Source organism: Aplidium turbinatum, chromosome 1 (genome assembly GCF_918807975.1).
Source record: "Aplidium turbinatum chromosome 1, kaAplTurb1.1, whole genome shotgun sequence".
NCBI classification, from domain to species: domain Eukaryota; kingdom Metazoa; phylum Chordata; class Ascidiacea; order Aplousobranchia; family Polyclinidae; genus Aplidium; species Aplidium turbinatum.
The window spans coordinates 48,812,598-48,884,686 of record NC_137472.1 but is presented as its reverse complement, the minus strand read 5'-3'; the positions used below and the strand labels follow the sequence as shown (position 1 = coordinate 48,884,686).

General features: G+C 38.1%; 3 protein-coding genes and 1 pseudogene across 3 annotated transcripts; 2 read left to right on the top strand and 2 right to left on the bottom strand.

Moving 5' to 3' along the window:
- Positions 1 to 67, bottom strand: part of LOC145784852 (U6 spliceosomal RNA) — a 113-nt pseudogene extending 46 nt beyond the window's left edge.
- Positions 68 to 3,961: 3,894 nt separating this feature from the next.
- LOC145779339 (uncharacterized) lies at positions 3,962 to 5,887 on the top strand. Its single transcript, XM_082590905.1, has one exon. The coding sequence runs from the start codon at positions 3,994 to 3,996 to the stop codon at positions 5,047 to 5,049; it is 1,056 nt and encodes a 351-aa protein (XP_082447031.1). The 5' UTR covers positions 3,962 to 3,993; the 3' UTR covers positions 5,050 to 5,887.
- A 34,036-nt stretch (positions 5,888 to 39,923) lies between these two features.
- Positions 39,924 to 44,494, top strand: LOC145774172 (trimeric intracellular cation channel type B-like). The gene is made up of 6 exons (XM_082585347.1): positions 39,924 to 40,068; positions 40,317 to 40,444; positions 41,267 to 41,408; positions 41,724 to 41,880; positions 42,470 to 42,587; positions 42,837 to 44,494. The coding sequence occupies exons 1-6, from the start codon at positions 39,936 to 39,938 to the stop codon at positions 42,984 to 42,986; spliced, it is 828 nt and encodes a 275-aa protein (XP_082441473.1). The 5' UTR covers positions 39,924 to 39,935; the 3' UTR covers positions 42,987 to 44,494.
- Positions 44,495 to 45,852: 1,358 nt separating this feature from the next.
- Positions 45,853 to 71,811, bottom strand: LOC145775162 (uncharacterized). Its single transcript, XM_082586398.1, has 10 exons — positions 71,661 to 71,811; positions 67,245 to 67,378; positions 66,728 to 66,816; positions 66,138 to 66,271; positions 65,526 to 65,555; positions 64,505 to 64,676; positions 52,897 to 53,213; positions 51,509 to 51,648; positions 50,734 to 50,985; positions 45,853 to 47,019 (listed from the first exon to the last, which is right to left on the bottom strand). Exons 1-10 carry the CDS (start codon positions 71,716 to 71,718, stop codon positions 46,846 to 46,848), a joined length of 1,500 nt encoding a protein of 499 aa, XP_082442524.1. The 5' UTR covers positions 71,719 to 71,811; the 3' UTR covers positions 45,853 to 46,845.
- Between the last annotated feature and the right edge of the window lie 278 nt (positions 71,812 to 72,089).

The window sequence follows — 72,089 nt, the reverse complement described above, 5'->3', positions numbered from 1 at the left end:
GCAGGGGCCATGCTAATCTTCTCTGTATCGTTACAATTTTAGTATTATGTACTGCCGAAGCAAGTACTGCAAACTGTTGTTAAATTAACAAATTGCTGCCACGCTGATAAGCACCGCAAGTGACAGTTGTCTATAATAATCAACGAAAGACGGTTTTATAGACTCTCACAAAAAGGATGAAAAACCAAATTGCTTTTTTAGAGGGAAGACTGTTCATGAATTACGATAGAATTACGATTTTTCGTTGATTTCCACAAGCGTTTGTTTTGTGGTGCCTGGTTTCTTTTTCCCTGTTATTGGAGCCTATTTTTCGCTGATATGTTTGCAGGTCACTATTGTTACCTGTATTGCGATGTGTCAAACATTTCCTTGTTTACTGAAACTGTTAATTGCAAGATAGATATCTTTTGTGAAGCGAAGTGACAACTCCACTCTTGCTTGGCAGTGAATATTCTGATGAAACCGCTCGCCTCGCTATAAGTGCGCAAAACAAGTGGCCTCGTTTATTAAGCATTGTCAAAAAAGTCAAAAGTGTTGTAAAAGAGCTTGGCCTGGCAGTAGCATATATGAACAACATGTAACGCTAGATAGGCCTACTGGGTACGAAATGCGTTCTTCTCTAGCATGAAAGTCAACCTACTTAACATTTTACTAGTGCGGCCCGCCACAGCTCTCGTTAGTGCCAAAGTGGCCCGCATGCAAAAAACATTGGTGACCCCTGCCTTAGATAGTTCCAAGTAAAACAATCTAAACAATAACACGTCATTGATCAAGGCACCAAAAATTGGTAGACTAAACTTTGGCTATAGCTACCTCTAGTCCTTTTCAATCAGCTACGACAACTAATTTCATGCTCTGAAAGAACCATGTTGGAGAGTAGATTAAAATACGTTTAAACTTGTTTGAATACGTTTAAAACAGATAGGCCTCAGAAGCTTTTCAATGTGAATTTTAAATTTTGGTAAACACGATATTGTAAATTTTTGTTTTGAATTAACAAATTGAGAAAGTACTTACAAACAAGGATGGATCAACCACGTGGGCCTCGTGGGCCTGGCCCACCCACTTTTGAAAACCAAATATTTTTGAAAAGGTAGCGAAATATTTGACCAAGATAACCTGCAGTTTTTTGTGATAGAGAAAGTAATTTTAGCTGCAGCAAGGGTAGAGGATGCAGCAACTTTGTCTCTCAAAGAAGGCACTTAAACCAGGCTAGATGGGGATATTGATGTTAATTCTCTCGAAAACGAACTCAAGCTGTTAAAATAGATAAAACATTTACATAAATCTATCAAAACTAGTGCAGTTTTACCTGAAAATCCCTATGTTTAATGCTACTGCAAAAAGGTCTCTTTGGTGCTACAGACTGGTGAAAAGTTACTTAAAAAGCAGATTAACCCAAGAGCACTTGAACCATAGGATGAACAGTTGAACACATTCACAAAAACTTGATCGATCAAGTTGATCTCACCTCAATTTGCCAAGAATTTATTGCTTTCAATTATCGTATTATTAACTTTTTTAAGAAAAAGATTTCAAGTGCAGACCTAATACAGTAGCAGTCATCTATATAATGAGTTGACAGTTGAAGGAACCTTGTTGTTGTTTGATACCAGTAGGCCCATTATATTTGTATAATATGTTGGTGGTGCAGCTTTTGTGTATGCACATAATACTGCAGGCTGTTACTCCCGGATAACTTTGCTAACTGTTAAATATGTGTATATACCAGTACCGGTACTCCTGGTATTGGAACTTTGTGGTAATTGGCTGTGCATTGTTGATGTCAGTATTATATTTGCATATTGGTGCAGCGGCTGTTACATATGCGCACAGTCTACTGTATATTGCTGCAGATTATTTATCCCAGGTGGTATTATAACTGTGTGTGTATTGTTTCTTTTTGTTGGTGTGTTCATCGCCATATTTTGTACAGCACTATAAAGCATAGAGAAATAAAACATAGTAACCTTAGCGGGTTTAACATACTTTATTACACAAAAAAAACATAACATAATTAAAATAAACTCAAAAGTTTTCGACACGTACGTGTGTCCTCATCAGGATTTCGAGTAATGGGTAGTACCAAATTTAAGTTATAAGTAGAGTAGACAACCGGAAACAGTCATTGCCGTCAGCTGCAACGTGAGTCAGGTGTACGTCGGAAGGCGTACACCGATGCATAGCGCTCAAGTCCGCTTTCCCGCAATGCAGGATAAAGATAAACAAACAAACAAACAAACAAACAACACATACATTGATATGTCACCCGGATGTTGGATTGACTTTTAATTTAAACAGTAAAGTTTTCTTCGAGCCGTTTAAAATTTTTTGTACCTAAATACTTTTTTGAAATTGACACAAAATTGACCAAATCGTCTCAATAAACTCTTGAAATCTTGGGATGAATAGGCAGTGGTATGCCATAGATACCCCTCATTTGTTAAAGTTGAAAAGATAAGTAAGTTAGTGTTCAAGGGCGTAGTCATGGAAAGCAAAAGGGACAGTTTCCCTCTTGATAAACATCAACGCACCATGCTGAAACATGCTAAAAACCTGAAAAATCGACTCACAAAATAACTATTATCACAAAAGGGTAGGCTAGTTACTAAGTAATGCTTTTAGACTGTTTAAACTGGCTATGGGAGTACACCAATTTAAGAGAAAAGTCAACAATTTGTTCAGAAAAAACATTTAAAATGTCATAATGATAAATCAATAAATGTCGCTCAAGTTAACTGTAATGCGCTCGTTACAAGTAAAATTTTTACAGTTAAGCGGCAACCGAGTTTGTTCCAAACAACCAAACATCTTATTGCCACAAAAGGCCAATTGAACTTTTATAACTAACGATAAAGCAGCCAAGTCCATGCATGTAATAGGTAGGCTAGGCCTACTGTAGCTCTGCTCATGAAACATCGCGTTGGTTGTTATGTACACTACAGCATGAGCTTTACAAATACAAGGAAAGTAAAATCTAGGCCTAATGATTCCTGTCAAATCCACTGTCTGAGGTTAGTGTAGTGAGGTCGGATCAGGAGCTATTTTGCACCTGAATAGAAAGCGCAACTGATAAACCGATCATAAACAATTTTTGTATTTGCAGTTTTTATCCAGACAGCAAAATCTGTCATTTTTACACTGATTCAACAATCAACATCTACAGAAGTTGAATCAATATAAAAATGTAATATAAACAGTATGAATATAAAAATCAACATAAACATAATCAACGTAAAAATGACAGATTTTGCTGTTTAGGTAGATATCTTCAAATCACAGGTAGTTTGAAAAAACAAAAAAGTCAAAAAAAAAAATCTAAGAAAAAGTATACATCATTGGCAGTTGTATTAAACTATATTTTTTTGATACTACACAGTTATTTTCATATAAATTAATTTATTGTCTACCATGTTTGATAGCAACCTTTTCTGAACAATCAAAAGTTCCAGTGTGAACTATATTTTGTGAAATTGTTGGGTATTTTTTGCAACTGAAGCCGTTGAGATACCGGAACAGGGCAGCGACATCTTTGTATGTAGCTTACAGCCCTACAGTATTATACTTATCACTGTCAGCGTTGCAGCTTGCAAAAAAAAAGTGTAGTCAATATTAGAGAAATGTATTTGAGATTTTTTTAACACTTCTTTAATTTTTTTTGTATTTGGAAACTATTTGTTCATTTATGTGTCCGTGTGATTAGTCTCAGAAGACTATTTTTCAATAAATGTTGTTACAGTTAGATTCGAAAAATATGATTTTACCAACTTTAAAAATTTATTTGAACTGGGAACAATTTTTGTTAGTTGAATTAGATTTATTGTTCTGTATTTTTTTATCTTAGGTTCAGTTTTAGCTTATCTAAAAAACGATAATATAAAAAAATGTTTTGTGATCTACTTGCCAAGCAGAAAAATGTCATTTGAAGAAACAAATACGTGGTCTATTGCAGTCACAAACTTCAGCACTACAGCTGAAAATGAGACATTTAATATGACCCGCTTTATAGTACTTGAAAGTACCGTGGCTCTTTTTACTGTCATCTTGTGTTATCTAACAGTGGTCTTTATTATCTACGATTTCGGAAAACTGACGCGACAGCGACAGAAGGGTTCGATACGTAATCCGAACGCGGGGTCAAGAAATCATTATGCCATTGTAATGCGTGTTGCATCAATACTAGCCTCTTCATTTTTACTTGGTAGATTTATATGTGAACATTATGAACTGGTGGCTCAGTATACCGGAGCGCATGCCATTGATTATTGCAACATAGTCGTCAAGCTCAAAGTCACCTTATCCTCAATCAGTCTGACTGGAGTCTACGTGTTTCTGTGGATCCGTCAAAGATTTTGTTACGCTGACCCTGCTATGGAGCACTTAACATCTCATATCACCAAAAATATAAGTTGGTTCTCTTTGGTGCTTTTGGTCTTAGCTCAAGTGGTCGGAACAATACTTTTTACAGCAACAAGGTTTTACCAATTAACAGAAAATGGCTGCTACAATTATGCTTCAAGCATAGCAGACTACATTCCGTGGATATGGCTTGGTGGAGCCACTGTTATTTTTCAATTTTTGCTTTTTGGTTTATTTGTATATCCTTTATGGAAGCATAGGTCGTCTTTAGATTTAAGTCGTGGTAGAAGATCGAAAGATTTTTTGCCAATTATCAAACGAGCAACGATTACCACCACTGTGTGTATAATTACTGACATTCTCAGTTTATTACTGATATTGCTGGTTGTTGACAGTAATGAGATTATTCCTACGTTAGTTTACGATATTTCAGGTGTAATTAACGTACTTTGTATCTTGTCGGCATTTAAAGATTGGAGATTAAGGTTATTTTATCCTTTGCCATGCTGTAACGCCACAACGACGACTGACAGAAGGGTGTCCATTCACAGTACACACAACGCCTCTTGGATAAAAAACAGTAGAAAACGAACAAACAATGTCTGCGTCATCAACAGTGTGTCCGAAGAGTCGCCTGCGTACGGCTTTCACGTCAACACGGCTTTGTCCAATAACGATTCAGTATTATAGGCTATTGTGATAGGAAAAATGTTATTTCGGAAATCACCTTAATGTAAGCACTTTTTCATTCTAAGTTCTTATGAAATAGAATTTAATGTTTTCCAGTGATCTTTTCTACAAAAAGTGAACTCATTAAAGTTCAGTGAAAGCTTAAAACGTAGTTAACTGTGAAGGTTGCTTTATTGTATTTCCAATTGGATTTTGAAATGCATGTGCTGACAATTTAATAGGAATAAAATATGACTTGTTTTGGTAATTTCGTCTGGTCGATTACGAGAACAAAGAAATGTATTCTTTGTTTCACAGCAATTTAAGCAAAGTTACGGTTTCTAAAAAAACATTATAAAAGTCAAGTGCTATGCTGCTAGCCGAGGTTGTAATTACAGTATTACGTTGAACTTTTTGTTGATAAATTCTATGGTGATTAACTCGAAACTAATTTCATCTTTGTTTTGTTTCTTTATTGTATACCTCGAGAACGAAAACGTTTATTATAAAAAAACTATGCTTACGGTTTGCGGACAGTCATTGCTCATTGCCTCAGTGTATTTAATGGTCAAAAAGGAATATGTAGGCTATACCTAAATTTCACACAAGTGCTTTTTGAACTTGCACTGAAGCGACAGTTTAATAATAGTATATGTAGCCTCTCTGACCCTGGTTGGTGACTAAGTATTATTGTATTGCCAATATGCCTGACATCTGTAGCTTGTGTTTATAGTCTTCTTCTTTTCCTCTTCTTCTTCTTCTTTATCAATTTCCCTACCTGAACCATGGCCACCTAAAGATATGGCCTAATTTGTCACATTTTGCAGAAATTTTCTGGTTTTTCTAACTTTGGGCGAACGTTTAAATAAATTGTTCTAAAATTTAGATTTTTACGCTTTCTTTATTCTTTTCCCCAGATGACACAATAGGTTTTAACATCTTCACATGTTGAACAACAAAGAAAATTTGATTTCGAAGATTTTAGTCAGACTGTTAATTTTCAATAACAGTCTGATTTTGCGTTTTTCAACTTACTTTTTCTCATTTGCTACTGCTTCCCCAAGGCAACAAAAAATTTTTATGTCATTAGGAAACCGCAAGAAGTAACAACATCTCAAAAAATAACAGTCAAACACTAGCAGTAGCTGTAATCAAAATCTGCAAAATGTGACAAATCAGGCCACATCTCCAGGTGGCCATGCCTGAACCTATTACTATTTTTGTTTATTATTTTCTATCAGTAAAAAATACCGTCATATGTGTGATTGGATTGCATGTGTGGTGAGAATATACAATAGGCTATGGCCTGTCTATTGCCAGCACTGAGAAGATATTCAAATTGTAGGCTATAATTGAGATTTACTGTAGTTTTACTGTCATGCACTATTACTCTAAACCAAAGGTGACAAACCTGCGGCCCGTCAAAAAATTTTGTGCGGCCCGCAAAACAATTTGACAATCGCTCATGTTAAAGACAAAAGACATCTCAAAGCTCTTTTATGCCTTCACTGGTGCACCTTTCTTTTGCTGCAAGTCGTGGCTGACAGATGAAAACCTTAGTGTGCAGTTGAGAGTTGCCACATCGTCTTTTCGACCTAATATTGAACGCTTAGTCAAGCAAAAAACTTTTCAAAAATCCCACTAAGCAAAAAAATTCAATGCTTCAATGTTATTTTTTTAATATTTTATGCTTCAATGCTGCATTAGATAGCTTCATATGTATGGTTCACATGGGCTTTGTTTGTTGTTTGAAAAAGAAATTTCATTAACTGATTTGATGTTTCGGAGCATAATGGTCGAAACATTTCGTCAACTTGAGCAAAAAGGAGAGAGCCAAAAAAAGAAGAAATCATACTCATATGGAAGCAAACGCTTAAACTGGAAAATTAAACTTAGAAAATTAAACTGTCTTCAGTGCAAGTAGGCTACTGTTGCTCTATCCTTCTTGCTCAAGTTGATTTGTTTTCATTTTTACTGTTGTATGTTTCGATTCAGCGTAAGATAATTTCAACTGTGTGGGTTTTATTACTTTCAATTGCCGTTTGTTACTTTTCATGAATAAAATCTTGTGTCGCTTCTAAAACATTTTATAGTACTGTATAGGTTACGATTAAAAAGTTGTGTGGCCCGATAACTCATGTGTAATTGACGAAGTGGCCCGAGACCGCAAAAAGGTTCGTCACCCCTGCTCTAAACCCTGTCAGATTTGACGATGACTAAATTCATAATTGCACTAAACTGTTTGAAGAATTTTATTCATTTTTAAAAAGTTTTTTGTCATTGTGTAAAAAAAATACTCCTTCTTTATCAAAATGTATCAAATCGATTTTAATTTTCTATTTTGTGTTTTATTCTTTCCACCTCCATATAGTCCTCACTGTAAAACACAAGTTGAAAGCTGTACTTACGTTGTCTTCAGGTCAAGTATATATGCCTCCTGCATAAGTTCAACATTAATTTGTTTTCACTTAGGCAATTGTAAATTTTATTACTTTCTTCTGTTTATATTGAATAAACTATTAATTTACAGCATAACGTATTTACATTTCACAGTATAAACTAAGCCTAGTGTTTTCATATTTAAAAATGTTGAATTTGCCTCAAATTAGTAGTCAGTCCAAAGTAATACTTTTTCAAGCTGCATTTCCCACCAGGCACAAACTTGAAATCACGCCTCTTATGGTCAGCAATGGCGTAGCGTGACCATTTTTTGAGTGTTCACTTTTCCAGTAAACTTTAAGCAATTAAGCATATAGTCTAAATGTATTTTAAAAAAATAAAAAAAGTGCGTGCTCTGACAAAAGAATATCACGAATTTTTTTCAAAAGTCTCGCAGCTTTAATGTGCTTCAGCACACGTAGACTACTGATACCGTACAACCCATAACCCCAGCTTTTTATCAAATAGCCTACCTATGTGAGTCCCACGTAAGCTTGATGCATGGGAATTAGCCATTTTGTTTCTTCTGCTGTAGAATTTAGACAGAGGTGGAAAGTTATCCAAAGATTACTAAACTCTTTGTTGCAAAAGTAGGCTATCTAAAACTCTTTATTACAAAAGTTAAGTTATCGTTTTGATTTTGTCTGTAGGTAGGCTAATCTTAAACCTAGGCTATATTAAATGTCACTAAGTTTCCACAAATTTAAATTTTTTTTTTTTCTAAATCGATAAAATCAAGACACTCTTTAGTCAGAAGTAGGCCACGTTTGCTTTTAAGATTCATTGTTAGCAAAGAATCTTTTTCAAAATTGTTTGTCCTACTGTAGTTTACACGAGAACTTTGCAATATAAAAGTTGAGGTTCGAAAAAAGCGAGCTTTAAGCTACCCTCAGAAAAGTTTGTTCAGTTTTATTTTGTTATGGTCGCTTTTTGTGTATTTTTTGCCTCAATTTTAGATTTTTGTTCAAGGCACATACCTTGTAGGCCGCAGGCCTACTTGACCAAACTCATCAAATTGGTGCTTATTTTCTGTAGGGATTTGAGCTGTAAAGTTTGATTTAAAATTAACTTTAAGTTTCAAGCAGCCATTTTTACGACCAGGATTGAAAGGTTTCATTGATTTATTTTCCGATGACGTTATGTAGGCCTATGGTGAAATTTTCTAAGTTAGCTTTGTTACGTTTGGTTATCTACGTAATTACCCCCTTAGCCTACTCTGTATCTAAATACCAAACGCTATGTGATAGTTAGCCTACCTTCTCTAGTTTTTGCGTTATAGCGATTCTGTTTAATGGAATTTTGGGGATGCTAATAAGGTGGTATTAGGGGTGTCTGGTAATTCCTGTATTTCTTGATTGAGTCTTGACTTGGAATGGTCACTATTTTTCAATGGCACGAAATTGAATTTCTAAAGTAGGAGAAATAATGCAACTTTAATAGGCTACACTCCCCCTTTCCTGATTAGATCTGCTACTGGCCTTATTTGAAAAAGGAGTTTCAACAGAACCAGCATAATTTGAAGATGGTACAGGATAAGACAAATGAAACATTGTTAGGCTCTAATGCTGTCCCCTTTTGTTTTGAAGATAAGCCGCACAAAGATGTTACAGGCCTAATCTACAGGGTGATCAAGCCAAGTGTAGACAAATATTTATTGAAATAACAGTAGGCTACATCTAAACAGGAAAAAAATTACACATGTGAAGAAAAATACAAAGAAAAGTAGGCTATAAATAAACAAAATGTACTTTTAGTTTTTAATATAGCTTATCCTCCCTTTGCCTTCACCAAACGCCATAGCCTGTTGTGCACTTGACTGCATGAGGCACGCAGCCACCAGTTCTTTGGACACACGAAAAGTTATCCACTGTCCAGGCTGTGCATAATCATCAGAATGACCGTATTCATGCAAACAATAAAGAAGATATCCCACTGAACGAAAGGCTGATGTTCCAGAGACAGATACCAGCTTCTGTGATGGTTTGAGGCGGGGTAACTTCAACTGGTGAAAAAATTCCCCTCTTCTTCATTGATGAAGTGGTAAAAGTTCATCAACATGTTTATGTCAAAATGTTGACGGAGAAATTGATTTCCTGGATCAATGCAGCATTTGGAGAAGACGGAATAGCTCTTCAACAAGATGGGTCGACGTCCCACACAGCAAATCTTGTCCAGGACTGTGGTGTAAGGAGAATATGGCAGGATTTTGGCAAAAGGAGTTATGGTCTCTATCCTCTCCTGATTTAAACCCAATGGACTTCGCAATATGGAGTATCTTGGAAAGTGAAGCCTGTTTTTCAAACCATTCAAGAATTACAGCTCTGAAAGCAAAATTGCGCACTTGTTTTCGAAAAAAATATCATCAGATACCATAGGATACGTGCCTCATGCAGTTAAGTGCACAACAGACTGAGGCGTTTGGTGAAGGCAAAGAGAGGATATATTGAAAAATAAGAGTGCATTTTGTTTATTTATACTTTTCTTTGCATTTTTGTTTATATATGTAAATTTTTTCCTGTTTGGATGTATTGTTATTTCAATTTCAATATATATTTGTCTACACTTGGCTTGATCTCCGTGTATATAAACTGTGACAGTGGGTAGGCTATGTTTCCCCCAAAGCTTGTCTAGGTCTACTATAGGCTATCTTATGGCTGCTTCATTGAGTCAAGCATGTTGACGACAATCACATTGTAATAATTGTAATCATAAATGTATTACAGTAGGCCTATTACAATTACAACCATAATTGTAAACAAACCAGGTGCCAAACTTTTTTTTCTGTGGAGTACCGAAAGCCTAAAAAGGTTGGGAACTAGGCTATTGCTTTAAAGTCCTCCTCGTTAGCTCAGTGGTCAAAAGCGCATAACTCAAGATCAAGCGACCCTGGTTCAGTTCTCGGGGTGTGCCCTTAAATAACGCGTTGAATAAACTGCCCTATATTTAGCGTCACCTAGTGGATGGAACAGCTCACAGACAACAACACTTCCAACAGCCATGGAAACCTCACTCTGCCAATCCTGGTAAGCACAAAGCCTCTACAAGTAGGCCTATGCTAAATTGGCAAAAATAATCTATCTTAGGCTTCGGTCGTCAGTACGAGGATGAAGATTCAGCTCAATTCAAGATCACACGGCGCTGGCTCGATTCTCTAGGAGTGCGCTTGAGCAACGCATTTCAGGACTGCTTTTCATTCAGCGGTACCTAGAGGATGGAATATTTCCCTGCCAATAACACTTCAACAATCGGAAAACTTCACTCTGCCGATCTCTGTAACTGGCCCCGCGTCAAAAACTCATTCACATAGTCTATTTTGTGGACAGAAGGTCATTTAAAAACAATCTATTGTAGCCTACTGCCTATGTAGGAGTAGGCCTGCTATACGTAACTAAACCAGAGAGTGAGTTAAATTTACATACCGGTAATTGAATAAATTGAAAATGTAGACTGCTTGCATAGTCCCACAGCAGTCTACGTTTTTGTCGTAGAATAGGGTAGAATTCTGTTGTGGTGTTTCGTCGATCACTGACCTATAGTACGCTAACCTTTTGCAATTTTTCATTGAGAAACCTAGCCAACTACGGTACTAAAAGTTTCTGCACACGTGCGATTCTCGAAAGTTTTCTGACTTGTTGACCAGAACAGAAGAATAAGTTTTTGAGATGTAATATTATGTTGTCTCTAGTATCTGGAAGCTATACTTATCCAAGCAGCCTATTATAAATAGCCGCGTGGTTTGAATAAGATTAGGCATGGCCACCTGGAGATGCGGCCTGATTTGTCACATTTTGCAGATTTTGATTACAGCTACTGCTAGTGCTTAACTGACATTTTTTGAGATGTTTTTACTTTTTGCGGTTTCCTAATGACAAAAAACTTTTTTGCTGCCTTGGGGAAGCAATAGCAAATGAGAAAAAGTAAGTTGAAAAACGCAAAATCAGACTGTTATTGAAAATTAACAGTCTGACTAAAATCTTCGAAATCAAATTTTCTTTGTTTTTTAACATGTGAGGATGTTAAAACCTATTGTGTTATCTGGGGAAAAGAATAAAGAAAGCGTAAAAATCTAATTTTTAGAAAAAATTATTTAAACGTTCGCCCAAAGTTAGAAAAACCTGGAAATTTCTGCAAAATGTGACAAATCAGGCCGTATCTTTAGGTGGCCATGGATTAGGCTATTATTAGAGTCGTGATTAGAGTTGGGTACGGTAACGAAAGTAATCTATGTTGAAGTTCTAGCTGATATAGCTAAGGAATAGCTTGTGAAAGTGTAACAAATTGGAAATTGAAACATTTAATATCCCAATAAACTACGTCATCAATCTTTCCAAATTCTCTTTAGGCTACGTGTAAAAGATAGAAACAACTGTGACACTGACACAAACATTGCAGTGTAATCTGGAAAGAAACGAATAGTTATTGGTGTTACGGACAATCGTTTCCCAAATCAAACGTCATATAAAACCGTTATGGTCTACTACTCTACTGAACCTGGTGTCTTACGTCATGAAAATTGCTAAAAAATGAGCCGAGATTGCAACATACCTCGTAAGATTTGTAAAACATTGCACAATTTCTTTGAACATCTGTTGAAAATTGCTTCACACTGTTTATCACTGTTACGTCACAGAAGCTGGTTACGTGCGTTTGAAATATCTCAAGTCACAGTTTCGTCATTTTAGAAGCGTCGTTGGAAAGGTTGGTCTGTTTTGCTTGTGCTTACCAACTAGACAAAATTTCCGTCTTTTATCCAAGTAATTTGTATTGTGGTGACAAATTTTAGTGGCGTAGCCTACAGCGTTACGTTCCATTTTAGACATCCTGTTGGCTATTTTAATTCTTGAAAAATGACGTTTTCAGAAGAGTATTTTTTTGGTGTTATCGCATACAGACGAAAGGATCCTAGAAGTTTATGTTACCACTTTCCCACGAAGATATTATGGTTTACCGCTGTGATCAATTGGCCTAATCTAGGGAAAGGGGATGCGAAACTACATCCGCTTTGGCTTATCGTAACACTAGAAGGGTTAGGCTACGATTTTTTCTGCTTCACAAAATAACGTATAGCCTACTTTTTGTGGGTTAGGCTATCGTACATAAGAGTATAGTGAAATTGGTTTTAAAGTCATTTAAGGTTTTTAGTTGAAAGCAAGCCAGTATAGAAAAGCGTAAAAAATATGTCAAATTGGCAATTGACCCTTCTAATGTTGACGAAACAGCGGAGTTGTGCGTTCCGTGGCCTAATCAAACAAGCACAGTTTGACCAATATTGTCAAAGTAACCTGATTGGGAGGACCTGCACTTTTTTATTTATTTATTCTCAGACTGATTAAACCATGATAGGTTGTTTATTTGCTAGATGTTCAAGAGAAGAGTTTATTGTGTTTGATGCAGATTAAGCTCTCTTTTGGGATATCAATTGGAAGTGAAATAATAGTGGATCAACCGTGAACAATGGGTAACTCAACCGTGAAATTTAGGGTATCATTTGAGCCGGCTGAATTTCAATTTCAAGATGCCGATAAATGATACAAATCGGGGTCAGTCGCAAACACAAACATGCTCACAAGAATCGCAAAAGACTGAAATTTATCATGATGGATTCGGATTTTTGGTAAAGTTTGTCGTTAAATTTCTATTGCAGAAACACTGATTTCTGGTTCAACTAACTGGACCTTCCCCTAGGTTATTTCTTATTTCCAGTAGTTTCGCATACCGTAGACCTACTTGTAGAGGCTTTTTTTGACGCAAGCCGGCTACCAAGATTGACAGAGTGAAGTTTCTGCTTTTGAAGTAGCCTACCGGTAGGCTATTGTTTTCGGGGAATTATAATTATTTCATCCATTGCGTGCCGCTGTTTAGAGAGCAGTTCTTAATGCGTTGCTCAAGTGCACACCTCGAGACTTGAACTAGTGCTACTCGATCTTGAAGTTTCTTCGCTCACAAAGTCACGCGCTAACCACCTGAGCTATCAGGCCACACAACATATTTTGTTTCAATAGTGTGAGAAACTTTGCCTTGCTTGTCAAAAAATGTTACGCATGTAACTAAAAAAAAGGTTTCTTGTACAACACGGGTGGAGAAAAAAGTTTGAAATACAAATGCGACTAGAAATATATAGACTTGTGAAAGCGAGTGACCAAACATGGCTGACCGACACGATAATTTTGGGGCCAAGGCCACCGGGATTTTAGAAGCCTGCTATATCAAGTCAAAAGTAGGATATTTTTTGTGAAGTGGCTATATCTATTGCACTGATTGCAACCAAAGAGCATTACTTTGTAGAAAGGTTAGGGTTTTCCAAGACTTTAAAGTTTCTCAAATTACAAAGTTTTGTTTTAAACAGCTTTGAAACTTTGTCAAATCATGGCAGAATTCCTTATCTGGCAGCACTAGTGCCACAGCATAGGGAAAAACCTAGAACATCACACAACTTAGGCAAAAAAGAAAATAAAAAAAGAAAACTAATCGGGAAAAAATGATGGTTTGCGAAAATGAGAGAATTGAAAGTAGTTGCTTTTAGCGCCAAAAACCTCTCTTTCGCAAACCATCATTTTTTCCCGATTAGTTTTCTTTTTTCAATTTTCTTTCTTGCCTTAGTTGTGTGGTGTTCTAGTTGTTACCCAGACAATTCAGCGTTGCCAGATTGGGCGATTTATCGCAAATTTGGCTACTTTCCATATGTGATTTGCGACAAAAAATTCAGCTTGGCGACTTGCGACTTTTTGGGCTACTTTTAAACTTAGATTGGCGATAATATAACAAGATTGCGACTTTTTTTAAATCGGAAATTTCTTACTAAAGTAAGTTTCGCTTGCAGTCTACTGACAGTTTAATTGTCATTTACAAACTTTACAGCGCATTCCCATGTTTCCAAGAAGTAGCAAGGGACATCCATGGTTGAGTGAGTTTCTAGTATATTCTTACTAGTTAGCGTTACGTTATCTTTGTTCTACAGGCTTGCCAGATTGGCCCTTTTTAGAGGTAGTTGGCCCCCAAAAAAATTGTTTGGCCCCTTGGCCCTTTGTTTTCAATGTTTGGCTCTTTTTGGAAGCAGTTGGCACATACTATCAAACTAGCTATTTAAATAAATGTTTTTCGGAAATTGAGACTGAAAAGTGTTATTACGATTTTTTAGACAGTGTTTAGCTGACAATGTTTATGCCAATGCCAAAGATTCGAGTGGAAACACTGTAGAAGATAAAGATTTGGAATTGTTCTTGTAGTCGTAGAGTGTAGACTGTGTTGTTGCAATGTTGTAACGTTATTGACGTTGTTAACGTTATTATGTTTTATTAGCAACGTTACTAACATTATTGAACAATTTGGCTATTTTTTACCCATTTTGGCCCCTTTTTCGATATTGTTTGGCTCTTTTTCTCAAAAGCTGTCTGACAACCCTGCTGTTCTATGTCTTTACAGTGGTAGGCACTTTAACATGCAGATATCCAATCCAGCACGAACCAATCAGAAGCTACGCTTTTCATGACGTTATCAAGATTGCGTTTGGGAAGAATAAAGGAAAAACGCAAATTCTAGCTAAATTAAATCATCGCTTTGCCATCGGTTGGCTTGGCGCATTGGGTTAGGGCGGTAATAGTCATTACTATGACGTGGGTTTCATTCCCACCTCTGTTATAGCTCTTTTTTCTTCTGTAATTACCAAACAAAGTTCAAAGTAATTATTAATTCTCTGGCTGAATGCTGGAATGGTCACAATAGCAAATAACGTAGATAAAGTACAGATAACGTAGCACCTCATTGGTTCGTGGTTGGATTGGATGCGCGCGTGGATTATTAGAAATCTGCTTGTTAAAGTGCCTACCCTTTACAGTTTACTCTTAGGAAGTGGCTACGTTTACGGCGCCGTAAATACAGCCGTTCCATGCCTTTTTTTTAATCTTTACGTCGCTTTTACTGCGCATGCGCGCTGGTGCGTATTTTTTTCTTTTTTAACCTTCTCTTTGAAAGAAAAAGTGAATATATAACTTCTAAATTCAACCGCCTTGTCCAAGTGAGTTAGTGGCGCGTGCGATTTTTGTCTGGCTCTTACTCCCAAGGACGTGAGTTCGCTACCACCAGGAGGTGATTCTTTTTTCAAACTAAATTCTAACCCGAAGTGATTCAATCGTTAAGCTACGCATTTTTGTGGCCGTTCAGTTTAGTTTGTTTTTAGTTCTGACCATCACAACGAAAAAACAGTATATGATTAACACAGCAGAGGTCTAGAAAAAGGTAGAAGCGACAAAAAGCGGACGTTATAGGCTAGCGTGCATGATACCGAAACAGGACACTCAGTTTAAAATATGGCACGGCCGTAAGCCCGTAACACCTTAATAAAATTTTTATAAAATTAGAACGAAGAGGAAAAAAGGCTAGCGACTTTTTCTAAATTCATAAAAATTTTAGGTGTTACGACCGTGCCATATTTTAAACTGATTATCCTGCTTTGCTATCATGCATGCTATAACCAGTGGCGTACGGTATAGCCAGAAAAAAAATTTGGGGGGCCAAATATTTAAGGGGGGTCCGGGGGCATGCTTTCGCGGAAAATTTTTGCAAAATTACACTCAAATAATGGATTATAACGCTTTCTGGAAACACTTTCAGGGTAATATTTGTATGAAATTTATTAGCAGATAAACAGCTATTAACTTATTAAAGGTAGCTTTTACACACAAACGGGCAAAAACTGCGGCTAAAATTAGAGAACACAAAAAACTCAGCTACACAAAAACTGCACAAAAACCCAACAGAGTAAGCGATTCTGAAATTGCTTCCACAAATTAGTTAAAAGAAGCGTAAATCGGGTAAACTTTGCGCGATTTACGATTTGCAAAATTTATTGGTGTTTTTCTGTGTGTCTAAAACAAGTCCTGGGAGTTGTTAATAATCAGATGTTTTAGAAAACAATATAAATTTATACAAATTATATTAGGAGCTAGTTGAGCACTCTCTTTTGATACAAACATTATAGAAGCAGAGGTCTTCTTGTTTTGGAGCTATTTTACGACGGCTTCTGCAGGCTGAAAAACTTTACCGCTGCAGGTAATCGCAAAATAAGGTCGCATCGTGCGTGCTTGTTTTACCAAGCCGAATATCTTTGTACATGCGTCTCCTTCTTCTGTCATGTCTGTCAGACATTGCAACAGGATAGGGTAGCACTTAACAACACAAGCGAGGGCAGAAGCACAAACGCACCAACGAGTAGGACACAAACCCAGAAAATTGCAGGCAACTTCATCGGAACCAAAAAGCGACATGAATAAATATTTACGTTTAGACGGTTCACGAATTACAACTGCAACTGCTTAAACGAAGTGAGCATCGGCAACAAGCCTTACCTCCTTTACAACGTTACCTTAAATTGTCAGAATTTTTTAGGGGGGGCTGAAGCAATTATCGAAAATTCCAGGGGGGTTGAATTAGCTCTAGGGAGGGCTGCAGCCCCTTGAGCACCCCTACTTCCCGCGCCCTTGGCTAGAGTTAATTCTTAATCAATTCCGAAAATATGTTTCTCGGCAGCAGATTTGTAGCAAGAATTGACAGCGATAGACACGTGTTTCGCCCATGAGGCTGTTTTTTTGTTTTTTTTTGACACCGTGTTTCGCCCATGAGGCTGGTTTTTTTTTTTTTTTTTTACACCGTGTTTCGCCCATTAGTCTGATTTTTTTTTTTTTTATTGAAAAGTAAAAACAGTTGTACAGTATTACCACATGTAAATACATTGAGCATGTGATTTCTAATCTTGAAAGGTCAATTAGGAAAGTAAACAATACAAACGAAGCAATTGGTGAATGACATCATATTAATAATAACAATCTGTTGCACAATATAAGTTATACCTGAATTAAGAGATCAAATGCATGCGATAGATTTGGAAATTCATTGTAGCTATGATATCACTTTTATGTTTGAGGCTAGTGTTTTATCTCCACAATAACGGTCATCTAACAAGTACGTTCATACAATAGTAGCCCAAAAGATATTCTTATCATGCATATGCCAAAAGGCGTTGTTGTGTTCGACATTAAATCAGATGCATTGCGCAGGCAGGTAGGTAACACATTACCAGTCACAATAAAAGTGTCTATGTCACTGTGCGTCCCACAACGCACATTTGTAGTCAAAAAATAAACAAATCAATAAGTAGGAATATAATGTAATGCATGCAATTGCATAAACGAAGAAGGATCTGCATGTTGCCTCATTGCTCTCTTGTAGTGCAATGATGCTACATGCAGATGGTATGTGTGAATAAGTATCATTTACTATGGCGCATTTCATAAAATTCACAAGTCAGGTACATACACTGCAAATGATAACAATTAATAGCAGAATTCTTTCGAGAACAGTGGGTTCTTGGTTGTCATGTTCGACTTATGCTACAGTGTGGGGAGTTTGTAAGGGGCGTCAGTATTACAGAGGTGTCATTTTGAAGATATTCTTTAATTTTTGTTTTAATAACCCAGAGGGTTGTTTTGGTAAATTTTTTGTTGTCCCACATATATTTATCTCCAAGTCCAATGTCTAGTGAAATTTTCTTTTTAATTATGGTACTCTTAACCAGGGGCGCCGGAAGCAGGGGGGCAGGGGGGGCGGATGCTCCCCCTGCCCTCACTTTTTCTGTAGATGGGGGGGCAGGGGGGCAATGGTGCCCATTTGAGGTTATGTAAGCTACTGCACATTTTGCAATACGATATAACAATTTCAGCTATTCGTTTTTAACCAAATTATAATTTTTCATTTCTGCCTCAAAGTAATTGCCTATTCACGACACAAAATTCTGTATCACAGTAGGTTAACCTACATCAGGGGTGGTCAACACGTCGATCGCGATCGACCAGTCGATCTCCAAGTCCTAACTGGTCAATCGCGTTGGATTTTATGTTGACTTGACAAGATTCTTAAAAGCGCGTTTTTCAATTAATATCGATAGTCCTGAGAGGAAAATTGTCTATTAACTCGGACAATTAATTTGTTTGAATAAACTTAATCAGGGCTTCAGTTGATATAAAAAATCCTTGTCATACACTCCTATTAAAGCAGATTATCATGTAACAAGGATAAAAAGCAGGTGCCTTGGCAAAGATAAAGCAGTAACTTCCAGTGTGATTGCTGCTTGGGTTAAAAGAAGAAGCTAGTTATTCTTACAAGAGTTGTTACGTGCGTTTATTGCAGCCTAACACTCATTTAATCATTTCTACTAAATGAGCTGAAACACTAACAGAGCCTACTGCTTAGTACTGACCAGGGCCTGATTAAGGCTCACGGAGGCCCGAGGCACAGCAAAGTTTAGAGGCCCCTATTGGCAATCGCTTTCGATGCAGAGCAGCAGTGCTCAACTGAAGCATAGCGAAATTCGCTGAAGCGTGACGATTTGAAATCGTTATTCTATTTGGCAATCGTTACACAATTTGAAATCGTTACTCAAAAATAACAACTGTACACACACTAGCACATTGGCACAACAACTTTCACCACCTACGCTACTAATGTAAAAACATTGGGGCCCCCCAAAACCAGGGGGCCTGAGCAGTGGCGTAGCTAGGGGGGGCGGGGGGGCGGACCGCCCCGGGCGGCACGTCTGGGGGGCGGCACTTTCAGACAGGACGTTTTTTTTTTGATAATGCAAAAGTACACGAAAAATAAAAGCAAACAGAATGGCAACGTTCAAAACACAGGGCCGGATTTAGCCTAAGCGCTGCCCTAGGTAGATACGAAAAGTGCCGCCCCCCAAAAAAATTTTTTTGATGGTGCGCTATGATTTATATTTTCAATTCCTTACAAAAAAGTTATTTGCACTGTTTATTTGAATACATCAATGAATGTCATTGTATAATGAACTAATTGTTTAAAATCGAGGGTGAAGTTCTCCTTTTTAACAACGGTTCAATGTCCGACAACATCGAATCGACATAAAAACGACAATATTGCCAGTCGATGTAAATTAGCACTTCGGATTAAGACTTTGTTAAAATAAACGTCGGGAATTACAAACAAGACTTACAGCGCTGGCGATCGCAGATGGATAATGGATATATTCCATCAATAACAAATATTCCCCGCACAATGCAACAGTGGCGATTATGACGCGCTGACCTAATTTTGCGTCACTCTTTGATACTACATATGTTCGACAGTTAATCCACGATCATTCTATTGCGAAATTAAATAATTGGCTAGAAGAGACCGGCGGCCAAACTTGGCCGATTGAGGAGGTAGCACCGGCGGTTCATTCAAGCACTACTTAGCGGCCATGGCCGCAGGCTGCTTTAAGGCTTGACAGTAGGTTACATCACTATAACATAGCATGGTGCCCTTCTTTGTATACCGGATTATCATTATCGCTATATTTTATCTTAAAACTTGAAAAAAAATTGCCTTTTTAGTAAACAAAAGTGCCCTTTTTTCGTAATCTTGCCCCCCCAGTCAAAACTCGTTCCGGTTCCGGCGCCCCTGCTCTTAACTGTATTTAGGATCAGCAGAATCAGTAGGTTGTCTGCCTGTCTGCTTGGAAAATGGTTGTAGGCTATAAGATTATATCAGTTGTAAGTTTAATCTTTTGTTTTGTTATTGAATGATATAGCTTTTCTATTTTTTTTCCGAATTGATTTCGTGAAGGTACATTCAGTTAACAGGTGTTTTATATTGTCAACAGCCATTTTGCAAAATTTCCACTGAGTAACTTTGTTCTGGCTGCAACGCCATGAGTTAGATTGTTTGTAAAAATCGCCCCATTTAAAAGCTGAATGTGCTATTCGATAGCAGATCGATATGTCAGAGTTTGAAAAGTATAATTGGTCACAGCGGTAAACCATAATCTCTTCTTGGGAAAATTTTAACATAAAGTTCCCGAATCCGTTCGTCTGTATATAATGACCGAAGAAACACACACTTGAACTTCTTTTCAAACAGTGTATTCCTGTAAAATTAGCCCGCGGCTACCGAAAACGAGGGGGTGCAACGCCTACACCACTTAAACTGTCACTACACAACAGATTACTTGGATAAAAGACGGAACCTTTGTCCAGCTAGCAAGCACTAAGCCAACAGTTAAATGTGCGGCCAACTTTCAAACAATCATTTTACGAATGACCAGAATAGATAGCAATATCTCAAATTCACGTATGCAGTACTGTGACGCAATAATGAAAGACAATTATGAAGTCATTCCAACAGGTGTTTAAAGTTGATGTAATATTTCCTGTTTAAACAGGCCCAAACAGGCCCAAACAGGTTTGACACAATTCTTATGAACGCTGGTGCAATTTTGGCACATTTTCTAGCAACTTCCATGACGTAATATTCAGTAGACTTGAACGGTTTTTATATGACGTTTGATTAGCTGAACAATTGTCTGGAACATTGCGGCCCCTAGTTATGACAGTCTGACATGGCATAACTAAAAAGAATTGACGACAATTGTGAGCCAATGAATAACAACACATGATACACTAATTGTTTGAATCACTCACGTTTAAGTTAATACGCAAATACAAAGGGCATGCAAAGAATGAACAGCAATAAGAATAAACACGACGATACATGAAATTGGTACCATAGGTACACGCTAAAATGACGCTATCTACAATTGTTGCGATAATAACCGACTGTTCTGGGCTCAGACAAGTATCGGCCACCGCAGACAAAACCAGGCTCAAACCCTAACACTTAGGTGTTCTTTACGGGGGCGAGGCACGAAATATCCCTCAAAACGTAGTTTACTTTCACTTTCCCCGTACTCTCATCATAGTTGCAGACGGCAACTTTGGCTCTACGAACCACAGGCTTCCCTTTCCTAATTTGTGGAACTACCTCATGCACCCTCCCAAGTTGATACTTCCCACGTTTACCAATGTCTTGGAGAGAACCTACCACTACAAGTTGACCAGGCTCCAAATTCTCGGCCATTTTTAGCCATTTTTTTCCGGCCCTGAAGACCTGGTAAGTAAAAATCGATCCATTTACTCCAAAACTGATGAGAAAGTGACAAATTGAACCGATAATCCCTTCTTAATTGGTCACGATCATGTGTTTGCCCAACAGCACAGTAGGCTATGGGTCTAAGTATGGGGTCAAAAGTGAGGCAGGGGTAATGACAGTAAAATCCCTAGGGTCGTCACTCAAAGGTACCAAAGGGCGTTCGTTCACGATCCGAACGGCACTGCCTGTGTACGTAAGCAGTTCAATAAAATTGGGCTTACGAATTGAAGAGTCCAAAATGTGAAAAAATGCAATTTTAAATTGTTTAACCATTGCCTCCCAGGCGCCACCTTGCGCCGGAGCATACGGAGGTATAAATTCCCAGTTTATCTCTCTCTGTCTCAGGGCGTTGTGAAATTCAGCTGATTCTATCAACTCGGGTAACTTCTTAGATGCTGCCTGAAAGGTACTTCCATTATCGGAATAGATAGCATTAACCTGCCCACGTAAATCTGTAAACCTTGTAAAGGCAAGTAAAAAATCACTCAGCGACAATGACGTAACCAGCTCAACATGAATAGCGCGAGATGCCATACATGTGAATAAGAGTCCCCAAGCTTTTTTGTGACTCCTACCTTCAACAAAGGTCAATGGTCCAAGATAGTCCAAGCCGCAATCAAAAAAGGGTTTCCTATGGGCAGTTGTGCGAGACAAAGGTAAATCAGACATGAGCTGCCTTATAGGCCGAGCTTTCTCAATCGCACATACACCACACTCATTAAGATACCTCTTCACGGAAGCATTACCATTAGCGATCCAAAACTTCTGTCGCGTAGACAACAAAGTGTGCTGTACTCCACAGTGCGCATTTCGATTATGATGCGACAGTACAACAAGCCTAGTGAAGGGGTGTTTCGAAGGCAAAACAATCGGATGCTTTGCTTCTAGAGAAATCTCGGGAGAATTACTTAAGCGCCCTTCAATGCGGATTACACCAGCATCATCTACACAAGGTCTGTACTTTTTAAATGAACGCAATTCTTTCAAGCGTTCCTTCTCACGTTGCGAAGCGCCAACACTACCCCGCTTTATCACTTCCTCAAGTGCATCCGGCGATCGTTTGGTCATTAAATGTAACACATCGCCATACACGCTTTTCTGAACAAACTTCACAGTTAAGTCTAAGGCTCTATTAAGATAAGAGGCGTTCAGTTTTGGCTTCATAAAGCTACGCTTTCTCGTTTTACAGCACAAAAAGTCAACAAAAGCAACCAAATAAGCAATTCTCTTTTTCATAACATACAAAGAAGGTGCGGCCTCGATCAATCTGTGAAGGCCACCCTGTCCAACGTCAAGCGACCCCTCTTCGTCACGAAGATATAGGCTATGGACAGGTACTGGAGTGGGGTTTTCTACAGATGGAATTTCTTCACACTGATAGAGAAGACTAGAACCATTTAACCACAACTCTCGAAACTCTTTCTTTGTAATAAGATTTGGCCTTGTGCCAACATCAGCTGGGTTCATATCGGTAGGGCAAAAACGCCAATCCTGGGCTCCAGACAACAATAAAATATGCTCAACTCGACGCGTAATAAACTTATTCAAACGTAAATCAGGGTTCTTAACCCACTGCAACACAGTCCGAGAATCACACCAAAAATACTTACTGCAGTCGGGCATCTTCAATGCCTCGTAGGCCTGCTTCACGAGTCTTGCTGTATTCAAAGCGGCAACAAGCTCTTTCCTAGCTATCGGCCAAGAAAACTGATTTTTTACAACAATGGTAGATTTACCCAGAACGAAAGACACACTCGGAACTCCGTTAACCAGTCTACGTAAGTAAACAACAGAAGAGAAAGCTTGATTCGAAGCATCACTAAACCCATGCAATTGATATGAGACAATATCATCCGGACTGCACACACCAGAGTTTGCAAAATACCATCTCGGTAACGAAAAATCCTTAAGCAGGTCCAAAGAGCGAAGCCACGACTTCCACTCTTTAACAAAGCTATCAGGGACCTCGGTGTCCCAATCAAACTTGTCTATCGCCAATTGCTGAAGTATAAGGCGTGCTTTTAGAAAAAATGGCGCTCCAAAGCCTAGCGGATCAAAATTTTGTCCAAGCTGACTGAGCATACTTCGGCGCGTGTGTTTAGCTAAGGGCTTTAAGGAACATGCGATACGCATCTCGTCAGACTCGGTTTGCCACACACAACCCAATGTCTTCGCTGATGGCAAAGTCATATTTTCAGTCTGAAAGTCAATGTCACGAATCAAAGGTGAAAGCATCTCATTATCCAAATTTGACAAGACAATCATAGCCTCCTTGTTAGCACTCCACTTAACAAGTTTAAACCCACGGCTATCAAACAAAGCAATTGATTCATGAGTGATTTGCTGAGCTTCCTCTAAGCTATCAGCCGAAAATATAAAATCATCCATGTACATATTATTTGCAATATTGCAGAGAGTCAGTTCACCAGCACTGCTGGGATTCTGCTCGATCATTTTCTTTATAGCCAAGCAAGCGATATACGGGCTACTCTTTATTCCCCAAGGGTGTACACAAAAACGAAATGGTACCATCCTACCATTTTCAAGGTCATCATCTTCAAACCACAATATACGAAACAAATCCCTTTGCGACTCAGGTAACATTATTTGAAAGAAGCATTTAGTCACATCAGCCATGAGACCAAATCTACCAAGCCGAAATCTAGCCAAGACATCTACCAGAGGGTTTAACCCTATTTCCTGTGGGGGGGGGGTCGGTGGGGACTTGCTCCTTTGCAAAGCAATATCATTAAAGAACTACGCGATCCACAGCTTTAAATTTTCTTGACTTTTCCTAAAAATTATTCAAGTATTTATTCCGCTTTAAATGACGTTTTTATTGTCTATAGTTTTAGAGATATGGCATGATTTTCATAACATACTCTGATATTTTAGCTAGCTACTAGCTAGCCCTTTTGTTTTCAAATTATACGGATTAATAGGATTACTGAGCGCCGCCGTGCGTGGAACTGCGACGCAGATATCTCATGAGTTGGCTTTGTTGTAAAGCATTCAACCATAATGAGTCCGCCTTTTGTTTGCAAACTCGAGTTTTGAGTTGCTTTGATTAATCTTTTAATTACATCTGAGTTGTTTTGAAATTATCAGAGAGCATCCGATAAGCTATACTGAAAAAATGTAATTTTACGTTGTTTTCTATGGCAAATACATTTTGTTTCTAACTTATAACAAGAAGCAGTAGGAAAATTCTTGCCAAAACTCTGTTTATCTCATAAAACAAACAGACTGATGTGGTAAGTTTCTTGATTTCTTGTCGGAAAGCAAGGAGTGCGTTCTTGACCCGCCAATAAACGTTTCCATGTACCTGTACACTTATATTCACATGAATGTTGTGAAAATGTTTTATGAAAACGAGAGATTGATAGATATTGAAAAGAACTTGACACAGACTATCTAAACTGTTTGGCTTTTGTGGAAAAACACGCGCAGCTAAATTATTGTGCTTTGACAAGCATTGTGCATATTGTATCATCACTGAATCTTTACCTAAATGGTAATTTTGCAGTTGCTTGAGAGATTACAAAATTATTTTTTTATACGAGGATTGAAAAGTTTTGATATATCTCAGCAGAAACACTATTAGGACCAACTCAATAATTTCAAACTTTTCATTCAAATGTTGGTCTTCAAAAGCTTATTTTCACAAAACGGTGTAGGCCTACATCTTTTTCTCCATAAATTTAGACGTTTGTGTCATTTGGAGCAAAGTTGTTTGTTGGGTTGAAAGAATCTGAAATCAATGCCTCGTTTGTGTAACGTATCGTAACGTAATCTATCAGTCAGCGCTTTTGTGCCTTTTTGTTTTCGAATACATTTCCGTGACAAAAGATTGGCTTTTGTAATAACGCCATCAACCATAGAGTTGTATTCTCTGACTGCATCTCAAACGCTATGCCATTCTCAGCAATTTTTCTAAAGCATTGTTACACAAAATGCATATCTGACAAAAGAAGGGAAATATGTTGAATTGAATTATATTTTATACGGATCGTTTTCCTTGTCCTTGAAAAAAAGAAAGAACGATTTTTATTGTTTGGCATAAAAATATGCATATTGAGGTTCACCTTGGTTTGCATAATGAAAATCACCACAAAGAATTGCTTGAAGTGATTTTTGCAGCTATTTGATCCTTCGCGATGATATCAATTATAGTTTCTATCAGATGAAACCTGTTCAAACTATTTTTTTTAAAACTATGGTTCATTCAAGAATATAATACTTTGTAAATATAGCTTACTTCATTTTTGCGTTTTTACTTCAAATTTTTCACAAGCAAGACTTTACACAAAACAAGTTATTTGCAACGTGAGTTGATTGACCATAGTAGCCTAAATGGACCAAAATGCTGTGGCCAAAACTTGATTACTTTTTATCAAAATGTTTGCACATTGGAAACAGCAATCACTTTGTTTCAAATCAGCAAATCACTTTTTGTCATTGGTTCAACGTCTGCAGACGTCTAATCTAATATCCGACAAAATTGGTTTTCTGGGTCTTCGGTTCGGAAAAACATCATTATGATGTATTGTGACGTGGTCTATCAGCCAGCAGTAGTTTATGCGTCTTTTGTTTTTGGATGTGTGTCAATTACAAAAGATGGTTTTTGCAGTAACGCCATCAACCGCAAACTGCATCTAAAATGCTATTTCAAAATTTGAACAGAAAGAAATCTTCTAATGCGTAATAAATAACTTGACACAAAATGCATGTCCAACAAATCAGAAAAAAAATGTAGAAAACGTTATTTTGCAAATCTAGTTAACAACATGAAAAAAAACACTTCAATCATATTGACACAAACGTGCATTTTTAAAATATCAATAACCTTCAATTTTGCCCAAGGAAAAAGTCAACACTTTAGTGATTTTTTGTTTTTTTACGACAATAGCACTGGGCCTGAAAAATAATTTTTTTCTATTTTTTGTATCGTTATGCCACGACTTTGTGTTTGTCACGCAGAACGGGAGTTCCATTTGGCAAACGACCTGTTCTATAGCCTACCAACACGATTTGACTAAACGATTATTATCACTACATTTTGTCACAACTGTTTGCAAAATTGTTTCATTCAAAGTGATCATTGTTGGTAAGTATTGAAACATTTCACTTTGGAATGCATCGTGACATAGTTTATCAGTAAGGAGTTTTAGACGCTCTTTGTTTTTGGAGTGCATGATGGCCTAAAATGGAACAAGCTCCTATCGAAACAAGTCACTACCTTTGGATAGGTTGTTGTTCAAATACCACGTGACACCACAGGCTACCTTACTTTTCTGTATTCAACCGCTACCCAGACAGCAAATCAGACACTTTTTACATCGATTCAACGTTTTTAGACGTTGAAATAATGTTAGAAACGAATAAATAGCTTCCTGAGATGTGCTGTGAAATACAAAGTGTTTCTTGATCATGCATAACCAAATTCGACAGTGTGAATGTGAAAAAAAATTTGCTTGATTTAGTTCCAATATCAAGTAATGACAGTACGTTTGAAAAAGTGTAGACTATAAACATGTGAATCAAAAAGAGCTTGAAATAGTTTTTTTGTGGTGATTTTGTCTCATTCTCTGCAAATGTTGAAACAAAGCAAATTTTTTTTACAATGCCTCCGGCAAAACAACAAGCAAACGCGAGTCGGACGCCAATTACGATTTCATTGAAGCGTGGACGACGTCTCCGCGTAAGAGATTAAAATCTACACAATGAAATTAACCCGTCACACTCAATTATAAGTTAATTACGAAGCAATTTCTCAAGTCAAATAAAAAAATATGACCAACCATCAAATTATTTGATTTTTCAAGTTGCGCTGTTGAACAAATTGCAAAAGAGTTTCGATGTTATGTTGTCAGATAAATTATCTACACCATGTGAAAATTTGATCGATCTATCTTGCGTAGTTTTTGAGTTACACGAGCTCAAAGTGATAGTGTCGAACCGACCCCCCCGTCCGCAAGTCAACTGGCCAAAATACGTCACAGGATAAAGGGTTAACAAGTCAGGACCCGAAAACATTACATCATTAACACAAGTTCCTCGAAATTCAGACTTGCCATCGTAAACAATGCGCTTTTTTAATTGTGACGTCACAAAGTATGGTAAATACCATTCAAATCCCTTGACATTTCCTGCTTCACCCGCGCGCTCAATATAGCCATTAGATTTAAGATCTTTCATGGTGTCAGTAAGGAAATCACGAAGTTCAGGTTGTTTTAAAGCTTTCTTTCTTAAAGCAGCAGCTCTATCTGACGCCAACACAAAATTGTTAGGTAGATCAATATCTTCCTTCAACGGAACAGGTATCTCAAATCGACCATCTTTCAACTCAATATTCGGTTCGACAAGTTCTCTAGCCAAAATATCATTGCGAGACAATTCACAGGTTTCATTTTGCAAAGTCAAATCCTGAATGACTTTATTCAGGTCTGCTATTTCCATATCACGAGACTCAATTTTACGCTGAAAGCCAGAGATGACATCCGACTCTGAAGACGTCTGCACTCTGCACACTTTAGCAACGCTTTCAACTAAGGGTGACTTACCACCACAAGCCAACCAACCGAGAGGAGTGAGTAAAGCATGCGGTTCACTGCGATTTTCACCAACACGTTCTTCTTTTGCCCACATCAAATAAGCGTTGTCATTGCCGATCAGTACATCTACAGTACTACAATCATTCAAATGAAACATATTCACGTCATGAAAATGACGGAAACCACTTAAATCTTGTTTATGAGGTAAAGTTTTAACATCGTCAGCCCAAGCTGGGTTAACCACCGAGGTTATATCACAAAACAGTTCATCAGTCTCTAACGACTGGATGTTGAGTTTAACAAGGTCAGCACAAGTAGGTTTCTGACCAGCCAGAGTATCTATTTTAAACGACGCTTTATCATACGGTTTAAGACCAAGTTCGCACACCAAGTCACTCGAAACAAAGGTCAACTGCGAACCAGGATCATGCTGACAATACACCAACTTCGATTTGCCAGTCATTGGATTCAAAACACGAGCAGCAGTAACGCGGTTAAAGGCTGCTTTAACATTTCCAATCTTAACATTACGCACAGGAACTCTGGCACCAGCATCATCTTTACCGACCGAATCCAGAGAATCACGTGACGTCACATAAAAATCATGCAGAAGAAAATAGTGTTTCCTATCGTTGTTAGGCCCACACTGACGACAGTTGTTTGCATGATTACAGTCCTTAACCATATGCTGGCGCAAACAGTTCAAGCATTTTCCAGCTTTCACAATGACATCTCTCCGACCTTTAGGTGTCAAGCGCAAAAATTCTTTACAATTAGACAAAAAATGATATTCAACTTGACCACGTGACGAACAACAAATACATGCCGGCAGGTCTTTTCGTCTAGCCTCACCACCGCGCGGTGCGCCAACAGCAGTCGAGTACTGCGAACTTCCTGACATGACATTATCATGGGGTTTTACAGACGTCTGCCTAACCGGACATGAAGGCAATTTTCCTTTGCCAAACTTTTTAAAATGCTGCGACTCACCAGAATCGCCCATTAGCATAGGTCTCTTCCAGTGATTTGAAAGAGTTTAAGGATGAATTGTCGCAGTGTTTGCTTTACGCGAAAGCTTATGGTCAGCGTGATAAATTAGAAGGACGTTTTGTTTTGGATTTGGCTAAGCGACTCCCGTTTGACGCTAAGCAGCGTTATCTTGACTTTTTAGGTGATCAGTATGGTAGCACTGATGAACCTACTTTTCAGAGTTTGTTTGATTTTGTAGTACGGGAGGAAACGCGCAAGTCGACTGATTTTAGCATTAGGCTAGAAGTCAATTTTCTACCATAGCGATACTTTCTAATTTCTGGTTCTGCGAAAAGACCTCCACGAACTCCAAAACGTTGGGACAAGCGAGCTAACGACATTTCTATCCTGTCTTCCTCTGACAAGCCAGGAGTGTCCGAAACCAAATTAGCAATCGTTTGTGCAGCTGTTCTAACACAAGCTGCTTGCAACAAAGTCAAACGAGTTCCCTTAAAGGGCGAAGCTGCCATCAAGGCCATAACACGATTTTTAAAGAAGACAAATGGCATATTATTACCATCGTAACCAATCAAGGCCGCCTTATCGAAGAACGTCCTACTATTTTGGTATTCAAAAAAGCAATCCTGCTGTTGAGAACTCGATTTAGCGGGAGAAGACAAGCTATATCCCTTAAGGGGGTGAGTGGGCTCAGTCACATGCACAGCCTGATCACGATCCTCAAACACGTTAAAATCAGGAGACACGATACGCCTCTCACAACCACCCAAATTACGTGTAGCTGGGCGATCAGCAACTAGCGGCGCAGAAAACTTTGAAGGGGGCAAAGCATTACTGCTAATGGCGGCCCCGTGACCTGTACGCTCTGGGGGAGGAGTTCGGTTGTAATTTGCAGACCTTGGCTCTACAGCCTTCGGAAGACCCTTAGCCGCGGCCCCGAGACCTCCTGAAACAGCTGGAAAACATGTGGATTGTACAGGTCCACTTACAGATTGAACAGGCGTCTGGAAAAGGTTAGGTAAATTAAACTGCGATTGATGTTCACTTCTGGAATGCCTAGAAGAGCCCTTCCTAGAGCTACGCCGGGAGCCCAACTCAGAACGATATTCAGCTAAAGCTACCTCCTTACGTTGTTCAGCCCTCAACTGTGCGTCTTTGAGTGCGAACTCAGCAGCTCTCGCTTCGGCTCTCGCGGCGGCCTCAGCAGCTCTCGCTTCGGCCTCAGCTCGTATGGTCTCAGCTCTCGCGGCGGCCTCAGCAGCTCTCGCTTCGGCCTCAACTCGTATGGTCTCAGCTCTCGCGGCGGCCTCAGCAGCTCTCGCTTCGGCCTCAACTCGTATGGTCTCAGCTCTCGCTATGGCCTCAGCAGCTCTTGCTTCGGCCTCGGCTTGGATCTGGAGCTCCTCTCGTCTTAGCTGTAGGTTAATTTGTGCAACTATCCGTGACGAGCTCTCAGACATCCTAGTGCTTACATTTGAGGCGCTATCCTCAGGATGTATGTCAGCATCTAACCTATCTGAGAAATTACTTTCTTTTTGTTCGAAGTTATTTTTTAACGAGTTAAATTCGGGATCTACCCTATCACGAAGTTCTGCCAAGATTGCAGAGTTAACAATTTTACTCAAAAGAGCATGGAAATGCCTTAATTCCTCTTCTAAAGTAGATAACTTAGATCTAAAAATTAACAGTTCCTGCTTATCACTCAAAGAACCTAGGGCCACAGAAAGTTTCCCAATTTGAGTCAAAATATCCCGTCTAAGATGCCGGGCCTCTCGAACTGACTTAGCCTCATCGTTAATGGGTCCCTCCCCAGAATGGCCTGCCCGACCGCAAAGAACATCATCAGGCTTAAACTCAGTCGAGTCGACGGCGGTCGAGTCCCTGTCACCACCGAGTGTAGACATATTAAATGTTGGGGCTAAATTTAACAATTAAAAAATTAAGTTACACAAACACACAAAATTAAGTTATAAAACTTAACTGTAAAGACCGTAAAAAATACAAAAAAGAATTTAAATGCACGATACCGTAGCTGTACGAGTATGTGAAGTCCAAACGTCCACAAAACTTGCTTGTATTCTTCCACTTGAATCTTCAAGCACAGATGGATTGCCTTTAATCTTCTTTCTTGCCAATAAATGTCAAAGTTATTTTTCTTCTGTACCAAACTGAGAAGAAATGTCTTTACTTTTTAGCTTAAAGTTCTTCAGTTGCCTACCGAGAAGAAATGTCTTTAATTTTCTTTGCTTCTTTAGACTACCAACCAATAAGATCTTCTTTTATTATTTCTTTGCTTCTAAGTGCTTCTGTGCCAAACACTAGACAGAGAATCGTCTTTTATTTTTTTGCTTCTAAGTGCTTCTGTGCCAAACACTAGACAGAGAATCGTCTTTTATTTTTTTATGGTCACAGCGGTAAACCATAATCTCTTCTTGGGAAAATTTTAACATAAAGTTCCCGAATCCGTTCGTCTGTATATAATGACCGAAGAAACACACACTTGAACTTCTTTTCAAACAGTGTATTCCAGTAAAATTAGCCCGCGGCTACCGAAAACGAGGGGGTGCAACGCCTACACCACTTAAACTGTCACTACACAACAGATTACTTGGATAAAAGACGGAACCTTTGTCCAGCTAGCAAGCACTAAGCCAACAGTTAAATGTGCGGCCAACTTTCAAACAATCATTTTACGAATGACCAGAATAGATAGCAATATCTCAAATTCACGTATGCAGTACTGTGACGCAATAATGAAAGACAATTATGAAGTCATTCCAACAGGTGTTTAAAGTTGATGTAATATTTCCTGTTTAAACAGGCCCAAACAGGTTTGACACAATTCTTATGAACGCTGGTGCAATTTTGGCACATTTTCTAGCAACTTCCATGACGTAATATTCAGTAGACTTGAACGGTTTTTATATGACGTTTGATTAGCTGAACAATTGTCTGGAACAATAATATGGTTTGATATTTTTCTTCATAAGGAGCATTTCTGACCAGCTTATTGGTTCATTGTTTTGGCTCTTAATTTCAGTTTTAGTTTCTTTTTGTGTTTTTAGGGTTATGTATATTGTATTATATATATGATATATCAGTCCAGTCAAGATTGTGTTTTCGGAGTTGGAGAAAGGTGCGGAAAATATCAGAATAAAACGAATTTGGGCAATCAGAGTGTGGTTCACTTAGGTTATACAATTTTTGGTTGATGTGCCTTATTTTATAGTTTAGATTGTACTTTGCCCACTCATGCCATAGTTCTGTAGCTTTATCGAGTGTGGACAGGTGTCTAATTCTGTCAGCTCTACTGGTTTGGAGTTTTGTTTCTATGTCAATCATTTTTAATCCTCCGTGTTTAACTTCTGCAATGATTTTTGTTCTGCTTAATTGCTCAATTGGAGATGGATACCATAGAAAATTGTATAAGATTTTGTTTAAGGATTGGATATGCTTTTTTTGTGGGTAAAGAACCCTTCCCATGTGAAGAGATATAGGCACGAGGAGAGTATTTATTAGGCAGTGGCTATTTGACCGGCTCCGGTCTTTGAATCTGAAACACTATTTGACCGGTCATGACGTCACTCCATAAGCACTTTTTTTTTCTCTTTTAAAGCAAAAGACGATAAGCGCGTTAAGTTTTAAATTCAACACGATTTCTTCAACTGAGTTCGTGGCGCATACGTAACGTCTCGGGCTGCCATTCTAGAGGGAATGAGTTCGATATTATCCGGAAGCGTTCGTAGCTCCACACAGAGTGAAATTTACATGCCTTTTGACTCCTTTTTATTTCTTTAAAAGTAATATCTAAAAAGACATTATTGACCCAAAAAGAATGTCTAAAAAGACATTATGAAAAGCAACTACGAACAAAGGCCAGTGTTTCGATCTCCCGACCTCTTCAGCGTAGCGTAGTAAAGTGAAAGTGGAAAGTTGTCTTGAAGGGTTGGTTGAGATGATGATTTGAAACTTGACTGATTGTTGTGCGACAATGAGACTGGATTTAATTTTTAACTTCGGAGTTCGGACTTCAGCGAAACGTAATCTTACAGCCTATCAAAAGGGGTGATTTTTTTAGAGAATTTGTTCTAAGAAATGAAAGGAATTTGTTAAAAATAAAGACTAGAAAAAACTTTTTTAATTCGTTTTGAAACTTTTTTATTCACTTGTTGATTCATTCATATCAGTTTGTATCATTGTATCCTTTTACAGTTAAAAGAAAATGAACGCTTCCGGATAAGTATCGAACTTATTCCCTCTAGAATGGCAGCCCGAGACGTTACGTATGCGCCACGGTCTCAGTTGAAGAAAACGTGTTGAATTTAAAAGTTAACGCGCTTATCGTCTTTTGCTTTGAAAGAAAAAAGTGCTTATGTAGTGACGTCATGAACGGTCAAATAGTGTTTCAGATTCAAAGACCGGAGCCGGTCAAATAGCCACTGCCTATTTATTATGGTGATTTTTCCTATAAGGGAGAGTGGTCGAAATTTATGAATGTTGGCAGTCGTTTCAGTTTGTTTTATCACTTTTTCCCAGTTAAGAGTGTGTAGTTTTTTGTTGTTGTTTCCTAACCAGCTTCCAAGGATTTTTATTTCATTTTGAATTTGAATATGTGGCCGTGGGTAATGTTGCTGTACTTCATTTTGTAACTCAGGTTGTGTTACAAGCATTTGTGTTTTATTTTCGTTAATTTTTTGTCCTGACATTTGTTGGTAAAGTTTTAATTCTTCAAGTATTTCAGTAATAGAATTAAGGTTATTTGTGATAAACGTTGTGTCGTCTGCGTATTGTTCGATTTTTACTGCTTTTTTATTTATGGAGAAGCCTTTTATTGATGCATTGCTCTCTATGCGGCATGTGAGTACATCGGCGCATATTATAAAAAAGAGCATGCTCAGAGGGCATCCTTGTCGGATGCCTCGCCTAATGTCGATTTTTTTTGTCAGTGCTCCATTCATTTCAACTCGACTAGAGATGTTTGAGTATATAAGAGTTAAGTATGAAATCATCACTGGCTTAAATCCAATTTTTTGGAGTATTTTGTACAGAAAAGAATGTTCCACTCTGTCAAAGGCTTTTTCAAAGTCTGTCACCATTATATATAATTTCCTGTTTTTTAGTTTTGCTGCTTCGATGGCTGCTTGAATATTCATTGTAGCGTGTTTAATTCGTCTGTTCGGTAGACCACATTTTTGGTTGGGTTGAATCAGTGTTTTCATTAAGGGGGTGATTCTATTGGCTAGGATTTTGCTTAAAATTTTGTAATCCGTGTTCAATAATGAGATTGGTCTCCAATTTTTCAGCGATGATTTATCTCCTTTTTTGTGAAAAAGTTTTACTATGGCTTCTCTCATCGTTACTGTCATAGTGTTTTTTAGAAAACAGTTAGTATATATACATTTCAAGCAAATCATATTTCAAAATGTGCCAACATTTTTGATAGAAGATTGCGCTGAGGCCATCCGAGCCGGGGGCTGAGTTTTTATTTAATGTATCAATTGCGATCTTAATTTCATCTTTTGTTATTAGTCTTTCATTTTCTTGTGCTTCATCTGCATGTATTGTGGTGTGGTTCAAAATGTTTAGATATTCATCTTGTTCAGTTGGATCAATTTTTCCATCAATTCCCCATAACTTATGGTAAAAATTGTGTGTTTCTGTTAAGATGTCATTTTTGTTGGTACAACTTTATTGTCCTCTGTATGTAGTTCGGTGATAGTATTATTTTTACCTCTTTTCGTTTCAAGATGAAAGAATCCTTTGCTTGTTTTCTCTGAATCGTTTTGAGGTATTTTGCAGCGAATTTGTGCTCCTCTTTGCGTGTTATTGTGAAATTGTTCAATAACATCGGTAAATTTTGCTCGATCAGATACTAGGTTTGGATGAAATTCGTCTTCAATCTTAGAGTTTAAGGTCTGGAGTTGTTGGTTTGCTGTGTCATATGCTTCTCATTGCAAGTTGCTGTGAGAGCTCTATCAGCTTATTTTTAAGTATTTCTTTTCCTTTATCCCACCATTCAAGAGTATTTTGAAAGTTTGGTTGTCTTATTGTCCAATTGGTCCATGTTGTTTCTATTTCGGATATTACATGTTGATGTTGAAAGATGGAGTTATTTACTTTATATGTGTGTTGATCCCATTTTATGTGTGTGTGATAGCTTAATGATAAGGTTGGTGCATTATTATGGTCTGAGTACAAATTTGTGTGATGTGTAATGTTTTCAAAGTGCTTCAAGGTATTGTTGTTTATATATATTCTATCTATTCTTGTTTTTGCTTTTGGATGTGAATATGTAATGTATACAGGCCTCGAAATTTGTACTTTTTTCCGGCGGTCAAGCATGTCCTACCGGACTGGCCCTTTCAGCGGACATTTAATATCTCAACCGGACATATTTTTTGCATACGTAGATTTTGCACAAAATTACACTACAGTGTTGTGTAGTCGTGTTTGTAGAAGATTTTCTACAACAGAATAACTCTGCAATGGTTGATGGCTTAATTAATCGACCCTGAAGTAGGCTATACTGGAACAGATTGCTTGCAAATAAATCAGTGCGTTAATGACAGTCGTGTAATGACGCAATAAACACAATTGAAAACAACAATCCAAATTTCCTCATTACAAAAGCAACTACGATCACTTATTCCGTGGTTTTTGCATTATAGAATCGTTGTGCCAAGCGATTACTGCCGGCGTGGGGTCATAAATCTCCAGCTCAGGATCGTCCAGACAAATGCGCATTAGTGACTCAATAGTGTTAGTCCTCAATAGTGTTAGTGTTAACTAATTAACACAATAGTGTTAGTCTAACACCCTCCCTTCTGTGCAGAAATTCTATTTCTATCAGTATCAGCGTGAATAAGGTCGCCACATTTGCCTGAGCACGTGCGGAACCCAGCTGAGACTTGCTTCTCTGTGACGTTTCTTTTTAACAAACGATCAATGTAACGCAATAATCCTCATTGTTAAACTTAGAATACATATCCTGCCGAAAAGTTCCGACAACTTTATTTCAAGGCAACATTGCAAGGCATTGAAATAATGTAAAAATGGCTACTTTTGCCATTAGCTCGTTAACCACGCCACTCTAATGTGATCTTTAAAGCAATTGCCTGTACTATTAATTGTTTCAGCTCCGTATTTGTTCACGTTAAACAAACAATTGTAACAATTCAAATTAAAATATATTTTGCTGCATTAGCTCTATTTTTGTCAAGAATTTTGCGGCGGTCATTTATGACCGACCAATGAGTCGGCTTCGGCAGACATTCGAGGTCATTCCGGAGGTCATGTCCGCCATGACCGCCGGAATTTCGAGGCCTGGTATAGATTACTTTGTGTGGATGTTTGTATCGAAATATGTCTATTAGTTGAAAATTATTAACTAGTGTTTTAAATGTCTTTTTGTTGTAGGTGTTTGAAAAGGATTGAGGGTTTGCAGTATCTAGAGGGTCTGTGATGAGGTTAAAGTCACCAAGTAGTATTATTTTTAGAGATGTACCGATACCAATATTTTGGCCGATACCGATCCCGATACCGATATCACTTTTTTAGGCCGATACCGATACTGATACCGATATTTTGGCCGATACTTTGGTGTTACAAAAAGAAGCAATTTTGGTATTTGCAAGCAATTACCGTATATCAAATGCTAAGTTTTACCTTATTTGCATAAAACTATTAAAAAAAGCTTTCAATTGGCATAATTTATTAAAGATTCAAGAATCCAATCTCAGCCACATCGTTGTGTCGTAATAGTAGGTTTTAGTAATGATAGACCACCGTAATTGAGAACTGGGGTATAAGGGAAGAAACATTACATCATAATTGGAGTTTCTGAAAAAATAATAAAGGGTTTGCGCAAACTCTCCAAATAGGCTATCATAATAATTGATAATAAGATGTAAAATGTAAACCAAGTGATTTGTGTAGTCGTACAAAAACTATTCGACAAGTAATGTGCAACCTAAGGGCGCTTGTCATTTGGTTGAAAAGCTTTTGCCAGGCCAAGACTACCCAGGTAGCAAAAATGTATAATTTTGCATCGTTTTTACGTAGCTAAACGTTTAAAAAACCTGTGTAACTTGGTTGGTTTTAGTAAGCTGGTTCTATCAGTTTGTGATTTAATTTCCACCTTTCGTTGTAAAAAACTCACCAAGCTCAAACAATGTCATGGCAGAATAAGTAGGCTCAAAATGAAAGCAATGGGACTCACTAAATTAATCAATAAATGGTCTTATTGCCCCTAAGATGACAACCTCATTGTGAAGAAAGGAGTGTTCTTCCCGGCTATCAGCACAAGGTTGAGCAATGAGCACTCACTAGTAGGCTACAGTGAGCAGTTGCGATTCGCTAACCACAACGGTGTTGCTTCCACACTAGCCATTTCTTGTCGATATCAATTCTTGCTACAAAACGGCTGCCGAGAAACATATAGTTGATTGGATGGTCTAAATGGCTAGCGTCAAGCCACACCGTTATGGTTGGCGAATCGCAACAGCTCGCTGTACTAGTGAGTGCTCAGCCTTGTGCTGATAGCCGTGAAGAACGCTCCTTTGTTCACAATGAGGTTGTCATCTTAGGGGCAACAAGACCATTTATTGATTAGTTTAGTGAGGATTCGTAGTCCCATTGCTTTCATATTGAGCCTACTTATTCTGCCATGACATTGTTTAAGCTTGGTGAGTTTATTACAACGAAAGGTGGAAATTAAATCACAAACTGATAAAACCAGCTTACTAAAAACAACCAAGTTGCATGGGTTTTTAAACGTTTATCAACGTAAAAACGATGCAAAATTATACATTTTTGCTACCTGGGTAGTCTTGGCCTGATTTTATCCTCTGCTAAAAAAGAAACACAAATGATAAATATTGGAGAAATTGAGTCTCCCTCACAACTTAAGAATCGAACAACGCAAAACTGAGCTGAAACAAAACGTTTTGTTTGAATAAAAGAATCACTAAGCAAACAATGCCAAAAGGTGCGCGCATTAAGTCATAGGAGTGTGAGGTATCAAAAATTTGAACAGGTTGTTATTTTTCTACATCAATGTGACATTAGTTACTACTTTGAAAAATTTATATCTTTTATTCTGCAGAAAATCCGCAGCAAACATCTTTTTTTACATGTTTAGTATCGGCCACAGTATCGGCCAAATTTTGCCGATACTGATGCCGATACCGATACTCAAAAAATGGCCGATATCACCGATGCCGATACCGATATATCGGTACATCTCTAATTATTTTGTCATCATTCCATGTTTGTAAGTTTGTGGATAGTATTTTTGATAGTGATGTTTTGTCTTTATGATTTTGTGGAAAGTATGCATTGATAATATGCATATTTTCACCATTAATATTGATATGTAGTTGGTGAAGGTGGTTGTTCTTTAAAATAGTATGTCTGGGTTGACCCTTTTGATATATTTCATTTTTTAGTATTATCATAGTTCCTGCACGAAAGCTTGGAGAATCAGGGAATATGTTTGAGAACAGTTTTATGTTATAAAATTTTTCCCAATTTTCTAATTGTTTAGGTAAAAGTCGATGAGTTTCCTGAATAGCTAAGGCAGAGAGTCTATAAAGCTTAAAGAATTTTATAATGTTGGTAAATTTTTTGGAGATTCCATTTATATTGATTGAGCAAATTTTAAGCTTTTTAACTTGCATGTGACAAGTTTGACTCTCTGCCTCAGAAAGCATTTCACTAGGTGTAAAAAGTATGATACACAATCACATTAGGCTATATTATAGGCTATTTAACACTATGATTATTATTACCTTTTTTTTTTTTCGGTTTTTAGGCGATAAAAGGATTCAATAAAAATTCGTTTTAAATATTATAGTTAGTAAGTATTTTCGTTGTCTCTTGGCAGCTCTTCTTCTTTGTAGACTTTTCTCTTGGCCTCTTGTCTCTTGGCAGCTTTTCAAGGATACATTTTTCATCGTTTTCTGATGGCGTGAGAGGGTTTTCATCTGTCTGATTCTGGGATGATGTGTCAATCATCAGAGGCATTAAGTTTTGTTCTGAATCGGAGGATGAGTCTTTTGAGTAGTTTGGATCTATTTTTTTGGTCTTGTTTTCTAAGGGCGGACTATCTTCAAGAGGTCGCTTATTAGGTCTGATATAGGTGGGTGTTGGTGAATGGTGACTTTCAGGTGCATTTCTTGTTTTAGATGGCTTGGTTTGGTTTTGATTGATGAGTCGAATTTATGAGATTTATGAGATTCTATCAAGTGATGAGTCGTCATTAGTTTTTTTTAAATTGTTTCAAATTATCAACATCTTTTAACAAAAATTAACAACAGTCTAGTATGCTGTAATACATTGTTTTTCCAGTGATGTACTAGATTGAAATACTGTGTAGCGTACCATATTTGTTTGCAATTTCACTGGGTTTGTTATGCTGACTTTTCATATGTGTGTTTTTTAGCTGTACATTCAAGAGCATTTGACGGCTTGTATGTTATTAATTAACATTCTTTTGTTCTTTTTCAGGTTCTTCCACTGACTGGCATGTAGTTTTTACATAGCTTACTAATCAATGTAGTAATAATTGGAATAAGAATGAATGGCTTGATGAAAATGCATGTTTGTTGAATTTATATAATGATGATTGTACACCTTGTCCTTCAGTGAAAAAATACCCAACACATGACAAAACTGAGGCTAAGCAGTTCATCATCCAAAAGATTATAACTGTGTCAGTGTTAGAACTGTCACAAGGGGAAGCCCCCCAGAAGTTGAAAAACATAGTTCCCGCGCCCCCTGCTATAAATTGGGCTACTTTGGGAGCAAATTTGCTACTTTTTTGGCTACTTTTTTTTCAAAATCTGGCAACCCTGACATCGCCAGCTAAGCCAGTAGCCACCTCCTATATTTGTGCTTGATTTTTTTTACAAAGCAAGTATCTTCAGGATACATAGGTCGTATATGACAATGATTGACACCTTAGGCTTAGAGAATGTTGCTAGTCAGCTGGAAGTTCTCCTCTCGTCAAATTTCTTGTTGCTGTGTGAGATTGCTCACTACTGTATTGTGATTGGTGGAGTGAAGCAGCAATGGGGTATGTCACACACATCCTATTAAGTTTGAAACATTTAGTTAAAATATTAAGTTGTTTTCATCATTTTTTTTGCTGTTCAAATGTTCCAAAGAGTTTATAAAGATGTATCTGTTCATTTCGTTCAAGCTAAACTTTCCTGGGTACTATATATGTATTCTTTGTGCCTGTTAATCATTGATATAAAATTGAAATAAGTATTTCATCATAGGTTTTACTATTCAATTATTTTATCATGAGTATATTTGTAGACTCTTCCAAATCTCGCACTCAGCCTTTAGCCACATGGCTGACCTCTTTGAGTTGTTGTTTTGGGGGAGGAGTGTTGGTGAACTTGTTATGTGGAAAACCTCCTCTCATGTCATTTGTTAACACACAGGTATATACTCCATTAGCTTAATTTTAAGTGTGAAAAAAATCAGTTTATCTTAAACAATCAATATTATATTTACTATGTATTGTATATGTTACACTGTGACTGGTCAGTTATGATTAAAACTTGATAAGATACTGGCGATATAAATGTTATGAACTGCAACATTTTAATATTTCTGTGTGCCCCTTGGTTTCTGAATACGGTTTTAGATTTTCTGTTTTGTGTTGATCATTGCTTGAACTACCCCAACTAGAAAAATTGACCAAATGCATTTTTTGCCAGCTGGGATAGTTTTGGCTGTAACTTTTACAAACAAGAACTTATTACTGAGTGGTTGCATGGTTAAATTGATATCATGATCTTCACCTTTACCTAAAAATTTGCATTCAGTCTTTAAGGTGTTAGGTTGTCAAATCCTTGTGACTGAACCAATGGCTTCTTTTTTGTTTTAGTTGTTTTTCTGTTAATGTTGTTTGTTGGAGACATATACCGTACTCAGTTGATTCAAAATTTAAAAAAAAAATAGATAATCAAACTCAATCATCTACATACCAAATATTTACAGGATTTATTTCAACATTATATACATTTTATTGCATTAGCATTGTAACCACAAACCACTGCCAACCTTTTAAAGCAACCGGATAGTATTCACATAATCTGGTTAAAGCATATAAAGATATGAAATCGATATTTGATCATACAATTTATATATTGAATTTGTCTGAAGATATGTACTTATGTAGCACTTCAATTATAATTGATATTTGTTGATGATAATGTCGAGCACAGTGCATTTTGTACTTTTTTGTGTTTTCATTTCAGTCAATCTTCTTTGTGACATCTGTCTGGTGGCTTTGGTTTTATTCTCCAAAGTCATTTTTCTCAAGCATTGTGCAGTGGACCCCTGTATCACTTATTTTAATTGTGCTCAAAGAACTTATTCGAACCAGGAAAATTATAAAAGGTAAATTGTTTTGTGCAAGTTGCATTTCATTCAGAGAGACATTTCAAATGTCAGTTTTGTGGATATGCTAGAAAACTGGCTGTATTTGTAACCGTTAGGCGTTAGTACATATATATAACTACCATTTCCTCAAGGTTTCACATATGACATTTTTCTATAAGGGCTTAAATTTTTGTCTGTATTTTTTTAATGCAAGATATGTTTAACTAAGATCTATACTGATAACAGGGCCTTGTCTATAATGTCTAAGAATCAATTTTAAACCACATTACCTCATGAACGTATGGTTTATTGAAAGATTGTATTTGCTTTCAGGGGTTACTCTCGCAAGGTCTGTCTATCCATCCTCAATCATTTTGTGTACAGCATTGGGAATGCTTGCGGCTTGTGGTGGTGGATTTATCAAACAAACTTCAGTTATCATGAGAAATACATGGAATAATGACTCCATCAAGACGTTTTCATTTTCACTGTGAGTCAGTTTGTTGCAGTATTGCAATATCGTTTTCTTTACTCTCTTATAATACAGAACATCTGAACAGTATAATTTCAACATCCCCTTCATGTAGAACAGACTAGACTTTTTGATATGTTAGATTAGGCTTTTTGGTTTGAAGTTACACTGACTACCAGCATGGTTTTGGTGTTGATATTATTTCGTAGTACATCTGCGTTCATGATAAATGGATAGTGAAATGTGATTTTTTTTAAATCATTACCTGGTAGGCTACAATGGTTCAGCCAACACCTATCGAGAAGAACATTCCATTGCGTCTTGACAAAGCGAGAAGAGCCGATTCAATGACTTGGTTAGGTGAAGGTCAATCATCACCTGTGACATATCTATTGCTTGACTTCCTCGTCAACACTTCTTCCCCAGACAGAAAATTACCGTTATTTACATTGATTCAATGTCTGCAGACGATTGATTTGCTATCTGTCATTGCATTGAAAATTAGCATTTTTCTACATCTATGTTGAATCGATGTGAAAGTGTTTAACTTATCCAACTTGTACATGATGGTTTTCTCCTTTTGATAAGCTGAAACGTTGATCTTTAGAGTTACGAAATGCTGCCTTCTGTTTGCCTTCTTGTACAATCTTCAACTGAACGCACATCTACCAATTACATTTAAAGCTGTCGCCCTTCTGCAAGCCTCCGTACTTAGCGGCGTAAGCGTAAGTATCAGAAAATACAGTTCGTGTTTGCGATTATTTGCAATAATCTGATACTTTTAGGCTTTAGCAGCTTAGCCAAGGTTTAGTTTAACTTACCCGGCTTAACCACTTTGCGGTTAAGTTAAATTCTTCACATCTTTTTTTTTAATTAATTGTTTTCATGATACCACGTTAGTTCGCAATTTCAACGTCACATTTTTGAGCTTTTCTATGCTCATTGTTAAAAGTAAACATTATCATTTCTTTCAGGTTTTGGCCAAACTCAAACGTGAAGTCGACTTCTTTGAGCCTGTAGAAAAGTTGGTCTGCAGCATGTTTGTTGACTACTCCGCATTCTCGGCTTCCCCTCCGCCCAAGCCTGTCAAGTCGAAGAACTCCAAGCACAGAAAAGACGAATAAAATAATGACGAAATTGCGCAGTCATTAGTTTTAGCATTGAACGGAATCGTAAAATGTGCCTTAATTTATTGACGTTAGATCAAATATTGTTAAATTGACTGAAAAAGAAATTACCAATTGCGCAATATTTGACCATTAATTCACCACAGTGAGTTATGCGTTTGGACAAGTATCGTATTTTTATTGTGGTTATTCAAACCTATGCAGTAGCTTGTAGAGTTTCTTCACTGCGTTGAACAAAATGTCACGCTTTCCAATGCATGCAATATATTGTACTCAGCAATGCACGTAATTTTTTTTGTGTAATTTTTAAATATATTTGCAGTATGCGCTGAATCTGCGACTGAGATTTGGTGTTATCAGTGTTGGTTGTCCGATGTGCATTGTGCACGCAGTATAATATCCCGATTTGTTAGATTTTATAACTTATAGAGTCCACTATCCATTTTCTTAGCTATGTTATGTTCTGATAAAGCGTTGATAAGCTTTTGAGTTTGGAGTGGCTGGTTTGCATGGTTTTGTGGTTGTTTGTTTTGCAAGACTTATTCGTGCTTTCTCTTTCTATACTCAATGTGTAATTGTGCATATGCCGAGAAAACATCATTACAATGTGATTGATATGCTAAGTGTATAAAGCATGGTTCGTCTTATGTTATATGTACGCTCAGATTAGACATTGTAGGTGATACTTTACATTTGTCTGGATGCTTTGTCAGTCAGATAAACGACTTTCATGAAATGTGATCAGTGGTCAATGATCATGCAATATATGCTTTTTGGTGCTAAAGTTAATTAGTATATTTTGATTAGAGAGGTTACTTTTTCAACCTCTGAGCAACATTTAACTTTATAACAAATAAAAATAAAATATAGCGAACGTTTTCTGCTACACATACTGTGTACCCTCATCATCATCATCAGTCTTGAAAGAAAATATTCTGTTGTATATGAAGGACTTAACTTACTTACTAAAGTTAATTGTACTGATAACACCGCACTTTCATGCACCATTTGCTTTTGTCGTACGTTTTGAATTATGCTATAATTTGGCAGAAAGATGTACACTAATTTTGTGATAGCCTTGTAAATGATTTTGCCTAATGGCTTTTTCTTTTGTACATGCTGCAATTGTTCAGTTGCTTTAGAATTTGAGATCAATTGTGTGTGTTTTTAAGCCTTAATGTGGTTAACGCGAGGCCATATTCAAGCTAGCAAAATCCAACCGTTTTTCCACAATACAACATCTGTAAACGTTGATTCAATGTAAAGAGGACTGGTTTTGCACGCTGGGATAGTAATTTATGACCTTCGTTTCAGCGGCTTAATTGTCGTGTGCTAGTTTGTGTATTGGCTTGTTTACTACGCACACGATTTTCTGTTCTTTGTTGTCCGTATTGCGAAGGTTGTCGTTCAAGTGGAACAAGAACATATTTAGCCGCTGTGCTTTGATCGTTGGCTTCATTCTTCATCAAATATTTTTGCTTTGAGCATTAAAATAGAAAAACTTATATTGTTCCTAACGTTTAGTCTGTCATTCCATACTTGTAGACTACGGTACATAAGTAGGCTAATGTCGATAACAGGAAAGCTTCAAAGTTCACCGGTTCGACACTTCAAGTACTCGCGTCTGTGCCACCGCTAGAAAGTGGATGCGAATATTATTTTTCTTAGATTTTAACGCCAATCTGCTTAAGCTGATTAGCGTTTAAAAAAGCTCGGCCCCGAGGTTTAGACAGCTTAGAAAGCCTAACCTAAACTCCTTAATAGGGACGTTAAGATAGTTTTGCATTTCGTTCTACCTAGAAGCGTAGCCTACGGCAGAACGTGCGTTCAAACCGCCCTTTGTGCGTTTAAACCGCCCTTTGTGCGTTTAAACCGCTTCAGTAGGCTACTCTTACAATGATAGGTCACTATGACAAAAAGCCCTCAGCTCAACGCTGGCAGATATCTCAAAAAAAGGGTTCTTTGTAACTTACTTATAGCCTACCTTTCAATATCAAAGTTGAAACTGTATTTTTACTTGCCATGTCAGAGGGCACAACACAATGAACGAATCTAGAATTTGACTCGGACAATTCGCACTTTTACAGTTTTCTCAAATTACCTTGTAATTATTCAAAACACACAAAATCATCATTGGCCGATTTCTCATAAAAGGAAGTTACCGTAATGCAAGTAACTATGCGAATTTGCTATAACGATACCCGGCTGGATATTCACTTTTGTGTTGACTCCGTTGACCGTGTGACTCCGGCGACATTCAAGATTCAGGTAACTATAGACCTATTGCTGTAGCTACAGTAATCTCAAAACTGTTTGAACGTTTTATTTTGAATCATCTATTGCCTTTTTTGAATACTAGTGACTATCAATTTGGGTTTAAGTCTGCCCATAGTACTGACATGAGTGTTTTCTTATTAAAACAAGCAGTGTCCTCTTATATCAGTCATGACACTCCTGTATATTCTGTTTTTTTGGATGCTTCAAAAGCCTTCGACAAAGTCAATCATAATTTATTGTTTAAAACACTTATCACACGCAACGTGCCTATGTATTTTGTTCGCTTATTGGAATACTGGTATAGTAAACAAACCATGCAAGTGAGGTGGGGAGGTCATCTGTCCCAATCATTTAATGTGTCCAATGGAGTCAGACAAGGTGGGGTGTTAAGCCCCTATCTTTTTGCAGTATATATTGATCAGCTTTCTTATGAGCTCAATAAAACAAAAGTTGGTTGCTATGTTGGCAACTCTTGTCTAAACCATATTATGTTTGCTGATGACATTTGCTGCATTTCGCCTAGTTTGTGTGGCTTACAAAATTTGTTAGATGTTTGCCACAAGTATGCTGTTGAACATGAAATTACTTTCAATTCTAAAAAGTCATTTGGTATGTTATTTTCCCCAAAAAACTTTTATCTTTCACGTGCTCCTCTGCTACATCTAGGTAAATCTGAAATTGTGTTCACAGACTCTGTAAAATACCTGGGTGTATTTATTGAGAGTTCTCTCTCAGATGAAAATGATATTTCAAGGCAGGTACGCTCTCAGTAGGCCTACTGTGCTGCAAACAATGCAAAATCTCATTTCGCTAAATGCTCACCCTCTGTAAAAAAACATTGTATTTCGCTCTTATTGTATGTCCTTTTACGCATCCCAGTTGTGGAACAAGTTTAGATCTTCTAGTATAAAACGATTACGTGTTGCTTACAATGATTCTTTTAGAATATTGCACAACTTGCCTCGTTATGTCAGTGCCCGTGAATATCAAGTAATGTATAATATAACAACGTTTGATGCTTTATTGAGAAAAAACATGTTTTCGTTTATCAACCGTTGCATTCACTCCTCCAATCGCTTTATATCAGACCTGATGTCATCTGATTGTTTTTATCGCTCTGAATACTTTCAATTCTTCCAACGCTCATTGTATATAAATTTGTAACAGTAGATAGCCCATTTAGTGAGCTTTTAAACCGACGGCATCCAAGGTGGCTCTCTGTGATCTTTGTGCATTTTCAGTTTGTGTATTATTTCGTTGTTTTTGTTTTGGATATGGACAACTTTGTTTGACGCAAATAAATAATAATGTATTCATAACGTAGCTCAAGTTTTCTCGAAGCATTTGCAGTAGGCTACCCTTGCTAATTTATTTAACTGCTCACAGCAGCGTGAGATTTGAAAACCACCAAATAATAAATAGACTAGCCTACATTCGTAAAATTATTTAGCCGACAAAATATCAATGTTGGTTTGCTCATATTTGGCACAGCATGCGGTAAGAATTTTTAGTCTATTTGCAATAGTCCACATAAATTTCAATGCCCAAGTTGTCATAGATTGGATTCGATGAGGATGACTTATTCTTCATTACAATTAGCGAGCTCCAGGACTAAAGAAATGAGATTTTCGAAGTCATCGTGGAAGAATATGTTGTTTTCAGTAGGTGGAGAAGCAAGAAAGCCGATATTCTGTGCGTTGTAGTTGTGCATGGGTACAACAACCAGTCTTGCATTCGCTGCTTTCCGAAATCGCTGTAACGATTAAAACGAATAAATATTAGCCTACACATAACGAGGAATCTGTGTTCCAAAAGCCACTGCAAACCGCTACTAGTGCAGCATCAGGCTAAAACAGAACGTTTGTGAATATTTATGACGTAAACAACGATCATGCTGCTAACAGCGAAACTCAGTCTATCGAATAAATAAATATTTTAGTTCCTCAATATCATATGACGTCACTTCTTGTTTTTTTTCATTCTAATAATTCGTGCGATAGCCTATTTGTAGACCCCTTGTCCCATTAACTATTTTCGGCAAAGAATAGCCTACAAGCTGTAGAGTTGCTAAATTAAAAAGCGCCTGCAGCGGTTTGAAGCCTTGGCACATTGGAAGTTAACTGCAAAGCCTACTATAGGCATATAGGGCCGTAACTCCACAGCTAAAACCAAAAACGACACGGGCCTTTGTAGAAGTGAACATGCTACGTTGAAGTATTGCGCTACTCTGGCTAAAATGTCGCGCTACAGCTTCTTCTCACGCTACTTTTGCCTTGAATTGGCACAAGAAGCACTTTGTGACGTCAACATGACCTCGAAAATGAGTGAGAGGTAGGGCGATTTTTTGTTACTAAAGTCACTTTTTTTTAGTTGTACAACCAATTAACAAAAGAAACGTAGAACCAAAATTTCATGATTGTGGGGTCAATATTTAAGAAGTTATAAAGTTACCAAAAGTCACTTTTTGTGTTTTTAGGTACTTTTCATTTGTTAGATCACTTTATTTTGCATACTTTTTTGCCTAATTTTCCTTATTCATCTTTCATTGCTACTGTAGAGATGAATTTACATTCCATGTAGGCTAATGCCAATACTTGTAATATAAATTCTACTATAGTACGAATTTTAGGTTTGCACGAGCCCATGCTTGTTCGTATCGCGTGTATTCCCGAAAACTCGTAAATTAAGTTTTTCGATGAAACAAATTGTGCTACCTATATTTAACCACTTGTTTTTCCTGCAACAGCTATAGTGTTTTACTGACAGAAACTTCCTACCAGAAAATGTAAAACATTACACTGTGTAATTTGAATGTGTAATTCTGATTTGAGTACAAATTGAAACTAATTTAGATGCTCTTTTATATTGATTTGCTGCTATTTCTTTCGCTTTCTTGTTTTTGTTGAATAAAGTTACTTTTTCACAAAATTAAAGTCACATTTTTGAGCTTTTTAGGTTACAAAAAATCTCCCTAGTGATAGGCCTATCATTCTTTTACACTGTCATTTCAACGCCGTTATAGAAAACGCGTCTCCCACAAGTTAGCAGTTGTGAACTGAGCAAATGACAGTTGAGTAAGTTACAACTGAGATTGATTGAATATTTATCCTTGGACCGGGAAAGCTTCTTGCAGAGCTTAGCTTAATCCTGGCAGTTTAGCATACTTGTAGAGGCTTTAAACCACTGACGCAGGCCCGGTCACCGAGCTTGACGAAGTGGTGTTTCCGATGGTTATCGAAAGGTTGTTGCCAGGGAATTATTCCATCCACTAGGTGCCGCTGAATGGGGAGCTGACCTGAAATGCGTTGCTCAAGCGCACACCTCGAGAGCCAAACCAGTGTCGCTGGGTTTTGAGTTGGGCGCGTAGCCACTGAACTAACGAGGCGGACGAGCCAATGGCTGAAGTTTACAAATGATAAAACAGAGCAAGTAACAATTGGGCAAGCCAAAACTTGGCATGTCACAAGTCAGCAAACTCAATTTAGCAAGCCATGACCAATTGACCAAGCAAGTCTGAAATGAGCAATTAAATCTCGTTTTTTGACTTGACAGTAGCTGAAATATACTTGGTGAGTTGAAGCACTTGTTGTATTGTTGCATGCCGAGTGGTCTGACGACCATACAAAACACGTTTTCGGTGAAATTGTTACACATCCTAAACACGTGCATTTCAAAATGCGAGTAGCTGAGTTCTGTCTGCTTTGGCTTCAGTCAGCACGTCTTTTCCAAGGGAGGAATGTCTCTCCACCTTAGCACTGGAAGGAATAGAGAAGTTGAATCCTACTTAATGAAGAGACGTTTTAAATCGGCACTGGGAAACTCAAGGACTCCCTTCTGTCAGAAAGGCATGCGATAACTCAGCAAGTACATTTCAGCTACTGTTTCTTGAAGTTTGAACCAGTAGCCGATATTGTTGGAAATCATAGCAGAACACCAGTTTAAGATTTAGGCTTGCAGCTTTTGATCTTAATATTATGTAGGCTAACCATCCATTTAAAATAGAATTTTTATGCGTGTTGATTATATCGAAGTTTGCTTTATTTGTTCGTTTTATGTAGGCTACTTTTCAAATTTTCTTTTTCACATGTGCTAGCTGAAGATGCTATAGCAAAATCGATTCTTAAAAAATTGCACTAAGAGATTAGATTGTACAAATGCCAGCATTTGATGAATGCAAAATAGCAGTACCATCTACTGTTCTCGAGCCTCGACGCGGAGACGGCTCCCGCGGCCCCGCTCAAGTCAGCCAATGAGATTTTCACCTAGAACTGGACTTGCTTGGTCGTCGCTTGCTAAACTGAATTTGCTGACTTGCGACATGCTAAGTTTCAGATTGCTCAGTTTCACTATTTGCCAACTTTCAACCTCTTGCTGAAATGTTGCTAACTCAGTTGTCACTTTCGTAACTGTCATGTGCTCAGTTCATAACTGCTGATTTGAAGGAGACTCACAATTATCAGTTCCAATCCCTCAAAATTCAGATGAAGCGTCGTACTCTATGAACTTCTGAAGAGCAAGCTTACACTCATAAAGAACGTCTATCTTTGTATACTATTGAGGTGGGCTACCAGCATGAAAATTTATTAGGTGAAACCTGAGCTTTACGTTGAAACCTTTATAGATAGACCTTCAAGAATAGCTGACATCTAGGCTAAGTAATAGTGTAATACCCAGCAGGCCACCCAGTAGGGGAAACGCGTGGGACCCATAAAACTTTTTTTTGTTAGTTGGGCACCACGTCTACAAATTAAGTTGAAGTTTCCTATTTTTTTTTTCTATGCTGTTGTGGGACTAACCTACCTCCACAATTAATTAGACTAATTTTTAATTTTTTTATTTTAATAGTGTATGACAAGAAACTTTTAAAAAGTTGTCAATTGTTCCAAAGGTCCTATCCATTTGTCACCAATGGGACCTTTGGACCAATATTTAAACACTCCTGTAAAACATGCAATCTGGCGTTTTAAATTTTTATATTATTTGCAAAACTTGTTTAGCAAACAAAACAGAAGAGCCACATACCAAGTCTTATTTTTGAGTATTTTAAATAAAAATAAAAGAAATATAAAATAAATGAATTAAAGAAATGCAAAAAGAAATAAACAAACGCACAATGCTTACGTAGCCTACGCTTGAAAAAAACATCAGTTAGGCTATACTTTTTGCAGTTGTTTTTCAGAAAATAGATTTTTATGATTTATTTGGCTTAAAAGTAGGCTAAGCATAACCTAAAAGACAAGGCTCCGATAAAACGCTTTTGAATGGTCTTCGATTGGTCCCACATAGTCAATAAATAAAAAAAACAACAACATTCTTTTGTAAGCTCAGCTTGGGTAAGCTAAATTAAGCTTAAAATATTCACCTTTAAGCTTGGTACTTTCACTTGTCAATGCGCCACAAATACGGATTCAGGTAAGTGATTATTATTGTTATTTTGCTAAAACCAACAAACGAATAACAAACTTACCGGTGCTCGATATTCAAGATCATCCCCTGTCACTCCATCGGTTAGCAATATTACCATATTCGGTGCATTCTTTCTATCACCACTTGACGGCACAAACGTTTCTTTGCGTAGTTGCCAAAGAGCTCTCATAACTCTTGTTCCTATTCCTTCGTACACGTAATTATCGAGGTGCGTTGTCAAATTGTTGCCACTTGATGAATCTGTGAACCTCCAAAGATACTTGGCATCTTGATGAAACCGCATACAAGCAACCTACGCATTGCATGAAAACTTTGATTGGTAATCTACTTTAATCTTATCCAGACAAGACTACATAAGCCCACAACCAAATACGCCAGATAATTATCCAGCATAGCCTCCGTTTTGAAGATATCCTGAAAACCAGTAAACCTAAAGATTGAGTAAATCAGTAGACTAGGCAGTCTCAAAGGTCAAATAATGCAGACCACTTGACAATTGAATAACTTATTAGTTTTTTTCCAAACAGCTTATAAAAATAGTTGATCATTTTAAAAAAAGCAAAAAAGAACCATATTTTTTGGCTAACTGTTTTCAAAATTAAAATTTGCATAAAGAATACGAACTGCAGACAAAGAAAGAAAAGAAAAGAAAGAAAGCTCCGTTTCTACTTTTTGGGGGTATTATTGTCTATGCAGTGATGACTAGGCCCCGATAAACGCAGTCCATCAAGTGGAATCGGTATGTTTTCCTTTTAAAGGTAGGCCTAGGCTATATGTATTTTAACAAATTAACCAATTTGAGAACAATATCCAACTTTAATTTTATCCGCTCCAACAGGTATCCGAGATAATAAATCTTTCACAATTTCCCGCTCTCTATCGAAGTTGGTCGAACCAATGCTGGAGCTAGAATCCATGACGATGGCAAGATCTAGGCTGGTACAAGGCTCTGCAACTTAAGGGTACAAGAAGATTAAATAGTCAATAGTAGGCTACATAAAAATAAACGTAGAACATAGTAGGCCACTTGAGCAAGAACTTTATGTATATTTCAAGCCACAACCAATTTGTGAAAACGTAGCATGGAAGTTTGCCCAAGGGATAAGCTGCGGTCATGTAATCTTCTTCTGATTCAAATCCGTTTGTGTAGGGTGCCGATGTTGATTTCCATTTCCACTATGGTCTATTTTGTGCATTTTCTCCTTGGAAAGCCACCTTTTTCACAGCCACCTAAAGTTCAAACTTTGTCTTCCAATGAGCATGAATCGTTGGCGTGAATGGGTGCGAAGATGAATGGTGAGCGGTGAGGCCTATATGTAGGGTGAAGTCTCTGTTGCAAGTTGAACATGAAAAGAGTAGTTGGGTGAAGTTCTAATTCCTATGCGTCTTTAACAGTAGATTGCGCATGCTATTATCCTGCTGATTCTGCACTATGGAGATAAGACTGTGCCATGTTGGTTGCTCTGCCACTTTTTGAAGCATCATCATCAACAGAGCAATAATTTCATGGAGACTTCAAAACTGTCTTTGAAGCGTTTTTTCTGACCACTTGTTTGTCACTTACCGTCAGTAGACTACACAGTATAGGCTAAGTTCTCCGTTAAGTAGTTGACTCAAAAAAAAAAGTACTTTTGCAAGATTTTATTTTTAGTGAAGAAGGTGCGAGCAGGATTCCAACCACATTATCGCGTCTCAAACTTCAGAATTGAATGTCAAGACGTCATCAAGATGATTAGCTGAAGCATGAGATGCAGCAGGGTGATTATGACGTCTTTCGTGTTTCGTCATGCTCCTACACATACGTCCTGCAACTAGCCTATGATACTGGCTGGTAGGCCGGTTGAGACGGTAATTTAGGTCAAATACCATGAGCTCCTCTGGCCACAAATTAAAACATTTCTACAAAAAATGCATCTAACGTATACGAGGTGGTTTCGTCAAGTTCCTGGCTCACTTGGAAAGGTTACGTGGCCATGCCGGGTCTAAAACTTCCCCTGCAAGCGCTACGACTGGCTGCTGCAATCTAGAGCAGAGCTAGGAGCAATGACACAGTAAAGAATAATTCCATATTCACCAAAACGTCAGAGTTCTCATAACCTATCAAAGTATTTTTGTTTGCAGTTTTAACTTCAGTATCCAGGGTACAGTTGAATGATTAACTTCCAAGTTACTAAAATAAATGCTAACAACATGCAGACACTACCTGGCGCTAAAGTAGTGGTTGAAGTTGTCGTCGAAATGGTAGTTGAACTTGTCGTTGAAGTTGTTGTTGAAGTGGTGGTTGAAGTGGTGGTTGAAGTTGTCGTTGACATAATTTCTTGAGTCGTTGTTGTTGAAGCAGTTGTTGGAGTGACAGTTGTTGTATTGAGTGGATAAATTCTTTCATTGCATGTTGCAATGCTTGCACTGAGTGGAGATGTTGACTTAACAATGGCTTGAAAACGATACGGCCAACTTGGAACATCTGCTCCACCAGAAAGTATTTCAGTTCCGTCGTCTCCACATCCAGCTAAGTCAGGACTAAAAAGTAAAAATTAAGTTTGGTTAAAAACAAATTAAGTGTAGTGACTAAAGCTAGACTTCGTGGTGGGTTTCACTTAGACTTAGAGAAACGATAGATTAAATGACTGTTTGTGTTTGCTTATAATGGAACGTGGAATGATCTCCTTAAAATTCCTTGAACCATAAATACTTAGAAATGACACAAAGATATTAGGTTGCTTGTATCATTGCAAAGGTTTGTTTTGCATTATATCACACCATAAGGGGTGATATTTTACATGAACGTTCAAAACCATTACCAATAACCATATTTTTATCTTATATTTTAAACTTCCCCAAGGACTTTCGTCTAATCCGGAGGTTCTTAAACTGGGGGCGCGTCCCCCTTGGGGGCGTGTGAAGCTCACAAGGGGGGAGCAAGAAATTGAAAAACTCTGCGTGAATTATGACTAAACATGTCTTCACAACTATGCTGGACAGTCGATTGTTGACGGTGAAACGTTGTGTTACAACAGTACCAGTGTTTGTAGAGCGTGTTGTTGTCACATCTCGCATTCTTTGTGATGTTTTAGAGTGAGACGTTGCCCAATGTTTCTGCGACACCTTAACTCTCGTAACACAACGGTTCTCTGGCAGAGCAGCCTCGATCTCTGATTGTAATAAAAATGGCAACGACTGACGGACAAGTGACAGCGGCTAGAAGTGCAGCAGTATCCCCAACTCTACAATAGTAGTCTACCTTGCGTAAACTTTTTTTTAACATGGATTTAATTAGGTTTATTTTTTATTAATCAATTTATTCTATTGACATAAAATGAGTGGAAAGAAGAGAAAGTATGACAAAGATTATTTCAATTTTGACTTTATAGATGCCATAGTAAATAAGTAAAAGACCAAGTTGTAGTACAATGCGTCATATGTTTTCAAAATCTGAGCAACGACGTTTTAAGACCAACTCGTTCGCAGCGTCATGTTTAAAAAAAAACATCTTGACCATTAAAATAAACCTTTAGCTCTTTTCCAATGCAAGAAAGACTCTTTTAAAAATAAAGATTGCAAGTAGCAAGTGCTTTCGCCAATCGTCGTCGGCGGAAGTTGTAGAAGCGTGTTTCGGAATTGCTCACATGATAGCTCGGGAGAAGAAACCCCACAGACAATTTACAAGAGGAATTCTTGGAGCTAACATGAAATTCTACTGAAAGGGACGACTTTGAAGCAATGCCACTAACTGAGTTCTGGGTGAAACATGTAGGCTACAGACATTTACAAGAGTGTGGGTGCTGTTGCTATACGCACACTTCTGCCATTTTCATCCACTTACTTGTGCGGAAATAATTTTTCTACTCTCATGAACATAAAGACAAAATCTAGACACAAACTTGACTGTGAAGCCGATCTGAGATTTGCATTTTCTACTACTAATCCTCGAATTAAACACTTAGTAACCAAAAAACAATTACATCCTTCGCATGAATGCAACTTACCTGGAAACGAATTGCTGTTCTGCTTAATTTTTTTGATTTTGAAACAGGTGGCGCGAATTTTGTTAAAATTGTAAAAAGGAGGCGTGTCTTAAAAAGTTTAAGAACCACTGGTCTAATCCAAAAGTGCCCAAAACTTTCTAGGTATGAACCACACTTGGCTGTTTTTAAGATGTTGCTGCCTGTATCATACTTACACAATTGCGTCTTTACCCTGAGTTTTAGCTTAATAATGTCCAGGTAATCAATAAAATTAATTTCTTTATTTAGTCTACATTAGTACAATAGAATTAATTTACGTCATTCAAACAACTAGTCAATCTTATTTCTGTATAGTTCGTACCAGCTGGTCACAGCGGTAAACCATAATCTCTTCGTGGGAAAATTGTAACGTAAGATTCCCAAATCCGTTCGTCTGCATGCAATGACCCAAAAATAAACACACTTTCGAAACGTCTATTCAAACAGTGTATTCCAGTAAAATTAGCCCGAGGCTATCGAAAATAGGTGTAACGCCTACACCTCTAAAAAAACTGTCACTACAATACAGATTAATTGGATAAAAGACGGAACTTTTGTCCAGCTAGCAAGCACTAAGCCAACAGTTAAATGTGCGGCCAACTTTCAAACAATCATTTTACGAATGACCAGAATAGATATCAATATCTCAAATTCACGTAGAAAGTAACTGTGACGCAATAAATGAAAGACAATCATGAAGTCATTCCAACAGGTGTTCAAGCTGATGTAATATTTCCTGTTTAAACAGGCCCAAACAAGTCCAAACAGGTCTTATGAACGATGGTGCAATTTTGGCACATGCTTTAGGAATTTCCATGACGTAATATTCAGTAGACTTGAACGGTTTTATATGACGTTTGATTTGTACAGAGATTGGCCGTAACATAGCGGCCCCTAGTTATGACAGTCTAACATGGCAAAACTAAAAAAGAATTGAAGGACAATCGTGAGCCAATGAATAAAACACACGATACACAAATTTTTTGAATCACTCACGTTTAAGTTAATACGCAAATACAAAGGGCATGCAAAGAATGAACAGCAATAAGAATAAACACGACGATACATGAAATTGGTACCATAGGTACACGCTAAATGACGCTATATACAATTGTTGCGATAATAACCGACTGTTCTGGGCTCAGACAAGGGTCGGCCACCGCAGACAAAACCAGGCTCAAACCATAACACTTAGGTGTTCTTTACGGGGGCGAGGCACGAAATATCCCTCAACACGTAGTCTACTTTCACTTTCCCCGTACTCTCATCATAGTTGCAGACGGCAACTTTGGCTCTACGAACCACAGGCTTCCCTTTCCTAATTTGTGGAACTACCTCAAGCACCCTCCCAAGTTGATACTTCCCACGTTTACCAATGTCTTGGAGAGAACCTACCACTACAAGTTGACCAGGCTCCAAATTCTCGGCCATTTTTAGCCATTTTTTCCGGCCCTGAAGACCTGGCAAGTAAAAATCGATCCATTTATTCCAAAACTGCTGAGAAAGTGACAAATTGAACCGATAATCCCTTCTTAATTGGTCACGATCATGTGGTTGCCCAACAGCACAGTATGGGTCTAAGTATGGGGTCAAAAGTGAGGCAGGGGTGATGACAGTAAAATCCCTAGGGTCGTCACTCAAAGGTACCAAAGGGTGTTCGTTCACGATCCGAACGGCACTACTGGTGTACGTAAGCAGTTCAATAAAATTGGGCTTACGAATTGAAGAGTCCAAAATGTGAAAGAAGTATTTGGTCATATCGGCCACGAAACCAAATCTTTCAAGCCGAAATCTAGCCAAGACATCTGCCAGAGGGTTTAACAAGTCAGACAAGTCAAGACAAGAAGACATTAAATCATTAACACAAGTTCCTCGAAATTCAGACTTGCCATAGTAAACAATGCGTTTTTTTAATTGTGACGTCACAAAGTATGGTAAATACCATTCAAATCCCTTGACATTTCCTGCTTCACCCGCGCGCTCAATATAGCCATTAGATTTAAGATCTTTCATGGTGTCAGTAAGGAAATCACGAAGTTCAGGTTGTTTTAAAGCTTTCTTTCTTAAAGCAGCAGCTCTATCTGACGCCAACACAAAATTGTTAGGTAGATCAATATCTTCCTTCAACGGAACAGGTATCTCAAATCGACCATCTTTCAACTCAATATTCGGTTCGACAAGTTCTCTAGCCAAAATATCATTGCGAGACAATTCACAGGTTTCATTTTGCAAAGTCAAATCCTGAATGACTTTATTCAGGTCTGCTATTTCCATATCACGAGACTCAATTTTACGCTGAAAGCCAGAGATGACATCCGACTCTGAAGACGTCTGCACTCTGCACACTTTAGCAACGCTTTCAACTAAGGGTGACTTACCACCACAAGCCAACCAACCGAGAGGAGTGAGTAAAGCATGCGGTTCACTGCGATTTTCACCAACACGTTCTTCTTTTGCCCACATCAAATAAGCGTTGTCATTGCCAATCAGTACATCTACAGTACTACAATCATTCAAATGAAACATATTCACGTCATGAAAATGACGGAAACCACTTAAATCTTGTTTATGAGGTAAAGTTTTAACATCGTCAGCCCAAGCTGGGTTAACCACCGAGGTTATATCACAAAACAGTTCATCAGTCTCTAACGACTGGATGTTGAGTTTAACAAGGTCAGCACAAGTAGGTTTCTGACCAGCCAGAGTATCTATTTTAAACGACGCTTTATCATACGGTTTAAGACCAAGTTCGCACACCAAGTCACTCGAAACAAAGGTCAACTTCGAACCAGGATCATGCTGACAATACACCAACTTCGATTTGCCAGTCATTGGATTCAAAACACGAGCAGCAGTAACGCGGTTAAAGGCTGCTTTAACATTTCCAATCTTAACATTACGGACAGGAACTCTGGCACCAGCCTCATCTTTACCGACCAAATCCAGAGAATCACGTGACGTCACATAAAAATCATGCAGAAGAAAATAGTGTTTCCTATCGTTGGTAGGTCCACACTTACGACAGTTATTTGCATGATTACAGTCTCTAACCATATGCTGGCGCAAACAATTCAAGCATTTGCCAGCTTTCACAATGACATCTCTCCGATCTTTAGGTGTCAAGCGCAAAAATTCTTTACAATTAGACAAAAAATGATATTCAACTTGACCACGTGACGAACAACAAAAACACGCCGGTATGTCACTATGTCTGGCCACACCGCCGCGCGGTGCGCCAACAGCAGTCGAGTACTGCGAACTCTCTGAAATCACATTATCATGGGGTTTTACCGACGTCTGCCTAACCGGACATGAAGGCAATTTTCCTTTGCCAAACTTTTTAAAATGCTGCGACTCACCAGAATCGCCCATTAGCATAATGCTAAAATCAGTCGACTTGCGCGTTTCCTCCCGTACTACAAAATCAAACAAACTCTGAAAAGTAGGTTCCTCAGTGCTACCATACTGATCACCTAAAAAGTCAAGATAACGCTGCTTAGCGTCAAACGGGAGTCGTTTAGCCAAATCCAAAACAAAACGTCCTTCTAATTTATCACGCTGACCATAAGCTTTCGCGTAAAGCAAACACTGCGACAATTCATCTTTAAACTCTTTCAAATCACTGGAAGAGATAGAAGTCAATTTGCTACCATAGCGATACTTTCTAATTTCTGGTTCTGCGAAAAGACCTCCACGAACCCCAAAACGTTGGGACAAGCGAGCTAACGACATTTCTATCCTGTCTTCCTCTGACAAGCCAGGAGTGTCAGAAACCAAATTAGCAATCGTTTGTGCAGCTGTTCTAACACAAGCTGCTTGCAACAAAGTCAAACGAGTTCCCTTAAAGGGCGAAGCTGCCATCAAGGCCATAACACGATTTTTAAAGAAGACAAATGGCATATTATTACCATCGTAACCAATCAAGGCCGCCTTATCGAAGAACGTCCTACTATTTTGGTATTCAAAAAAGCAATCCTGCTGTTGAGAACTCGATTTAGCGGGAGAAGACAAGCTATATCCCTTAAGGGGCTGAGTGGGCTCAGTCACATGCACAGCCTGATCACGATCCTCAAACACGTTAAAATCAGGAGACACGATACGCCTCTCACAACCACCTAAATTACGTGTAGCTGGGCGATCAGCAACTAGCGGCGCAGAAAACTTTGAAGGGGCAAAGCATTACTGCTAATGGCGGCCCCGTGACCTGTACGCTCTGGGGGAGGAGTTCGGTTGTAATTTGCAGACCTTGGCTCTACAGCCTTCGGAAGACCCTTAGCCGCGGCCCCGAGACCTCCTGAAACAGCTGGAAAACATGTGGATTGTACAGGTCCACTTACAGATTGAACAGGCGTCTGGAAAAGGTTAGGTAAATTAAACTGCGATTGATGTTCACTTCTGGAATGCCTAGAAGAGCCCTTCCTAGAGCTACGCCGGGAGCCCAACTCAGAACGATATTCAGCTAAAGCTACCTCCTTACGTTGTTCAGCCCTCAACTGTGCGTCTTTGAGTGCGAACTCAGCAGCTCTCGCTTCGGCTTTCGCGGCAGCCTCAGCTCGTACGGCCTCAGCTCTCGCGGCGGCCTCAGCAGCTCTCGCTTCGGCCTCAACTCGTATGGTCTCAGCTCTCGCGGCGGCCTCAGCAGCTCTCGCTTCGGCCTCAGCAGCTCTTGCTTCGGCCTCGGCTTGGATCTGGAGCTCCTCTCGTCTTAGCTGTAGGTTAATTTGTGCAACTATCCGTGACGAGCTCTCAGACATCCTAGTGCTTACATTTGAGGCGCTATCCTCAGGATGTATGTCAGCATCTAACCTATCTGAGAAATTACTTTCTTTTTGTTCGAAGTTATTTTTTAACGAGTTAAATTCGGGATCTACCCTATCACGAAGTTCTGCCAAGATTGCAGAGTTAACAATTTTACTCAAAAGAGCATGGAAATGCCGTAATTCCTCTTCTAAAGTAGATAACTTAGATCTAAAAATTAACAGTTCCTGCTTATCACTCAAAGAACCTAGGGCCACAGAAAGTTTCCCAATTTGAGTCAAAATATCCCGTCTAAGATGCCGGGCCTCTCGAACTGACTTAGCCTCATCGTTAATGGGTCCCTCCCCAGAATGGCCTGCCCGACCGCAAAGAACATCATCAGGCTTAAACTCAGTCGAGTCGACGGCGGTCGAGTCCCTGTCACCACCGAGTGTAGACATATTAAATGTTAGGGCTAAATTTAACAATTAAAAAATTAAGTTACACAAACACACAAAATTACAGTAGTTATAAAAAACTTAACTGCAAAGACCGTAAAAATACAAAAAAGAATTTAAATGCACGATACCGTAGCTGTACGAGTATGTGAAGTCCAAACGTCCACAAAACTTGCTTGGATTCTTCCACTTGAATCTTCAAGCACAGATGGATTGCCTTTAATCTTCTTTCTTGCCAATAAATGTCAAAGTTATTTTTCTTCTGTACCAAACTGAGAAGAAATGTCTTTACTTTTCTTTACTTCTTTAGACTACCAACCAATAAGATCTTCTTTTATTATTTCTTTGCTTTTGTAGCCTACCAACCAACAACTTCGTCTTTTATTTTTTATGCTTCCAAGTGCTTCTTGGCCTACCAGCTAACAAAAACGTCTTTTATTTTTTTATGCTTCTAAGTGCTTCTTGGCCTACCAGCTAACAAAAACGTCTTTTATTTTTTATGGTCACAGCGGTAAACCATAATCTCTTCGTGGGAAAATTGTAACGTAAGATTCCCAAATCCGTTCGTCTGCATGCAATGACCCAAAAATAAACACACTTTCGAAACGTCTATTCAAACAGTGTATTCCAGTAAAATTAGCCCGAGGCTATCGAAAATAGGTGTAACGCCTACACCTCTAAAAAAACTGTCACTACAATCATAGATATCTTAAATATAGATATGCAACTCAGCAATCGTGGAATTATCGTCACGCTCGACTGACTTTATGGACACAATCAACAATCAAGGTTGCCAGCTTGGCTAGCGTATCTATGGTAGGCTATTATTGTACGGTTTGGGCTTGGCGAGTGGTAGCTTTTGAGCTCCTTTGGAATATTTTTGATGGCGTATCATATATTTCAAGTTTTCACAGAATAGCCTACTATGAAAAATCAAGACAATAATCTTTCTTCACGTAGGTTATGCAACTTCTGTTTCATGATCGTTGGAACTATCATTTAAGCTTATTTCCAGTGACTCATTAAAGCTTGTTGTAGGCAGTTTACAAACCTGAGATAGAGAGGCGCCGGAACGATTTTAGGGTGAGATATACGGTAGCGATAATTGTCAAACATTTTCAGGGGTTGTCGAGGATTTTCAGGGGTTGTCAGGCATTGTAGAGTAGCTACTTTCAGGCATTGTTGGGAATTTCAAGGCATTGTCTAGGATTTCCAGGCATTGTCGATCAATATCAGTGGTTGACAGGGTTTGGTAGTCATTATGGAACATTTTCAGGCATTGTCGAACATTTTCAGGAATTGTCAAACATTTTCAGGGGTTGTCGAGAATTTTCAGGGGTTGTCAGGCATTGTAGAGTAGCTACTTTCAGGCATTGTTGGGAATTTCAAGGCATTGTCTAGGATTTCCAGGCATTGTCGATCAATATCAATGGTTGACAGGCTTGTCAACCATTATCAGTCATTGTCGGAAATTTTCAAGAATTGTCGAATATTTTTAGGTGTCAGGGGCTCTCAGGCATTATAAAGTACTTTAGATTCTTTCTGGCAGGCATTGTCGGCAGTGGCGTAGCTAGGGAATGTGCCGCCCGGTGTGGATTCAGATTTTGCCGCCCCTTCAAGAAAAAGCATGTGAAAACAGGCCCGATTTAGGGGGGGGCAGAGGGTGCAGGTACCCCGGACCCCCCCGACTTTTAAAGGGCCCCCCTACGTGAAAAAAATGTGATTTTTTTACTATTAGCTTTTGTGGTTTCTGCAAAATGCTGTGCAGTGCTGGATTGATGCTACTGTAGACGTCGAGGGGGTGTTTCGCGCCGTAGGCGAATTTTTTTGCACGGGGGCCCCTGATCTAAAAGTGCCCGGGCCCCCCATTAGCTAAATCCGGCCCTGTGTGAAAATGAAATGCGTTTTTTATCAGATTATAATCAAAATCAAAAATCGTAGTCTGAAATTGCCGCCCCCAGACGTGCCGCCCGGGGCGGTCCTCCCCTCCTTCCCCCCCCCCCCTAGCTACGCCACTGATTGTCGGACATCTTCAGGCATTGTCTAGGATTTCCAGGCATTGTCGAACATATTCAGTGGTTGATGGTTTTGTTAGGCGTTGTCGAACGTTTTCTTGGGTTGTCGATCATTACCAGGTTTTGACAGGTTTGTCAGGCATTGTCGATACTTATGATAGCCAGGTCATTTAAACGCTGCTGTGTTTGTGTATACCGTAAATACGTTTACAACCTACGCAAAATAGAAAGGGATCATTCTGCTGCGCATGCAAAGCTGGGAATAAAAATGCATGAAAATGTTCGACAATGCCTGACAAACGTGTCAAAAACCAATAATGATCGACAATGCCCGGAAATCTTAAACAATGCTAGGAAATGCCCAACAATGCCTGAAAGTAGCTTAATCTAGAATGCCTGACTACCCCTGAAAATGCTAGACAACCCCTGAAAATGTTCGACAATGCCTGACAAACCCGTCAACCACTAATAATGATCAACAATGCCTGGAAATCCTAGACAATGCCTGGAAATTCCCAACAATGCCTGAAAGTAGCTACTCTGCAATGCCTGACAACCCCTGAAAATGCTCGACAATCCCTGAAAATGTTCGACAATGCTTGAAAATGTTCCATAATGACTACCAAACCTGTCAAACACTGATATTGATCGACAATGCCTGCAAATCCTAGATAATGCCTAGAAATTCCCAACAATGCCTGAAAGTAGCTACTCTACAATGCCTGACAACCCCTGAAAATGCTCGACAATTCCTGAACATGTTCGACAATGCCTGAAAATGTTCCATAATGACTACCAAACCTGTCAAACACTGATATTGATCGACAATGCCTGGAAGTCCTAGACAATGCCTGGAAATTCCCAACAATGCCTGAAAATAGCTACTCTACAATGCCTGACAACCCCTGAAAATGCTCGACAACCCCTGAGTATGTTCGATAATGCCTGAAAATGTTCGACAATGCCTCACAAGCCTGTCAACCACTGATAATGATCGACAATGCCTGGAAATCCTACACAATGCCTAGAAATTCCCAACAATGCCTGAAAGTAGTTAGCCTACTCTACAATACCTGAAACCCCTGAAAATGTTCGACAACTCCTGAAAATGCTCCACAACCCCCCAAAAAGCCGACAATGCCCGACAATGCCTGACAATGCCCGACAATGCCTACAATGCCTGACAAAGGGTATTTAGAGGTACCCTCTGTGACTGTGATTTGTTTTCAATCGCCAGAATCTCCATAAAGCAGTCCATGCGGAACGAGAATGTGACGTCATCACAAGCAATCCATACGTCAACTTGAAAACGAAGAAAGTTTTATTTAAACAAAAACCAAAAAAATATATTAAAAATAAAGTTGTTTTGCTGTGCCAAGTTTGAAGTCAATGCATACAGCCATAGCTACGCTGTTAGCCTTCAAACATCTTACGCACCACTGAGTTGCATATCTATATATTAAGATATCTATGCTACAATACAGATTAATTGGATAAAAGACGGAACTTTTGTCCAGCTAGCAAGCACTAAGCCAACAGTTAAATGTGCGGCCAACTTTCAAACAATCATTTTACGAATGACCAGAATAGATATCAATATCTCAAATTCACGTAGAAAGTAACTGTGACGCAATAAATGAAAGACAATCATGAAGTCATTCCAACAGGTGTTCAAGCTGATGTAATATTTCCTGTTTAAACAGGCCCAAACAAGTCCAAACAGGTCTTATGAACGATGGTGCAATTTTGGCACATGCTTTAGGAATTTCCATGACGTAATATTCAGTAGACTTGAACGGTTTTATATGACGTTTGATTTGTACAGAGATTGGCCGTAACACCAGCGTCGTTGAGAGGATAATTTGGGCTCGGTACCAATGAGATCATTGGATCCCAAATTAAGAGAGTTATAAGAAAAACACACTATATCCAAGAATACAAAGTGGCTTCTTCAAGTTCCCGGTCCCCTTGGACAGTTTACGGGCCCCTAAAATCATCTCAGGCCCGGGCCTAAAAGTACCCCCCGAAACCCCCCTGTCAACGTTACTGGATCGTACAATGCACAAAAGCGAAAGGAAATGCATACCGTATTACTTTTATTCTTTTCGAAGCTATAGCCTACTGTGGGAGCACTTTAAAAACTATGCTGCTATCTAAGCCAAGGCCAGGTTATACATTAATAATGCAGTACGTAATCACTTCTTAAGTGTGTTTATTCCATGTTCGATGTAAAAAGTCAAATGTTCGATGTAAAAAGTTTTATAAAATCTGGGAAAGCTGCCCATAACTCCTACATTTCTTCATCACAAGCGATTAATTTAAGTAGGCTTAGCCATGGGCCCAGAGCCTCAGACGAGTCCAGATAATTTATTCGGTAAACCACACTTTGGACAAGCTTGGTCCAGTGTTTGTATTATACGCATATAGCTTAGGCCTACTGTATATAGGGTACTATATTGAAGTTACAGCAGTAGGCTATATCGTACCCAAATTTTTTTTTTTGGTAAGCGTGTCCTGTTTTTACAATACCAGCAAAGTTTGTAGGCAGCTTTTATGATCTATTTGTAAAAACTAATCACATTTGGACAAAGCCTTACTCGCAAGTGGTGCTGCTTTGAATAAAGTTTACGAGAGAAGTGAAATCTAATGATGATCTGTCCGGCGGAAGCTGAAATTCACTCTCACTGCAAGCAATGTAACTCAGCACATCGGGCGATATCAATGAAAATCCTTCTTCATCGACTTGTCTCTTCTTCCTTTTCTTTTCATCTTTTAAAATTTGAATAAAATTTGATCCATTTTTCCTTATGCAAGCATATGAGTTTTATGAAAAGTTAGCCTAGTAGAATAACTAGTAGTGGGTTAGACCAAGGCGCAAGCATACAGTAGTTATTTTCCCTTGACTATATTTTGACGAAAAAGTTGTTGCAAGTATTGGACAAATGATACAACCCATTTATCAAAACAATATTTTTTACATTGGTTCAAGCTCTGTTGACGTCGAATTGATAGAAAAAAAGAACACAATTTTTGATTGAAAAGCACAAACTTTCTAGTTTCACATTTAGCTTGTCGGATGGGCAGCATACTCTCTCACCAATGCAAACTAAGCCCTCGAGCTAAACATAGCTCTTTACACATTTCTTTGTTTTTAAACATTAGCAGCCAGTTAAGCAATTAAAAACAGAAACAATCCATGCTTTTAATTCTTGGCTACTTTTGTTAATTTCAGATAAAGATGTTTTAGTTGTAGGCTTGATGAGAAAATTTTAGGTAAAAACAAGATTTCAAAACAATTTTCTTCACAAGTGTTTCACTTCTGTATTCCACTATTCGGATATAATTTTTAAAATTTAGAAAGTATGATAGCAAAAGTAAAAGCATATTTTGATTCATAGGAGATATTGATTCTTTACGCATATTACAGTTAACTATAGTTTAAGATTGATTTATTAAAATATAATATTTTTTATGTTTCAAATTGTTTTCAGCAATTTTACAGCAAGTTTAAAACACTAATAAGTTTATTACAATGAGTAATTTTTCACAATCGAAACATCTCCTTCGATGTAAAACATCCATCAGAATTTATTATATTGCTATATAGAAAAGACTTACCAGGAATCAGTCTAAACCCGGTAAATGTAACTGCAAATAAACATAAACGATATTAGTCTATAGATTAAGCAATGGTCACATCACATGGTCACTATCACATCACACTCATACACTCATATGCAATGGTCACTATCACATCACACTCATAAAACACTTTTATCGAGTGAAAAAAGTAAAATAACATCAGTCCAGTGTCTCATCCAGCTAAATGTCACCCCTATCTCTTTTGTCACGATTCCGAGTGTGTTATTGCAAGAGACTTTAATGTTTTTGAATCCTTCCACAGTGTAAATTGCATTGGTAATTCCCGTATAGATCTCAGTTTAATGAACAACCGCTTGATCCTTTCTGTCGTTAAACCCACTTAATTTTGCTCAAAGAAAACTCTCGAAAAAGGAGCGGCTGGATACTGCTTCTAAGCTGGGGGTGACAGGAGGCGGGGGTTCGTATCTCCTGTTGATTATTATGGCATGACCACTAGAGCGATTGTTTACCTGATAACGACCTTTCAATAAATAGCCAGACAAGGCTAACTTTTAAAGAAGAGCGGGTTACTTCTTAAATGTCATTATATGCTGCATCGTACATTACAAATTAAAATCTTAAACTTACTTTTACCCATCGATGTGTCGAAAGCATACTGCTGAATGCAATGAGTTGCATCTTCAATCAAGTGAGAATCTGATTTGAAAAATGAATTCAACCTTGCGATCCAACATTCTGGTGTATCGGATCCTGTCCTAGCGCTGCAAAGAAAATGCCTCACTGTTTTTAATGTTTGCGGAAGTTTTGTACTTCTCAGGAACTTACTTGCTCATGTTGCAAAATACGAAATTCCAACAAAACGTGAAACTAAACTTGAATGATAGGCATGTCAGTATCGATTTTATGCTTGCTTATTTAAACGACAAAAAGTCAAAATTTTTAATATAAATCTCATAAATGGGATAAAGTATAACCATTTTGTTTGTCCCCTGGCTGCATGTAAGGAGTACATTTAGTGAGAAATTATCGTAGCTTATTCGCTTTATTCTTAAATTAGGAAAGACTTAAAAGTTCGTTTACAGAATCGGGTTTTTATCAATTTAGTTGTCAGTAGCCTACAGGTAGAGCTTTTTGTTAGAGTTTGTTTATCGGCCAACTTGTGTTTATTACGTTCAGGCAAGCATTGTTCTTTTATTTGGTTTCTCTAATTTCCTCACCTGCACGACGACTTGTCGTTTCTTTCATACCAAATAGAGTCCAAGACATTGACGTCCACAACAGTTTCCCACGTAAATATGCCACCGGCCTTAAAATTTTAACTTTGCTTAGTTTTAAAATATCTGATTTGCCTAAGACCTTAATGGATTAATTTAACAGCATGCAGTATGAAAACAATGGAAGGTGACAATTATGTAATAAAGTCCATACCTTTGAGAAAAGTCTCAAATTTAGATTAACATTATGAGTTAGCTTACAAAATCAAATCATTTACGAGCAAGTAAATTATGAAACAAGCATTCAACTTTTTTTTTATAAGAAAATACTTTGCGAGAGGTGTAGCGTAGGTTACATGTTTATCCATAAGCTAAGTAAGGTTGTTTTATTTGGCTAAAGCAGGGATGGACAAACTTTTCAGGCTGCTATAGTCAAAAACACTTTTAAAAAAATACAAACAAGCCGAATTAGCGCCAAGAACTTAAAATTATCTTCAGCTTTGAATTAACTTCCACCAACCGCGTTAGTCATGCAATCAGTAAAATAATCTCGTAGAAGCACACTTTGCAAGGGAGAGTCGTCTGCGCCGTCCGACAGAACCGCTTGACGCTTTTTTCGAACCTCTTCAAATTCGCGTTCGTATATGTGACATGCTGCAAAATATTTAGTATAACTTTGCATTACAGTTCATAAACCCACATAAAATTTTCAGTAATTTTAGCAGCAATCAGCAAAATTGTTTCGTTGAAAACGAAATTTCATTATTTGAAAGACGGCTCGATTTAAAAAAAATATATTTGAGACAAAAGGAAATCAAGATATCAATTTCTCTTAAAACAGCAAACACAAATTATAGCTTTTTTCGAATAATCGAAAAAACATATAGGCTCAGTGGCGTAGCCAAGGGGGGGGGGGGGGGTTTGGGGGTTACAACCTCCCCCTTTGGCAAGCGTGTGACGTCACGATATTGAGAATGATGCTTTCAGTCTAAAAAAAAATTGCCTAATTTTAAACAAAATTGCATTAAAAGAGCGAGTTTTGCCAATACCAAACATTCAAACATCTCTGCCAGGAATTAGCAACAAGAAAACACAGAGACTTAGCTTCTTTTTTCCGAAAAATGCCGAAGAAAACATGATCTTATCCTTTTGCTATGCTACCGGACAGCACCATTTTACAGAAATATTTGTACCCACATTTTTGTTGAAAATGCTCTCAGAATGCACCAAATTCAAAGTAATTTTTCAAAATTTTCTGGAGGAGGCCCCCCAGACCCCCCGCCGTTGGGTGGTCAAAACCCCCCCCTTTCAAAATTTCTGGCTACGCTACTGTATAGGCTATAGAGCTTGCGATATTCACCAAGAAGAAAACTGACAGAAAATATCTAACAAAAAGTGAAAAAATAATCTGAACAATTATTATTTAGAAACAGTCTTACGGTACTCTTTTTAATAAGTCTAAGAAGACAGTTGTTTTTGTAAAAATTTGACCGAAGCTTCTATTTATACGCGTTGCTGTGTTGGCGCTGTGCACATCGCGACGTGACACATGAACAATTGAGAAGACTCTCAAAACCATCGAAACCTCAAACATGTTTGTCTACAGTAGGCATGTTTTAATAACGTTAACAGCTCATGTTTTAACATTTAATAGAAAACCTTTCTGTTTGTTTCTAGCCTTTCACAAACAAGCTTTTCCCGTGGTTAAAGATGCAGTTTAGGAAAAACTGAATATAGCGTTGTTATCGTTAAATTTGAATTTGGCTTTTGATAAGGACACAGACCGCGTAATCCACCATCGCGTGATGTCGGGAAACTGGTGATACCACGCAGTTTTTCTCAGAAAGAAAACCCTTTGACAGCGCATAATTACAGTAGACTATTTACTGTCTATTCGCAATATCTACAAGCAGATAAAAACCGATCAACAATACGGTATTTACCATACAGTAGGCCTGATAGGCTATAGAGCACTACAGACCACCCCGGCTGCATAGCCGATGTTCCAAGAATTACCAACGGTTTCTGGAGTAGGCTTGGGGCGAGCTAGTTGAGGCTAGCTGGTACATGTTGCACCCTGATGGAGGAAATACCATGGAAACATATCAGTTGATTCTAGCTGTAGCACATGAACAACGTTGTGCTACTCTGCTCAACAACTTATAGCTTTGTAGGCCATGCCTTTTGAGGTAGGCCTAAAAGCTAAAAGGAAACCTTGATCACAAACCATCGATTGTAAAGTGGCGCTCATTCGACTATAGACCGCGATTTCTCTAATGATTATGAGCAGTGAGAGTTGCTCTGAAAAGAAATGCTTGCGGCCCTTCTTAGCCTTATGAACTGAATTAAATACACAGAAATGAACAAAATTTGGCTTTGTCTGTTTATGGTTCTGTAGGATTACATATTATCCAATCCATGCATATTAATCTTTCAAATTAGGCTACTAATTTTTATTATTCAGCTCACCACGCTGGTCGCGCGTGATCAACTAGTTTCATGGACTTAACGAGCGTTCCTGATCAGACCAGCAACTGCACTGTTATCATGTCAGAAATAGAAATTGAAGTAACTTTTCCTTGAAGTAGAAATTGCCTCGCGGTAGCCTGTTTTTATTAGCTGTAATTATTCAGTTGAAAGTGTAGCCTACCGTTGGGTCCACGTTTGTTCTGTTTTGTCGAGATTATTCAGCTCAGTTGGAAGCGAGCTATTGAGTAGACCAGTGTCTTATAGAGTTATGTTGTGCTTCAAATTGAAAACCATTTTTTGCATCCGGTTCAATTCCAAAGGATTTGTTGAGCGGACACTTCTTTTTGTCACTCTGAGGCTATGTCGAGAATTGGATTGCCAGATATTGCTACCAATTCTGAACTACGATTAGCTACAGCATTTTTAATTGTGTTGTGTTTATTGTGTTTAACCTTGTCGCCCTCGCTAATAATATTAAGCTTTTTCAGAAGAGTTTTATTGTATTTTTGAATTTCTGGAAGTTTAAAACAAACAAGTCTCTAAGCCAGAGGTTCTTAACCTGGGATAAATTTACCTCCTGGGCCCCTGGGGGTAAATTTCACCTACCGAGGGGGTAAATTTACTGAATCATAAATTAAGGCTTTCAGACAAAATTTGATCTGTGGAGTAGAAGAATTCAAAAAGGAATTTACGCAAATTTTCCAACATTTGACGATTGGAAAGTCAGTAGAAGTCGTAACGAGATTTGTGACCTCGAAGTCGAAATATGCCAGCACCTTGCCGCCTTAAAAAAGAACTTTGACGGTTACTTTGAAGGTGAAAGTTTTAACAGTAGGCTAGGCTACTGCTCTTTGGATAACTCATCCTTTGGAAGCCAAGTTTGAAAGTATTGCTGACGATGATCTTTGCAAAGATGAATTGATTGATCTTCAATGTTCAACAACGCTTTGTTCCAAATTCTTATCGTGCAATGGTGACTTTTCCAAGTGTTGGTGTGGATTAGTCGAAGAGTTTCCTACGCTGACTAAGCGTGCATTTGAAGTCATTATACCTTTTCCAACTACTTATCTGTGTGAAGCAGGGCTCTCTTCATTGTTGACTATTAAAACAAAACATCGATCTCGCTTAGTTCCCAAAGACGACATGCGAGTAGCCTTTCAACGACTGTTTCAAGGCATTATTTTTCACAGGATCCGGTCAAGAACAATCGTGTCTTCGGCAAATAAACAGCTTGCTTTTGATATCTGCCAAGGTAAATCCAGACAAAAAAGGATGTTTTGCACTTCTTCTCATGGTTGATTGGACACGATGACATCACAAGGCGGCACCAAAACGGTGGGGGTAGGCTATATTTTACTTTTTTCATTCGGCAAGGGGTAAACGAGACAAAAAAGTTAAGAACCCCTGCTCTAGGCTATTATTTCGTAGATTACAGCACGAGTTTGATTACAATTTCACGACAAATACTTTATCAACGCCATTTCGTAACAAAGCATAGAATCGCTTCCATCTCAATGAGTATGACGTGGAATTAAACGAGGATTCGTTCGGGTCCAGACCTTACATGGAATTCTCTATCGTTTTTTGATTGAAAGCATTCAAAGGTATTGCATTATTGTTTTAGAATTTATAAATATTTTTGGGAAATTTATTTTAATACTTTGTAGAACAGGTCTGTTTCAACGTTAAACGCCGTCAAAATGATGAAAATGTTGGATATTGACAGCCCCAGCCAGTAGCCTACCGTTGATTGAGATGGTCCGCATGTTTTGCAGATAACTTGTTGTTTTAAAGTAGTAGTTTTGCATTCATCCTGTCGCCTAATATAATATATTTTTAAAGACAAACCCAACCAACCAACCATGGTCTTCTCTTGTTTTGTCGCTAAATGTAAAGCACTCGGTTAGCCAATGCTTGATGTCATCGTCAATAGAAACTATGCCTTCCACACAATAGAGAGATTTGTAACCTACAACGGGCTGTCATGGATCCTATAGCCTACTTTTCTTCAAACACTTATTTATTCTGTGACTTCTATCAACAAGATGCTGTCAACAAGACCGTTCTCAGAAAATAATGTGAGTCTGAAATTCATGAAAAGACGAGTGCAAAATCTTGCAATTGCAGCGCTTTGAAATACCAGAAACTGAAGACAAAAAAAAGAGTGACGCTGGTTTTGAATCTTTATTTTCGGACTGACAAAGCCTTGATAGGTTATTCCTGGTAGTTTCGCATAGGCCTACTTGTAGACTCTTGATGCAGGGCCGGTTACTGAGATTGACAGAGTGAAGTTTGATGATATCGTGTTAGTGATGGCGTGTTTGTCAATACTCGTGCTTTTGAAGAGATGAAATCTACGATTACCGTTTTTTTTGCAGTTTAATTGAATCTGCTACTGTTTGTGAAGTGGAGCAGGTGTTTGGAATTCACAGACATCCCCATATGCGTAAACAACAAGATCACTCACCATCCGCTACTTGTTGCCATAAAAGTAACAGCAAACAGACTTTAAACTCCGTCTTCATCACTTCTAAAAGAGGTTTCGTTCTGCGCCAAACAAGTTATTTTTTAAAATGCACTACCAACTATAGTTTAACTAAGATGAAGCCACTACTCAACACAGCCTGCAACTATAAAGTTTCCTGTGAGACTGCCTGCAAACGTACGTGGACACTGGACAGGTGAATATAATACTGTAATGCTGCATTGCTGCAGTAGGATTTACTTATATCTGCACGTCTAGAGAATGACTAAAAAGTGACCATGCAGAAGGATATCATTAGCCTGCAATTTGTTCCTTCTTTCAGAGTTTAGTTAAATTTAAGACATCTGGTAGGTCATGACTTAAATGTGTGGTCTACTTACCCCTTAATAGTCCGTTTTGTGACTTTGTGTA

What these genes read in the sequence shown, in the direction of transcription:
- LOC145775162 (XM_082586398.1), bottom strand. Translation starts at nt 71,718, where the DNA reads ATGAAGACGGAGTTTAAAGTCTGTTTGCTGTTACTTTTATGGCAACAA. An exon ending in ATGGCAACAAGTAGCGGATG is followed by an intron (nt 67,379 to 71,660) that starts GTGAGTGATCTT and finishes AATATTTTGCAG; the next exon opens with CATGTCACATATACGAACGC. An exon ending in AACCACTACTTTAGCGCCAG is followed by an intron (nt 51,649 to 52,896) that starts GTAGTGTCTGCA and finishes TGTACCCTTAAG; the next exon opens with TTGCAGAGCCTTGTACCAGC.
- LOC145779339 (XM_082590905.1), top strand. Translation starts at nt 3,994, where the DNA reads ATGACCCGCTTTATAGTACTTGAAAGTACCGTGGCTCTTTTTACTGTC.
- LOC145774172 (XM_082585347.1), top strand. Translation starts at nt 39,936, where the DNA reads ATGACAATGATTGACACCTTAGGCTTAGAGAATGTTGCTAGTCAGCTG. An exon ending in AACCAGGAAAATTATAAAAG is followed by an intron (nt 41,409 to 41,723) that starts GTAAATTGTTTT and finishes ATTTGCTTTCAG; the next exon opens with GGGTTACTCTCGCAAGGTCT. An exon ending in AAGACGTTTTCATTTTCACT is followed by an intron (nt 41,881 to 42,469) that starts GTGAGTCAGTTT and finishes GTTGATCTTTAG; the next exon opens with AGTTACGAAATGCTGCCTTC.